The sequence below is a fragment of the Taudactylus pleione genome, unplaced genomic scaffold (genome assembly GCF_031769625.1).
Source record: "Taudactylus pleione unplaced genomic scaffold, aTauple2 ptg000731l, whole genome shotgun sequence".
In the NCBI taxonomy this organism is placed as follows: Eukaryota; Metazoa; Chordata; class Amphibia; order Anura; family Myobatrachidae; genus Taudactylus; species Taudactylus pleione.
In genome coordinates, this window is record NW_028285133.1 from 257,805 (window position 1) to 329,893 (window position 72,089).

The 72,089-nt window shown below is 46.6% G+C and overlaps 1 protein-coding gene across 4 annotated transcripts; it reads right to left on the reverse strand.

The window, feature by feature from the left end:
- Positions 1-17,350: 17,350 nt before the first annotated feature.
- On the reverse strand, positions 17,351-41,129 carry LOC148477236 (NAD(P)H dehydrogenase [quinone] 1-like). 4 transcript variants are annotated; one of them, XM_088456969.1, is made up of 6 exons: positions 41,022-41,129; positions 24,871-25,035; positions 23,254-23,384; positions 21,563-21,676; positions 19,741-19,842; positions 17,351-17,863 (listed from the first exon to the last, which is right to left on the reverse strand). In XM_088456969.1, the coding sequence occupies exons 1-6, from the start codon at positions 41,026-41,028 to the stop codon at positions 17,552-17,554; spliced, it is 831 nt and encodes a 276-aa protein (XP_088313095.1). In that variant the 5' UTR covers positions 41,029-41,129; the 3' UTR covers positions 17,351-17,551. The 4 variants fall into 4 exon arrangements, with proteins under 4 accessions (XP_088313095.1, XP_088313098.1, XP_088313094.1 ...); XM_088456972.1 differs by having other exon boundaries at positions 24,871-25,003; positions 41,022-41,116; XM_088456968.1 differs by lacking the exon at positions 41,022-41,129 and adding an exon at positions 28,336-28,561 and having other exon boundaries at positions 24,871-25,003.
- Between the last annotated feature and the right edge of the window lie 30,960 nt (positions 41,130-72,089).

Sequence of the window (72,089 nt, forward strand, 5' to 3'; positions counted from 1 at the left end):
AGTGTCTAAATCCCCTTCATGGAGAGGACACTGACATCATCAGCCAGTGTCCAGCGTCATGTCCTACCATCCAAGTGGGCATAGAGGGGGATTATAATCATGTGGCGAGCGTAGCGAGCCACCAAGCCTGAAGCGTGGTGAGCGCAGCGAGCCTGCGAGGGGACAACTTACTTCTTTAAGTGGAGACAACTTACTTCTTTAGCTGGCCTTAATGGGCATGAACTGCACTTCCGCCCTCACGTCACTTCCAGGTCCCTAGCATGAAGGGGAAATAAGCTCTACCTAAATACCTTGTCTGACATTTCCTTGCAGCTGTCTAACTCAAGGAATCTCTTGGTGCAATCTTCCTCTGCAAGGAGAAGCAGTAATGGTGACATGTTACATGATATAGTGGGCAATAATTATATAGACTTTTCTGCAGGTAAGAGTTGGTGTTGTCCATTGCAGCCAATCAGACATTTGCTTTCATTTATATACTACTAGAAAATAACAGAATCTTATTGGATAAAATGGACACTGACTTTTCTACACAGTTACACAGAGTATTATCCCTCATGCCATAAATGTAATGTGACATATTAGGCAAAACTGTACAAGGGAAATTTTAGCATATTAAAGGTGAAATGATAATTGTGCTGGGATGGGCGTACTCTGCCACCATGAGTTATAGGGCCTGATGCTTGTGTGCTGTAGATACAACACTCACATGGGAATGCTATTTCTACAGACAACAGGGCCAGGAACAGGATAAACCTTTCCCTAGCCCCATTGCTGGACACTCCGGCTGAGATGTGGGGGTGCAGGTATGAGGGGGGTTCCTACATCTGTACAGCGGTGATTAGTAAAGTCACTGTAACAGTAGGGTACTTTATACAGTAGGCGATGTTTGTGGTGTGAATAAATGGTAAAGCAATAAGCCGTACCCAGCAGTACATAAAAGGCCGCTTTCTCCTCTGGTGTTGGTGTAGGAAACTGTCGGCCTTGGTCCTCTCCACCGACGTCCAGTCTTCTCCTCTTTGCTGGCTGCATCTCTGCGCTCGTCCTGTGGTGATAAATTATTCTCTGTTATATATGGTGATACTGATACTTATTTATACATGAAAGATTAGATAAGTGATCTGTCATCCATAAATGTACGCCTGCAATTCATAGTCTAATGTGGAAATGCAGCGACATGTTCTCCTAGCACATGAGGCCACATACTGCTGGGGGAACTGCCGCTATAACATGGGGATACAGCTACGTTTACAGGACTACAGGCCGAGCTGACTACACACAGAGGGAAGAGAGTAATAATGTAACTTCAATATCCTCCTACTAACACTTTATAGCTATATACTTCTCTCATATTATCTTTTCCTCCCAATATGCTCCAGCCTCATGTATGTGTTACAGCATACTTACCGAAAATCTTGGGTACCTTTCCGGGAGCAGCCGGAGGGGACCTGCTGCTCTCCTCTTCGGGGGGCGGGCTATAGACAACATTAGCCCTGCCCCATTTATAGAAAACCCCTGCGATTTTCAGGTCTGTGATTTGCGGGTCTGGGGCTGGGCAAAATGACATGATTTGCGCCATTTAGCCCCGTCCCTTCCCTACGGACCTGAAAATTCCATGTAAAATCTCCCCATTCTGCCCACTTCAGGATGTGAGCAGGATGCGGGAGATCTGCCTACTCTTCCGGGGGTGCGGGGGGGGGTTACCTGAAAAATCGAGAGCCTCCCACGACTCCCGGGAGAGTAGGCATGTATGTGTTACAGTAATTATGAGAATGAGGGGGCAGAATACTGTTTATATCATGTGTCCTCTATCTCTGTTTGACTATTTTTATAATGCCAGTGGCGCATCTAAGGGTAGGGGGGTGTCCCAGTACCCAGAAACCCACCCATCATCATCTAGCCAGAAACTACCTTATTAAACAAACATAAAGTATCCTTGGCTTGTTTTTTTTTATCTGTAATTCCATAACAAGGTTAGGTCCAAATCTAACACTAAGGGCCTCATTCTGAGATTTAGGCCAATGCAATTGTAACTGCGATCTCTTATGGATCAAAGTTGCTATAATATGCTAATTCCTTCCAAAGCTTAGCCGAGCATAGGAACACCCACTGGTGTCTTCTCATATCTGTACGATGCTGTACAACAGCGTAAACATTAGTAACATGACACAGATCAGGCAGCCATGCAGCTTGTACGTCACGTCTGACCTGCCTCACACACTGCAGCTCTCCTGACACGCAGGGAGCTCTCATGCTTGGAAAGAGATCGCAATTGCTAATTTATACACACCCATGATACGGAATTTTAACTGTGCCAACACACCTGTGTTTGCCTAGCCATGCCCTGTTGTCTCCCCCAAACGCTGACTTACTGCCCCTCACTTTGCGAGTGAATTCTATTTGCTCGATCTTGTAAATATCGGCATTGCGTAAATCTCGGAATCAGGTCCTATATTTCCCTAGTTAGTGATATATTGGGTCTATTTACTAAGCCTTGGATGGAGATAAAGTGAACAGAGATAAAGTACCAGCCAATCAGCTCCTGACTACCATGTCACTTGCTTAAAAATTACACTTAGGAGCTGGTTGGCTGGTACTTTATATTCATTCACTTTATCTCCATCCAAGGCTTAGTGAACAGACCCCTTAGCCCCTTATGCGCATTGCTCTCTACACTACTTTTCCTATAACCCTATAACCTACTATACGTAGTGACTGGCTTATTGCACTCACCCGCTGTCCAGTTCTCTGCTACTGTCCTCCCTCACACCTAACAGAGAACGACTCCAAACAGAAGTAATGTATTAAAAAAAAGGCTTAGATAACAATTAGCAATAAATAGAGAAGTAAATTTAAAATCAACAAATAGAGTGTAAATCTCAATTAAAGTGATTTACACTGTAATTAACGTAAATCTTAAATAATAAAATCTTATATTAGAAAAAATATATTATAAATATATGCTGTTTAGATTGAAGAGTTAGAAAATTTAGTAATATATATATATACTATACCCTACCAAACAGCAATATATATATTATATACAAATGGTATATTAATAAAAATATATAATAAAATGTAAAAATAGATAAGAGTAATAGATAAATATAGTAATAAATGGAGATAATTAGCCAGTAGTGCAGCTCCTCAGTGGTCAGGCAGATGCGTCACCATCAGTCACCATCAGGCATCAGAGCTCACGACCAGTTTGAAAATAAACTGACATTGCCATGGCGACCATTAGACTTAAAGGGCCACTATAGCTCACTTGCTGCATTACATAAGGCAACTAATAGTAATATATACAATTACATATCTATGAAATATATTTCAGGGACACCTCACAAATTATAATATGTGACATGAGGCAGTGATTGTGGTGGAAGACTTTGTCAGATGCATATCATGTTTCCTGTCTTTAGGACTATTAAAAGTGCCTACAGTTAGCCACTCCTGGGTCCCTTTCATATGCCCGCAGTGTTCATAGAGCGTATCAGTAGAGGGTTTGGCTACAATGGGGCACAGAAGTGAGTCTGGCCAGGTAATGCTGGGTCACCCATCTGAGGCCTTTTCTATGATGTTAAAAGAGCAGAACTGGGGCATGTTCTGTATATACACAGACCTGATGCATGTGCACTGTGGGGGGGGCATAAACAGACCAAAAGTCCAGGAATGAAGATGTTTGTCCATGAAAGATGACGTTTTGCCTCTTTCTGAGATGCGATTTTTGGCGGGAAAAATCTGATCTTTGCGGGAAAATCCAAACCAATCCGAACCCGCTCATCTCTAATATATATATATATATATATATATATATATATAAAACCAAATGGCGGCACTCCTGTATAAATGAGTCAGACTCACATAGCTTCGTGTAGCGATGTTTCAGCGACTTTTATTGGCGCTTTTCTGAAGCTTATAATAGAAAAGTGGCAATAAAAAGTGCTGAAACGTCGCTAGACGAAGCTATTTGAGTTTTATTTATACCGGAGTGCCGCCATTTGGTTTGATATTGTTCAGTGCATGGTTGTGACACTGTGGAGGGCACCCGGGACTGTACATCATTTTCACTATTGAGTGCCAGATTGTTAACTTTATATATGTATATATATATATATATATATATATATACATACAGGTTGAGTTAGCCATATGCGAAACGCTCGGGACCAGGAGCATTTCGGATATGGGATTTTTTTTCAGTATTTAAAATACGTGGGGGTCCGGCTTGCATTGCGGGGGTTCAACGGCATCCATGGCAGGGTGCGGTGGTCCAGCGGCATCCGTGGAGGGGTGTGAAGGGGCCCAGCAGGGGTGAGGGACCATCGATGGTTTGCAAACTGATGTTAATCAAACATCGGTGGCTGTGGCCTCAAAGAATCAATGGTTTCTATAGACAGATGAACCCATCGGCCAAAATTGCAATTTTTATGGTATACGGTGTTTTAAAAAAAAATTTTTTTTTATAAAATTGTGTTGGATATATTTTAAAAAGATGTTCTTGACCTAATTCAGTCATAAAAAAACACTGACAATTTCTGAACGGTATATGGAAAAAAATTAGTCAGTTAAGTGCTTAAATGTTTTTTTTTGTTTTGTTTTGGGATATTAAAAAATAAAATTGATATAAAGTTTTTAGAAACAGCTAAAATCATGTAATTTTTTGCAATCCAAAACCCGAAATTCACATTTAAAATCTGCATTTCGAACTGCGGGAAGATCAGAACCGCGACTTGGAATTATCCAGATCTTCTTAGAAGATTAGAATCGCGACTTAGATCTGAATTGTCTGAATTCATGAAATTCAGGTAGATTTGGATTTCTGGAGAACCGAACTGCACAGCTGTAATTCAAAATACAGTATAACAAACAAATGTGATAATAAAGCAGGAAGGAGTTGGTATTAGCAGGTGAAGGCTCTGTAGGCACGTGTGGACCTAGTCTATTGCCCATCACTGTAATGTACTTTACCTTCATTGCTCTTTTCAATTATTGTAATTTTTTGGGTCCCGTGGGCCTTTAAAATACTGTAATGAATAAAACCATAGTATAAATAAATATGAGTCTATTTGAACATCAGATACAATAAGATAAGCTTGGATTTCAGGTGCATACAGTAGGTAAAAGCACAAACAAAGCAGTAGGCATTATAGATTACAGGCTATTAGAAGGCCAAGACCTTCTCCATTCAAACTTTACCTTAACAAATTTGACCTAAAAATGAATAATAACATTAACAAGAAAGGCCCGTTCCAACTAATCTTACTTTTTATTGCAAGAATTGTTGTCCATATTATAACAATTATAATAATAATAATAATACTTTATTGTCATTAACAACACAAGTGATATCAACGAAAAAACAACACAGCATTATACCACGTAATAAAACAGACAGCAAATTACACTGTAATGCAACACCATATAACAGTTTAAATTACCCATTTAGCATACGCACAGCTGTAGGGAAAAAAATATTATGCAAACGCTTGGTCCGAGTGCGCACAGCTCTGAAACGCCTATTTGATGGCAGTTTCTCAAAGAGAGCATGATTAGGATGGCTGGAATCAGCCAAGATAGAGCTAGTTTTCTTTCAGAGCTTTTTTCCATATATCTCCTGTGTGAGCGGTAGCACCACTCTGATAATTCTACTAGCCGTTCCAACCACCCTATCCAACCCCCTCCGTTCAGCCACGGTACAATTCCCGTACCAAGCAACAATACCATAGTTCAGAACGCTTTCCACAATGCTATGATAAAATTTTAAAAGAGTCCCTCACACAAGCAGATTTCAAACGACGCAGGAAAAACAAACGTTGATGTGCCTTCTTAACCAGGAAGGCTGAATTTAAAGACCAAGATAAAGTATTCGAAATATAGAACCCCAACAACTTAAAGGAGTGCACTACCTCAATAGTCAACCCACAAAAGCACACCGGGGCTTTTGCCGGGGTAGCACATTTCCTAAAGTCAATAATCATTTCCTTTGTTTTTGTCATGTTTAAAAGGAGACAGTTTCTACTGCTCCATTCAAACATCCTGGACACCTCAGCTCTGTATGCAAGTTCATCCCTATTTGTTATTAAACCCACGATAGTGATGTCATCCGCAAATTTAACTATCTGGACAGACTGAGACTGGGACACACAATCATGGGTGAACAACGAATACAGAGCTGGGCTCAGAACACACCCCTGCGGGACACCAACATTTAGCACCAACTCTTTGGAACTTGGTTTTCCCAACCTAACTACCAGGGGTCTATCAGATAAAAAGCTTAACAGCCATCTACAAGTGCAGCCATTTAAGCATAAACCAAATAACTTGGTAATCAAAGCACTTGGTACAATAGTGTTAAATGCTAATCTAAAATCTACGAATAAAATTCTTGCATAGGTATCCCTAGCTTCTAAGTGGGATTGCAGTTGGTGCAGAACAGTTAGAATAGCATCATGCGTTGAGCGATTCGCCCTAAAAGCAAACTTCCACGGGTCAAAACCTGTTACAAAGTAAGACTTAACATGGCTCAGTACTAGCCTTTCAAAACATTTCACCACAAGTGATGTCAACGCTATAGGGCGGTAGTCATTTAGACATTTCGGAGGTCCATTTTTAGGAATCGGGACAATCGTAGTAAACTTAAAACACTTCGGGACAAAACAAGTAAACAAGGAAAGATTAAAAATAACCGTAAAAATTCCAACATGCTAACTGATCACTACATTCCCTCAGGACTTTACCCAGGATGCCATCTGGACCCGCCGCCTTCCTAGGGTCTACAGAACGCAGACACTGGCAGACAGCTGATTCATGCAGCTCCAAGGGCAACTCCCCTACTCTTTGATCTAATACGGGAATGTCAAAGCTACTACTACCATCAAACCGAGAATAAAACCCATTTAAATCCTCTGCCAATGAACTGTCTACACTCCCGATCTCCAATGATTTAGCTTTATGGTCAGTGAGCCTCTGCAGACATTGCCATATGCTCCTAGAGTCACCACTCAAATTTATATTTTCTTCCATTTTAGCTGCACGATACCCGTCCTTATCCCCAGACCTAAAACACCTATCTCGTGCCCGCAAAAGGGAACGGACTTCTCCATTCAGCCAGGGCTTTTCATTAGCGAACACCTTAAAACTCTTTCTAATAGTCACACTCTCCACACAGCAGCTTATATAGCCGATAACCATGGGAGTCAACAGATCCAGATCAACCGAACAATTTACCATAGATTCCTCCAAAAAAAGATCCCAATTTATAAATTCCAGGCTATCTTTCAGATGCTCAACAGCCATATCAGGCCACACATAGACACTTTTTCTAGCCGGTCTAACACGCCTAACAATAGGAACATACGTAGGAACCAAAAAAAGTGACACATGATCAGATTTCCCTATATGGGCACAAACTACAGTCTCATAACCCAACTTAAAATTTGTGTAGACCTGATCCAGAACATTTCCTTCACGAGTTGGCACCCCAATGTTCTTATTAAATTTTGGCAGCACAGCTTTTAAATCCACACCATTAAAATCACCGGCGACAATGAACGCCCCTTCCACATACACCGCTAACAATTTAGTAACGGCATTATATAATAAATCTAATGCACAGCCTTCATTTGCCTGCGGTGGAATATAAACGGCCATAATTATAACTGATGTGAATTCTCTAGGCAGATAAAAAGGCCTACATTTCAGGACAATATATTCCACCACCTCCGAACAAAAAGACTCGATAACCACAACATCAGAACAGCACTGGTTATTAATATAGGTGCAAAGACCACCACCTTTCCGCTTGCCGGAGTCCAAGGTCCTGTCTGCCCTAAATAACGTCATATTGTCCAACCCAACTGCTCTGTCGGGTATGCCGCTATGTAGCCATGATTCCGTAAAAACGAAAATTGAACAGTTCCTCATAAAGCATTTGTCCATCATTTCGACTCGTAATATGTCCAGCTTATTCTGCAAGGACTGCACGTTGGCCAGAAAAAGACTAGGCAAGGGGGGTGCACAGGGCACAATCTCAATCTTACCCCCACGCCAGCTCTCTTCCCCCGTTTCTGCCGTCTAAGCCTGCGTGGATGACGTTTCCAACAGCAGGTACTTGCCCAGCCACACTCCCAATGATGGTATCTACCATGGCCATTTCCCCTCTGACCCCTTCCCTCCCGACCATAGTCATGACCCCCACCATAGTTGGCCCCCCTTCCTGCACCACCCAAAACAATAGATGGCAGAAGGTCAGCCCCCAGTACCTGTCCTGCCTGGTCTGGCAGCTCCACTACATGACCCAGCACAACTGGACCACCCGTGCCTCCGGACTCCAATCCTCCACTGCCTCTACAGCGACCACTACAGCGATCCACTGGCCCACCATCCCACCAGGAGGAACTCCAAGCCTGTCCGGACATCCCGTCATGCCTCCAGGCATGCCTCCAGTTGCGGGGCTGACGCCTCCAGGCATGCACGCTCCCAGCCGGGGTCCATGTGACCTTCACGCTCCCAGCAGCAGTGCCACCGGAAGCACCCGCTCCACCAACGCCGGGCTCCGTCCGATCTCCAGCCTGCCTCCTCCAAGCCGCACCACCGCCTCCTTGACCCCCGAGACAGATCAGCACTTCCCGGGGATAAACCAGCCTTGCACAGCAAGAGCCCAGGGACCCCAATAGCCAAAACACCATAATCAGCCAGCCTGTTCTACGATGTGGTAAGCGCTGTAAGGCAGCTGCGTCCATGCACGCCTCCATCTTGCCCTACTAAAACTTTGTCTACTTTAAGATTAGTCACAATTGCTGTGTGACTAATCATAAATTAATCTAGAAAGTGGCTCATCATGAATATTCTCTTCTTTTTCACCCCAGGATCCACAACTTTAAAGGAAACCCCTCTATTAGCGAGATTAGTTACATATGTGGTTTATATGAGCAGTTAAAGTAGCTTTGATGACAAATTGGGCCAAAGGAACACTTCTAAATGGTGTTCATGGTGGTCTCACACGTGCAATATTGCCCTCAACATTAGGCAACTGGACTGATATCATGCCATGGGGGGCCCAAAGGTGTCAGGTTGCAGCCTGGGGTCGGCTGTTACTCACCTCAGCGCTGGCTTCCCCTGACCTCTCGAACGGTCAGACGCCAGGTGCGGTGGCGAGTGATGCACTGAGGCTTATACTTGGGGTCTGCTAGGACATCCATGTGCTCGCTCCCTGATTTGGTTCCTGCAGTTACCGTCATGGGGCTGTATTCAATTAGGTGCGAAAAGCCGTGATTGGCGAAAAAGTATCGCCGATTGCATCTTTTCGCGAGGCGGAAACTATTTGCCGTATTCAATTGCATTGACTTTTCGCGTACGCAGAAAGTCAATGCAATTTAATAGGCAAAAAAGTTTTACCTATGAATACCTGGTGGAAAAAAGTGCAGAATTGCGGTTTTGGGGTGCAGAGGTGCGGAAACCACTCTGCACCCTTTGGACAGCCCCCCATAGGATAGCTGTGTCAAAAAAAGCACAAAAAAAAAAGAGGAACACCCCAAAAAAGCACTTTGAAAATGGTGACGAAAATCTACAAAGTGGGGGTACAAATGCAAAAACTAGCGAAATAGACTTTTGGGGGGTGTGATAGTATGGAGGAGATGTTTTTTTGATTGCAGGTGTTTGCTGAAGGTGCGTTTTTTGCAGCACTTAAACCTTGACTGTAGCAATTTTTAATGTACCCCAAATTTGTCAGGACTACTTATTTACACAAAAAAACTGCTTAATGCTATTCTTCACCACTTGTGCAAAGCTGCTATTCTGGAGCAATTGACAGCACTTAAGTACCCCAAATAGCTTCAGTAGGGCTTATCGGGGACATCTGGATTGATCTCCAATGTTAGTGCATCTTTTAGGGGGTGTCAGACTGATTTCTGCAATTCTGCCAACACTTTTCGCCCGTTAGAGTTTTGCCGGGACGCGTTTTTGCGTCTTTTGGAATTGAATATGGTGAATAGCGGGGGCATGCGTGATACTTTTTCGAATGCAAAACTGTCAAAGTCGGCAAAAAGTCTGAGATGCGAAAAAGTATTCGCCATATTAAATTCCAAAAGACGCAAAAACGCGTCCCGGCAAAACTCTAACAGGCGAAAAGTGTTGGCAGAATTGCAGAAATCAGTCTGACACCCCCTAAAAGAATTGAATACAGCCCATGGACGCGTCCATGACAGTCTACATCCCCTGATTAGCCCTTTACCCAATGATAGCATTGGTTGCTATCGGCTGACTATCCTCCAATGGACTGCTACCTTAGGGTATTTAGCCGGGCTCCAGACAACAGGAAGGTGCCTCTACAACGTCGTTACTTCCAGTGTATACTTGCTGTTGCAGCGTTCTAGGTTCCAAGCTCCTTTCTGCTAGTGACCTATTCCTCGTTGTGTGTACTCAGTACGTCATCTGAGTACAGTCTCCTAGAGTCATCTCCTGTGCCAGTTCTGCATCTGAAGTCACAGCGTGTGTACTTAGTACGTCATCCATGTACCATCTCCTAGTACCATTTATTAACAGTTTCTTATATAGTGCAGCATATTCCGTTGTGCTTTACAATTTGAAACAACATTAATCGAACAAGACTGGGTTGTAAGAGACAGACATAAAGGTAAGAGGTCCCTGCTCGGAAGCTTACAATCTATAGGTTAAACCCAAATCCCGCTTGGAGGGATCACTGGTGAACACCTCCGAATAAGTTAGACTCCGCGCCTCTGGGCAGGTCTAGCCTACATCCGGTACTTGTGGATGAGGAAGGCATATATCCAGGCACCATTCCCAACCTTGGTCCACATCTTCCAATACTTCTGTAGAGGAACACTATAGCCCAAACATGACAAAAGCAATGCAGTTCCTAATAGTAATCTGGTCAAAAAGAATTTGGTCCTTATTGGGCATGTTACTCAGAGCCATAACTAGACTTTTTGGTGCCCTGTGCCAGGAAGAGCATTGGCCCTCCCTCATTTTTCAAAAGGACATAATGCACCCAAAAAAGGGCCATGGCTTCATGGGGAAGGGTCAGGGAAGAGATAGGGGAGGCCAGGAGATGCTGGGGATGAAATAAGAGGGAACTACAGGCAAGAATGATAATAAACAGAAATTTGACAGGCCCAAACAGCGCCGCCTGACCTGTGGTGCCCTGTGCGATGGCACCGGCCGCACTACCCTAGCTACGGCCCTGATGTTACTAAATCATTTTTGGATTGTGTGTCTTCTGTTCACAATAATAGGCTACAGGTATGACAGAATTGATCTACTGAATGTCATATGTCATCAAGTTTAGATGTGAGAGGTTAGTTGGCCCCCGCTCATCCACTGCTCAAGCGGCGAATTGATGTCAAATGCCTGTGCTCGGTGTCTGTTCAATGGAGACAGGGACTGGGCATGCCCCCAGCATGACAAAAAATGAGGGCATGGCTCGTGGGTACTGCAGTTCCCACAAAGACACTATATCAGATATACGGCGGCACTCAGGTATGAATAAGAGTCTCACAGGCTATGATCTAATCCTGTGATCCTGTGAGACTCCTATGTATACCTGAGTGCCGCAGTACAGTATATGTGATATGTATCTTTGGACTCTGCGACTTTCTTCGGACACTATATATACACAGTACTGTGCAAAAGTTTTAGGCAGGTGTGGAAAAAATGCTGCAAAGTAAGAATGCTTTCAAAAATAGAAGTGTTAATAGTTTATTTTTATCAATTAACAAAATGCCAAGTGAATGAACAGAAGAGAAATCTAAATCAAATCAGCATCACTTAATTTATACAGGAGGCAGGTGAAAAATTAAATATTCACCTAAATTTGTATAATTTAAGTGTCAGCCCCATTCATCATTCTTATAATGCAGGAGATATCACAGATATCTCCAGGTTACAATTGTGCCTCGATAATTTCCACAATCCCCATACTTAAATATGGGGAGGTAGAAATGATGAAATTCCTCAAGGTCCAAAAATGCCTTTTTTTTGGAACTTGACTGAGAAACTGTACGTCACCCTGACATGGCGTACAGCCCCCGATATTCTTGACAGGCTGCTGTTAGCACGGTAGCCTCTGAAGATATACTAGCCAGCCCAGCCACTGCAGCCAGCAGAGGGATCTATTAGGATCCCCAGAACTGAGAGCTCCAGGGAAGAAGACACACAGGTAAGAGGGAGCGAGCATGGGGCGAGGAGGGGCACCGGGACCTCCATAGGAAAGGAGTGGGTTGCGATGCCGGAGCAGGAGCATTCGCCATCTGAAGATGGCGATTGCTCCCGCAGTCAAGCTCCGAAAATATTATATTTTCGGAGCTTGATGAATTCTGGTCCCATACTAGTGTATGGGGACAGTGGGCCATTCCGCAAAAGGAAGGTAAGTAGGAGATATCTGTGATACTAGTGTATGGGGACAGTGGGCCATTCCGCAAAAGGAAGGTAAGTAGGAGATATCTGTGATACTTCCTGCTTTACCTGCTTGATGAATGACCCGATAACTTAATTTTTACATTTGCATTTGAAAATGTGTATAGGCCCCTATGTCACTTCTTATCAAAATGGATGCTTTGCCAGCAATTCCACAATACTGTTGGCAGCCGATGTAAATAGCCTATACACTATTATCCCTCACGAGCAAGGTCTATTATCGATATACCACTTTCTGGAGAATAGTGAAAATGACAAGGGTCCCCATATACTGTATCAAATATTCTGGGTCTTTTAGAATTAATATTAACCAAAAATTATGTCTATTACAACAGTGAATTTTTTCAACAATTAAGTGGCTGCACAATGGGATCAAGTGTAGCGCTGATGTATGCAAATATATTCATGTTCTATGTGGAAGAGGATATATTCTTCAAGGACACAGCTATAAAAACAATATCTTTTTTTTACATGCAATATATTGATGATTTACTCATGTTTTGGACTGGACCAGAGATTTAACTCATTAATATCATGGAAAAAAACAATCAGTCTGACAGTCCGGTGAAGTTCTCATACAAGATGGATAAAGTTTCGGGAGATTTTTTGGATGTAAAGATTAACAAATCAGGATCTAGGTTGACTACATCAGTGTACACAAAGGCAATAGACCGCAACACTTTTTTTTAGAGATGCGTAGCTCACATCCAAGAAATGTAAGTATGACTTGCCATACTCTCAAATGCTTAGCGTAAGATGAATAAATAGTTGTAGTATAGCAGCTGAAAAACAAATTGATACTATGATACAGAAATTCCTGCAAAGATGGTATGATATCAAAATGCTACTGGCAAGCAAAACAAAAGTGATGTCACTGATAGGGCAACATTGTTCAAGGAAGCAAGTCGTGACTCTAGGAATGATTACATTCCTTGGGTAAATATATTTAATATAGCAAGTGAGGAAATTAATGATGCTAGCCAAAATTGTGGCCTATTATTCAGTCAGATCAAACATTAAAATTGCAGAATACAAGATTCATGTCGTGTTATTCTAGGGGTTTAAAATATCTGAGATATACTAGTCAGACCAGATGTGACACAATCTGACAAACAACCCAAACATTTTATAACTTGGCTGCTTCAAATGCACGTGCGTTACATGCAGCTCTATGGTATCAGGAGATACCTGATACCATAGAGGGGGGAGCACCCTGGCTGCTCTCCTTACATCATGACACAACCACAGCCCTGTCCTCACTAACATAGTCACATGAGTGGATCGGTTACAGCTACGTGCACGGTCAGTACACTGATCTCAATGCGAGGGTGTTACTACTGCTGGGGATATCTATTGCATCTGCTATATGGCCTATCATTATGTGCCTATTCCCATCCAAGGCGGTGATTCAACTGGGCGTGAGGTTTAGCAAGGTAAAAAAAACATTGCGCCCAATTATGGATTACCACGGGTATGCGCGCTCCCGATACCCTGGGTGCCCGTTTTAAAAAAAGTGGTTGTAGGCTTTTCAGGGTTGAAAACCCTGCGGTGCGCAACAAAATAAATAAAAAGAATGATGCTCAACTGTCCGGGGGTCTTAGGCGGTCTCCGCGGCTCCCAGTGGCCTCCGCGCCATTTTGTCACTGGGGAGGGGGCTGCTGGCTGCTGAAATACACTCATGTGGGGGGGGTCACACACACCAGGTATTAAACACTCACAGCTTATTCAGGCTGGCCGGCTTGCGAGGCCAGATCGCTGCATCTATAGACGTAGTCCCTGGCCTTGCCTCTTCCAGAAACAAGTAGCCATGATGTTTATCCTCACACTCTAAGAAGTGAAGGACATTTGGTTTATCTCTGACATTAAATAAATAACTAGCTTGCAAATCAGCACAATTAAGAAACTTCCCATAACTTGGAGCCCATGGTAACATAATAAGCGAAAAAGCGTGTCTGTCTGTCTGTCCGGATGTTTGTCCTTTATGCACAGCCAGAGTTTTGGACCTAGCTCCAAATTGGCATGGTGGTGTAGTTTGACCAGGATTAGGTTTTTGCCTAGCTTTGAACCTCGTCAGGGCTACACACTGTCACACAACCCCTAGAAAATTGGGACTCTTACATTACACAGGTTCCAGGGCTTGCTCCAGGGGAAATTACCAGTCTGCCAAAAACCTGTGAGATAGCTACAAAAGTATCCTTTTAACCTCCCAATCTGAGCAAATTTGATGATTTATGCAAATTCAAATTAAATCCAGAGCCTCTCGGGTCAATCCAATTAGGTGCAAAGGGTGCGATTTGCCGTTACAATGGCATTTAAACACTGGCAACGGCGCCGCATCTCGCACCCTTCGCTACCCGGCCCGAGCCTGGATTTGTATAATTTTGCTTGGAACCCTATGGGGCTGCAAGCAATATTAGGCAAATCTGGGCTGCCGTAAAGTGCGGCCACTGCCGCGATGACTCGCACACGCTAGATCGCACCTAATAGTTTGACCCATCTGAGTTTGCGTGCAAGGGCATAACTAGAACTTTGTGGGACACACAGCAAGATCTTAAAAAGCCCCCCCAGAGGTAAAAAAAACGTATATTTGCCCCCACACAGAGCCCATTCATTTTATGCCGCACTGTAGTACCCCATATACAATTATGACATGCAGTAGTAGTGTCCCTTATACATTATGGAACACAGTAATGCCCCTTACACTATACAGTAATGCCCCTTACACATTATACCACACAGTAATGCCCTTTACAGATTATGCCACATAGTAGTAGTGCCCCATAAAACACATTATTCCACAAAGCAACTCAACTCCCCATGTCCTTTCAGCAGCCTCTTCCCTCCCCCTGTGTGCCATCAGCAGCCAGGAGGTGTGATTTTGAGGCTGGGCTGCCAGCTAATTACAGCTGGCGCACCAACAGGCAGCGACAGACATGGACAGGCAGTGCCGGCCCAATTCAAATCTGGCGTTTGTTGCGAGCCATTCAGAGCTCATGGACCGGCACCCAATCAGGAGTCACCACTGCTGATTGACTGCCGGTCTGCAAGCTCTGATAGCCTCGTGCCCGGCGGTGATGTCTCTCCATGACTGCCTGCCAGTGCACCAAATAAACATCTCTGACATTTGGTCCCCCCTCAACAGCCCTGACAGGACCGGCCCACCTTGTGTGCATGACTGGGTGCAGGAGGAGCGGTGGGTCACAGAGGCAGCTCAGGCACCATAGCAGCCACACCAGTTGCACCCACAGTAGATACACCACTGTTTGCATGCATGTTAGCAAACAGTGGGGGTCTTTGCAGGATCAATTAGAATGGGGTTATAGGCAAGGACAATGTAAACACAAATAATGGCTGCAGGTGCAATTCAGGGTCCAGTCTTCAACCCGGACAATACCATATCCCAGCTAGTAAAACATATAAAACTCATGAATGTGGATATGTAATTAATTATTATGTTGTCCAGTGTCGGCTCCTTACCTGTCTGGCCGGAGGGTCTGCACATCATAGCCTGCAGTCTATGCTGCCCTTTCCTCACTTGCCATCCCCGTGATTGACAGCTGATGTCACAGGGAGGTGGGGCTTAAGTACGTCGGCCACGAGGGGTATAGAGCCTACATAAGGGGCATGGTTTAAGCCCAGAGCAGCTAGCAGACAGTCTGTCTTTTAGGGGCTGGATCAGCTGCAGCCCTTATGAGCCAAAGAGGGCTGTCGTAATAGCAGGGGAGTGGCTTCCCATAAGTAGCACTCTCTTTGCTATTGCAGTCCGGACTGGCAGTCCCAGGGGCAGAAAACACCTCCCACTGGGTCTGCCTGTCTGGCTGTAATCAGCAGGCAGTGCTTCCAATGAGAAGTCATAGCCACTGCTAGACTGTCTCTGCGAATGATGGATTTTACTGGGGGTCCCGCAGCCCCTAGGTAACATCCACCACTGAGCTGTCTATTTTACACAAAAAGACGGGAATGTGAGGTTTGTTTGACATGTATTTTTACTCTTCCATTCATTATAGTAATATTAAAAGAAAGGATGTCTTGTTAAAGGAATTAGAATTAAGGGCCTGATTCAGACCCACTCGCGAGCGGCTGTCCGCTCGCAAGTGGGTCGATGTTATGGACTGAGCATGCGCACGACGGAGGGAGCTCCGTCGTGCGCATGCGCCAGACGCGACGAGCGAAGGAAAGTCCTTCGCTCGTTGTGTCCGATCAAAGGGGGCGTGCTGTCAATGTTGATTGTCAGTGATGTCAGTGGGAGTGATTTTGGCTCTGATAGAGCTAAAATCACTCCGGAGCTTGCGGTTGAAAACCTCAACCGCAGGCTCCGGCTCGCAAATTCGATGGTCGCGATGGTCTCGACCATCGCGACCATCACAATGCACGCTCGTATAGCCTGTGGGTGGTGACCCACAGCTATACGAGCGTCCAGGAGGACGCTCCATGAAAATGGAGCCCGGCCCTCATTCAGAGCGTGCGCTCTGCTCAGAGCGTACGGCTCTGAATGAGGGCCTAAATCATTTAAATCCGAATTCCCACCTAGGAAAATATTTTAATGAAATGTTCAAAACAATGTTTTAGATTCTATATGTTTTCATGCAATGAATGAAGATACACTGCTGTTAAGATACTGAATGAAGCCATCTTCAAAAACGCCATGGCTGTGCTTGATGGCAAATATATTTGTTATATTTTCATGTCATGCTTTTCTATCATAAAATGATCGTCCTGATCACTTACACACCACTCACTGTTTGCAGAACTTAAACCTGGCTAAAAACAATTGTCCTATTAATAATAAACCTCAGGAAGACAGAATGACCAAATATATAGAGATAATTATATGTTAATATTATCTCTGCGACAGATATGAAGACAGTTAACACCTAAATAGTGATACTGTGCAGATGGTGTACAATAAAACGTTAGCTTGCCTGGTACCTCACTTTATAAAATGATGAATATGACAATACTGCATAACATAAGTAATAGATTTCTTAACAGATCCTATCAGAGCCGGCCTTTGGAGTGTCACTACCGGCATAGTTATATTATTTTATAATCACAGGTGTATGTTCTCTTTGTTGGCATGGGCACTCCGCCCCAAGTAAACACTTTTTGCTAAACAGTCTCACAATCTGGTGCCTTCAGCCTTCACTTGGCTGTCGGGTGGCAGAGGCTTGCCCAGGTGCTGTCCTAGAGTTGGACCATACTTGTATCCGGAACTGGATTCCACCACTTCTTTCTTCAGCAGGAACCCATTAGACATGTCTTCAAAGTCCTGGATAGGAAGGAATTTGATGGTTCGCTCATCCCAGATAGTCTCCAGCCGCTTCTCCCAGCTCTTGAGTATCCCAGTGCGAGCTTCCTGAGGTAAGTAGGCCACGGCAAATGTGATTTGTGGTTCCAGGACTTGGAACCCACAGAAATTCAGAATCCCGCTCTGCAAATACACAAATCATATGAGTCAACCCGTTTGGTAACCTGATAAAAGAATGTTCTGTGAATTTCTGCTACTACAGCCCCAAACTATGAGGGAGCCCCAAGCAACGAAAATGGTGCCAGTGTGAACAGGCAGCCTGACAGCCCAATTCTATATAATGGAACCGAACCAGACCCATAAAGGGATATGTGCTTCCACAGCGTGCTCACATCGACATCCACAGCCGCTGATTTTTTTATTTTGTGAAATCCCCTTATTTCAGTAACAGATTACACTGAGGCACACAGCAAGTAGAAAACAGAGAGGTCTATTTACTAAGTCTTGATTGGTGCCTAACCCTAATTTCCCTCGGGGCTCCCTAAACCTAACACCCCCCCCCCGCGCGGCTAGACGCTGAGGCACCCGGCTTACCTTCGTTCGGTATGCCAGGAGTCGGGATTCCGTAGTGGGTCTAATGATAGGTGTCGGGATTTCGACGCCTATCTTTAGTCCCATGTTGGGCTGTCAGTGTTGGGAATTTGCCCCCCCTCCCCCCCGCCTTGTGGCCCGATCTCACCCAGGACTCGCGGATTTTGCAACACTTACTCGCACCTTGAGGGAACTCGCAGCTATTAGGATTGAACACTATGGGAGAGTGAAGTTTCACATTTAACTTAAAAAAAGTCTATATTTTTTAAAGTCAAAGGAAAAACAATGTATACATTCAAACCTCGTGACATTGGTAAATCAATGCATTGTACGTGGCGCCTCTTATGCACTTTCAACAGCCCATTGAGTATTTCCATTACAGACGGGTAACCCAGGCATTTGGAATAGCACCCTACTGTCACTTCAAGTGCCAGTGGTCAACAGCACTGTAACTCCCTCCATTTGTAAGGAAATCCCATGTTCAGTAGGCTGGCCTAGGAAAGAGGCTTGTGTCATAGATGCACCTGTGCTTGTGATTAGTTGTGTAAAAATTACAGCGAACACGTGTGTAGTGGGAAATTCTAATTTATTGCTGTAGGATTCCAAATTGTATAAAATAGTAAAGCTCATTAATGCAAGACAGAGGGTTGATTTATCAATCTAGGGCTGTAAGTAGGGATGTACGACCGGTGCGGCCGCACACAGCGCAGGGCTCTGTGGATGGAACCGTTGCCACCCCAGGGCCCCTGCTTCTGGACGCTGCGGCAGTGCTGCCTGTAGCATCCATTGTACGCTACAGACGGGCACCCTGCAATAATTACAGCTGCTGGAGGGCCCGCCCCTTTATGAGTGACATCATGCCCAAAGGGTGCGGGATCGGCACAGAGCGCTCACAGCCCTTGTCACGGTTCTCTATCAGTCCGTGAAAAGAGTGTATAAGTGAACCAGTGGAGAAGTTACCATAGCAACCAATCAGCTTAGAGGTAACATTTATCAAGTACATTCTATAAAATGATGCATGCTGATTGGTTGATACAGCCAACTCTTTACTGGTTCAATTCACTCTTTTCACTGCTTGATACATGAACCCCTGTCAATCTCTTAAGACACTTTCTCTGTGATCAGGTGTAATTGTACAGCAGTATATGATCACAATGACAGCTGAGAAATCACCATAAGAGCATTGGTGCAGGGCTGATACCCCCATCTTTCCTACTAAGTTAACACCCACCTTCCCAGACACTTGATATTCCTAGTACCAGCAGCTCCCAAGGACAAAGAGCATACAATCTAACCATCTCTGTAAGTAGTAGACTTATCTGTCAGACCTTCTTATTATATTAGTAGCTTTGTGGCGGAGGTACGCTGGCATGGCAACACTAATAGCATGGTACCAGGATGAAGTAGGTGTAGCGAAGGTGTGACCAGGCAGGATCAAAACCTAAGTATAAACATGAGGGTTACCATACCTGCAGTGGCCATAAAATAACATTTAGGTCTCCATTGATCCCTTTAGTTGTGTACATTGACTCCGGGCCACCAGTGGTGAATGACAGAATGGCTTTCTTGTTCTGTTACAAAAAAGTTAAATAAAAATATATATATTCATACATTTAGAAATAATGTGAAAACATCTGCTAAACAAATGATACCATCCACAGTGCTAGCTGTTTTTCGGCCCACATGCAAATAAAGACTTAGGAGTCTATTTACTAAGCAGTGTTAGGAGACAGAGTGAAAAGTGATAAGAAAGTGATAAGGTGCCAGCCAATCAGCTCCCAACTGTCATTTTTCAAACACAGCCTGTGAGATGACAGTTGGGAGCTGATTGGCTGGCACCTTATCACATTCTTATCACTTTTCACTCTGTCTCCTAACACTGCTTAGTAAATAGACCCCTTAACATGCAATAGAAATCTCATTATTTCTCTAGCTATGTATTAGTTTTTTTTTTTGTTGTTTTTTTTTGCATACTCATGTGGTTTTATGACAGTCACATGCCACATACGGGAAGTTTTTTTCTGCTGTATAATAGAGATTTTAGCAGTGTTAACGATGCATAATATGGAATGTGCTTGTTGCACAAAAGTAAATGGTAAATGGTGTGTACAGCATGGGCACAGGTAAAGATGTAAGTGTATGTGACGTGTGCCTGGGGTAATACACGTGCCTATGCCACTGTTGCTGACTGAAATGCTCCTTAAGCAGGACCATAACTAGGGGTGTGCCAGTGGTGCTGCCGCAAAAAGCGCAAGGCTCTGTGGGCGACACCATTGCTGCCCCGTGGTCCCTGCATCTGGCAAGGAAATTTCTTGGAACAGCATCATGTAGCCAGAGTCACTGCTGCAGCGCCGCCAGAGTATCCTTTGGACGCTGCAGACATGGACCCTGCAGCCTTTACAGCACCCCGAAGCATCGTGAGGATGCTCCCGCGCGGCTGCTGTTTTTTTTGCCGTTGAGGCCCCGCCACCTCCGCATGACGTCATATTTCCGGAAACACGCTATTTTTGCATGTGATTTAGAGGAGGTAATTTACTCCATTTAATGGCCAACTCTGCATCAGGCCCATTTTGTTTGACAAGCAGTAACTTTTGAACCAATCATCTCTCAGTAACAGTTTAAGTTCTTGCAACAAGAACAAGTATAAATACATATTTATATTTAAGTATTAATATATTTTTTAGAGACGACTAGCAAGAAAACATTTACATCTTCTGACATTTATAATAATTCTAAAGCATTAGTTAGAGAAGGTAAAAAATGGCACAAATAATATGGAAACCAATGGGCCTGATTCAGGGGTGGGCAGCAAAGAGAGCTGCAAATGCTTCTTCTTACACAGCGTGTCTGCGTCTTTATACTGATACCGCAGCCGATGGGATTCATACAGAGACACCCACCGACTGCGACTCAAATCCACTATTTTGCGTAATTGGTCGCACATCGGTCATTACAGCAGCTCTATGGTTGCTCAGAATATCAGTCGGAATATGGCCGCTGCTGCCAATGCAACTGGGAAAAAAAGACACAGAAGCTGGCCACAGCACACCTGCATCTAACTAGCGAACTCCCACAGAGGAATGCCCACTGAAATTGTCTCTTTCTGCATCCAGATTCGTTATGCTTCCCCCAACGGCAACCTTTGGGACGTATGCGCAGACTGAAACCTATGTCCACCTCTGCATCAGACCCTCAGTGAGGTCATGGGTTCATCTTCAGTTCTTAGGTGAATTCTAGGCTGCATTCTTGTGCATGTTGGCTCAGTACAAAAAGGCATTGGTGTGGCATTACCTTGAATGGTCCTTCGGAATACATTGTCTGAAAACTGTATGCAAAACCCATGCAGAACATCCGTTCCACCCATCCTTTCATTATGGCCGGCATTCCAAACCATTGTAAGGGAAACTGTGAAGACAGGAGATATGCTGCTGAATGTGTCATAATAAATTCCTACCCTCATAAAGCACTCAATAAGGAGACCAACATTACAATGTGGTAAGTATTATACAAAGGACTACTTTCAAAGTGAGCCAGTCGCTTACACACAATGAAGGCGCCATATGGTGAGCTGAAATATACCAAAGGGATTGTAAATGTTAATTCCTGAGGAACCAGTGATGTCACTAAGACACCCTTTGGCTCAGTGATGTCACTGGTTTCTTATTGATTGATAGGTTGCATACTGATGAATGTGGTTCAATCAACAAAACGGCAAAACGCCAATTATTTGGATTTCAGCAAGACAATCCTAATTTGCGAACCTTGATAAAAAAAATGTATATATATATATTTTTTTTAAAGTGCCATGCAGATGTCTCAGACCGGTTTCAAATTAGCCCTAATATTTGTCGAGGTGTGAAAACTGGGGATTTTTTGCCGATAATCCCCATTTTTCACAGATGTATTTTTTTCCCATTTCCAATTATAATTGGATACCGCCCTAAGTATTTTCACACACAGAGAAACATAATTGTTATGTATTCAAAATCACCACAATGGGCGATCGGAAGATCCATTAGCTGAGTTTCATACCTGTCAAGAGTCCTAATTTTCTGTAACAGAAAGGGGTGTGGGCAGGGACGGACTGGGGCTGTAGTTCAGCCCTGGCAGCAGTCGACCCTGTGCGTGCTCCTTAGGTGCAGGCGCTTGCAAAGGGGGCATGCCTCGAGTCACGGGGGCCTGGCCTTACGGCACGTTCCCATCTCTTCCCAGCCCATCACTGCCGCCACCCCTTCCCTCCCCCTGAGTGTATACCATGTATCCGGTGGCGTGGGGTGGAGGGCGGTGGCACTTCCACCCTCCTCAAGCCGATCCTGAGGCCATCGGCCCTTCTGGCCAGTCCGGCCCTGGGTGTAGCTTACTGAAAGCCAACATACCATGTCTGGGTGTGGATGGGGCAGATCTGGGTGTGATTTTAGGGTGTTGCCTAATTTTTCATGATCCCCCAGTCATGAATTTTGTCAGCTATATTGACAGTATAAATATCTAGGCTGGCAAATAAACATTCTAGCATGCGCCCCTCACTTTTTTAGTTTTATTGTGACCAGAGAACAGACACTTTATAGTTGGGATACTGCACTCTAATTCTCCATTCCTATTGTGTTTACCCTGCTCCTCCAGTCATGCATGTTAGCTGTAAAGCTGCATACACACGTAAAGATTTTCTGTCCAACCACCCAACTAGTTGATTGGTTGGAATGAAAATCTGGTAACGTATGGGAGTAATGGGGATCAGCAATTTGCTCCTAAATGCCAGAAAACAGATAAAAATGGTCGGTCAGACAAGTTTGTTAAATGTTTGATCTAAATAATTTGTTCAAACAACAGTTTTTGTCCATTTTCCGGTGTTTGGGAGCAAATTGCTGATTGTCATTTACTTTCATACCTTACCAGATTTTCATTCCAACCAATCACCTAGTTGGCTGGTTGGACAGAAATCTTTATGTGTGTATGCAGCTTTACTCTAGAAGCAGCAGATGTACCTGGAAAATTACGAGGTCGGCTTTTTCAAGCTTTTTCTGCTCTTCAACAATGTCTTTGGCAAGACGCCCTTCCTTCCATGCTTCCAAAGTCTCGGCGCCATATTTGAAGTTTTTCGGGTCCTTCGGTTTCCCTATGTAAAATTTCCAGGAGAAAAGTATATGCATGGATGCGGTTACATTGCAACCTTGGGAGGCACTCAGGCTAAGTGGGGCATTGTTACTGAACTGGACCCATTACCTATACAGCAATTTTATGTGATGAACCCAAACCTTCCAACATTACAGGACACAAAATCAGGGGAAAACATTTTTACCATATAAAAGATCTGCTCAGGTCACGCCGAATCAGCCCCAGTCACACGCTCGTTTGAAAGGCCACACCTAAACCATGCAAATCAGTGGTGGGCAACAGGCTGCCCATGGGTCACCAGTGAAATAGCTGATTTCCTTTGTATTGTCCAAAATTATTCCACAGTCATTTTTAAAAAAAAATCTGTTTTCTTCTTATTATTATTATTATTATTATTAAAAAATATTATTTTCAAAAATAATAAAATACAAAATACAGTAGCATCAAAATGCGGCGTACATGAGCAACAAAAATAAGTCTCAGGACAATGCATTTTCATGTAAAATCCACAGTCATCTTTACACTGTATGAGATTATGTATTTAAAGTTCAACATATTAATGCCCCTATATTTTACGATGGGATCTTCAAAAAAAAGGTCTCTTAGCACAACAGTAATGGACACAAGCTGAGAGCTTTGTGCTTTATATCTCAGTGATGTCAAGGATTTATAGTGAACCGAAGGCTGCTGAATTCTCATTAATACAGGGAACAAAGAATGCAGGTGCACACTCAGGCCCTGATTTAGAGCCGGACGCTCTGACAGAGCGCTCGCTCTGAATCAGGGCCGTCCCTGCTCCTTTTTGGAGCAGCCTCCTGGCCGCTCGCATAGCTGTGGGTTACCACCCACAGCTATAGTGAGCGGCCAAAATGATGGTCACGATGGTAAAGACCATCGCAACCATCAGGCTTGCGACAAGACCCTGTGGTAGGGTCTCGTCTGCCGCAAGCCCAGGGATGTTTTTGGCTCTATCAGACCCAAAAGCACTCCCACTGACATCACTAGTGATGTCAGTGGGGCCGGACCCAGACGGTAGGCGTTCCCATGGGAACGCCTCCGTCTGGGCAGCCACGCCCCCCAAAGGGGGCGTGCTGTCAATCACCATCGACAGCACGCCCCCTTTGGTGCGAGACCCTTAACGACGGCTTGGCCGTCGTTATTCGGGTCTCGCGTATGCGCACGACGGAGGTGCCTCCGTCATGCACATGCGCACTTTTGCACCATCGACCCGCTTGCGAGCGCTCAGCGCTCACGAGCGGGTCAGAATCAGGCCCTCAGTACTAAGAACAATGATAGTCAAAATAATCCTGATAAACTCGTCAGGCCCATCCACCGCATCAAGGTGAACCCCATCAGATAGGTCCCTAACATCCTCATGAATAACAAATCAGCCCACAAAACTGCTGCTTTAGGTTATATTTTAGATTATGACCTACTTAGAAATGGTGGGGATATATATATATATGTTTAAGTACATTGATAATTACCTTTGATATCATCACGTGACAATACGGGGTTAAATTTCATTTCATAAAGGTCCGAAACCAAAACCTTCCACCCCTTCCTCTTCAGAGCAGCCACCGCTGCCTCCTTCATGGCGTAATTAAAGGATGTCCGCTCCTGGTGAGCGAAAACGATCAGCGCTGTTTTGGCTATGTGTAAAGATATATACATAACACAGAAAATACAGTTTAAGTATATAAGACTGAAATGAGTATAATGTTATCTGTACTTTTTTGTGTGTTGTTCTTTTCCTCAGGGGCAGCTTTAATACAGATTAAAATTAAACTACTCCCACTGTCCTAATTTATCCCCCAACAGTCGGGATTATTATGGCAATATAAGTCCAAACTCACAATTTGGGGACAAGTGTAAGGACATTATTCGTGGCCCTGACGGGATCTGGGTTCTGATATAAAATGTTACTTTTTTTTTTTCAATTCATGAATAATGTGAGGTAACAAGTGATAGTTCTGCCTTGTTGATGGATCTATTTTTTATATATAAATTGTTTTTATTGAAGCATTGTATAAAAAATTATACATTGTACAGAGCAATCAGAAATACAATCAATGTTTCAGAAAGTGATGACCTCAGCAAAGATACATAAGGAAATTAGCTGAGCAATATAAATCAACATGCAGTATCTATAAGAATTCCCGACATACAGCATACAGGGAACATTGTTCATTTGAATTTGAAGAATAACAATTATTAATACATTATACAATAAAGTTATAACAGTTTCAATGAATATACTGTATCTGGAAGTATTTCCAATACACAATATAAGGTGAATATTGCTGATTCGACTATAAATAGCAACAATTACTGAAATATTGTACAACAAAATTATAATAGCTTATAGAGAACTGAAAGAAAAAGAAAAGAAAGAGGGAAAAAAAAACCCAAAATATATATTTAAAAAAAAATATATATATATATACTCTCTCTCAACCCAATCCCCAGCCATCACCCAGAATATAAGATCTCAGCCAGTAGTGGACACAAAATCCACTGGGGGGGTCATTATCCAGTGAACGTAATAAGTTCCAGGATGTGTTTTTAAGATGGTGTATTTGACTTCTCATTTCCGGAGATAGAGTAAAGGCCCCCATACATCAGAGATGGATTGCAGCAATCGTGCAATTTGCAATCGATTGTGTATAAAAATCTGCAATGTATGGGCTTCACAGATCGCAGATTGCAACCAAAAAGTGATTGGAATTGTTAAATCTGATTGTCCAAAGGCCCCCATACATCAGCAATCTGAAAACCACAATTGGACAATTTGAAGATTTATTGCCCGATCTTAGGATTTCACAATCGAGTAATCTGCGCCCATACACTACAGATCTTTTTCAGTGATTTGCAGATCGATTGCAGCAAACACAGATCTGGCAATCTTGAAAGGCCCATCATTTTGCTAGAAACGGTCTGCAAATCTGCTGATCATGTCCATACACTAGCAATCTATAGCCCCAATCGATCTGTGAAATCCAACATGTTGGACAATCTGATTAAACAATTCCAATCACTTTTTGGTTGCAATCTGCGATCTGTGAAGCCCATACATTGCAGACTTTTATACACAATCGATTGCAAATTGTACGATTGCTGCAATCCATCTCTGATGTATGGGGGCCTTAATCTGATTAAACAATTCCAATCACTTTTTGGTTGCAATCTGCGATCTGTGAAGCCCATACATTGCAGATTTTTATACACAATCGATTGCAAATTGCACGATTGCTGCAATCCATCTCTGATGTATGGGGGCCTTTAATATGTAAAGGCCCCCATACATCAGCAATCGATTGTGGCAATTCTGCAATTTGCAATCGATTGTGTATAAAAATCTGCAATGTGTGGGCTTCACAGATCGCAGATTGCAACCAAAAAGTGATTGGAATTGGTAAATGAGATTGTCCAACATGTTGGATTTCACAGATCGATTGGGGCTGTAGATTGCTAGTGTGTTGAGATGATCAGCAGATTTGCAGACCGTTTCTAGCAAAATGATGGGCCTTTCAAGATTGCCAGATCTGTGTTTGCTGCAATCGATCTGCAAATCACTGAAAAAGATCTGTAGTGTATGGGCGCAGATTGCTCGATTGGGAAATCCTAAAATCGGGCAATAAATCTTCAAATTGTTCAATTGTGGTTTTCAGATTGCTGATGTATGGGGCCTTTAACTCTCCCACATGGTGAAAAACTCCTCGGTATCATAAGTGAAATAATTAGCACCACCTGTGGATCTTTGGCAATGGATCAGCCAGCAATGAACACACCTGTGCACCTGCTAGGATATCTGGAAAAGTGAGGACTAATAAAGGCCCCCATACATCAGAGATGGATTGCAGCAATCGTGCAATTTGCAATCGATTGTGTATAAAAATCTGCAATGTATGGGCTTCACAGATCGCAGATTGCAACCAAAAAGTGATTGGAATTGTTTAATCAGATTGTCCAACATGTTGCATTTCACAGATCGATTGGGGCTGTAGATTGCTAGTGTATGGACATGATCAGCAGATTCGCAGACCGTTTCTAGCAAAATGATGGGCCTTTCAAGATTGCCAGATCTGTGTTTGCTGCAATCGATCTGCAAATCACTGAAAAAGATCTGTAATGTATGGGTGCAGATTGCTCGATTGGGAAATCCTAAGATCGGGCAATAAATCTTCAAATTGTTCAATTGTGGTTTTCAGATTGCTGATGTATGGGGGCCTTGAGGTCCTGATTCAGAGATGGACTGTATTGCAGAGCCGCAGGAAGACCCTGCAACATGACCCCTTCCATCAGGTACAAAATGCTCTGCTCCTACACTTCCCTTTTAGGGCCATATCCAATTAGGTGCGAAAAGTCAGTTTCTGCGGAAAAATATCGCCGGTGATGTAATTTCGCCATGCAAAAACTTTTCCTCGTATTCAATTCCGGAGACTTTCGCTGGTGCGGGAAGTCAATGCAATGGACCCGGCGAAAAAGTTTTGCCTATGAATATGTGTCGAAAAAAAGTGCAGAATTGGGGTTTTGGGTTGCAAATGCCCGGAAAACCACCTAGCACCCTTGGGACAGTCCTCCAAAGGTAAACTGTGTCAAAAAAAGTTTAAATAATACTTAAGAACACCCCAAAAAAGCACTTTCATTTTGGGGGCGAAAAATACCAAAGTTGGGGGACAAACTTAAAAACTAGCTAAATAGACCCCAGGGGGTTCCCCAAGTATGCCCCAGGTGTTTTTAAGTTTGCAGGTTCTTGCGGCAGGTGGATTTTTAAAAAATTTTAAAACTTCACTTTAGGAACTTTAAAATATGCTAACATCCATTTTCATGTACCCCAAATTTGCTGGGACTACTTATATTCTGCAAAAAAACTGCTAAATGCTATTCTTCACCACTTCTGAAAATACACTAATTAGCAGCTATTGAGAACATTTAAGTACCCCAAATACCTTCAGCAGGCCTATTCGGGGGTATCTATAGTGATCCCCAATGTCAGTGCATCTTTTGGGGGGTGTCAGGCTGATTTCCTCAAATCTGACAGCACTCTTCGCCAAGTCCGAATTCGCTGGGTCCCGTTTTCGCTGATTACTAATTGAATACGAAGATAAGCAGGGTCGAGCACAATACTTTTTCGGATGGAAAACCAGTGATGTTGGCGAAAAGCCGGGCATGCGAAAACTACGGGACTTTTCGCACCTGATTGAATATGCCCCTTAATGTATGAATGCAGTCACCTGTGTTGAATTGATTAAATGATGTGAAGGGTGTTCAGCAATAATCAATTAAGAGTGAAGTCCAGGAGCGGAGAATTTTGTACCTGGTGGAACTTAAGGCCCCATACATCAGCAATTGATTGCAGCAATCGTGCAATTTGCAATCGATTGTGTATAAAAAATGTTCCTGATTCAATCGATTGTGGCAATTCTGCAATCTGCAATCGATTGAAAAAGGGAAAGAGTTTTATACACAATTGATTGCACATTGCACAATTGCTGCAATCAATTGCTGATGTATGAGGGCCATTAGGGGTCACGTTGGAGGCTTTGGGGCCTATTCATGATGTTAATTATGGGGGTTCGGACCCTGATAATTAACATTCTAACTCGCTGCGGGTTCCAGAGCAATTCATCTATGTTCCGGAGCAGTGACGGGAGTGCGCATGCACAACCTACAGATCAGGCATGCGTACAAGAGCCCCGAAGTCCGGCAGAAGGCCCTCGACAGGAGCAGAGGAAACCGAAAAGGAGCGGGTATGGGGAGTATTCGCCATTCACCATTATATCGGAGCTTGATGAGTTCTGTTCCCATAGTAGTGTATGGGGACAGCGGGCCATTCCAAAAGAGGAAGGTAAGTAGGAGATATCTGTGCTACTAGTGTATGGGGACAGAGGGCCATTCCGCCAGAGGAAGGTAAGTAGGAGATATCTGTGATACTAGTGTATAGGGACAGCGGGCCATTCCAAAAGAGGAAGGTAAGTAGGAGATATCTGTGCTACTAGTGTATGGGGACAGAGGGCCATTCCGCCAGAGGAAGGTAAGTAGGAGATATCTGTGATACTAGTGTATGGGGACAGCGGGCCATTCCGCCAGAGGAAGGTAAGTAGGAGATACCTGTGATCCTAGTGTATGGGGACAGCGAGCCATTCCGAAAGAGGTAGGTAAGCAGGAGATATCTATGATACTAGTGTATAGGGACAACGGGCCATTCCGCAAGAGGAAGGTAAGCAGGAGATATCTGTGATACTAGTGTATGAGGACAGCGGGCCATTCCGCCAGAGGAAGGTAAGTAGGAGATCTCTGTGATACTAGTGTATGGGGACAGCGGGCCATTCCGCAAGAGGAAGGTAAGTAGGAGATCTCTGTGATACTAGTGTATGGGGACAGCGGGCCATTCCGCCAGAGGAAGGTAAGCAGGAGATATCTGTGATACTAGTGTATGGGGACAGCGGGCCATTCCGCCAGAGGAAGGTAAGCAGGAGATATCTGTGATACTAGTGTATGGGGACAGCGGGACATTCTGCCAGAGGAAGTTAAGTAGGAGATCTCTGTGATACTAGTGTATGGGGACAGCGGGCCATTCCGCCAAAGGAAGGTAAGCAGGAGATATCTGTGATACTAGTGTATGGGAACAGCGGGCCATTCCGCCAGAGGAAGTTAAGTAGGAGATATCTGTGATATTTCCTGCTTTACCTCTGTGATCAATGGCCAGATAACTTAATTTTTATAATTGCAGGTGAAAATGTGCATTTTCACCTGCTTTTGGAAAAATTAAGTGATGATGAATAAGCCCCTATGTACCATCCAACTAATATTCTAATGTAGTAGGAGGTTTCTGTAGGAAATGGACACCTCCTGTTGGCATCTGCGATCCGATGAGCGCAGCGCACGTAGTCCGTAGCTACTTTGGCCTGGCCGCGTAAGCTGAAACTTATGTGCGCGTGCTGAAAAAGTGGGCATGGTCCTCAGTAGCAATGCTCCTTATGCAGAGCCCCCTGTAGTAGTGCCCCTTATACAGTGCCCTCAGTAGTGCACCCTTATACAGTGCCCCCAATAGTGCCACATACACTGCACTATGAATGGCTGGCCCTACTGCCACATATAATGGGTTACTGTGATCACTGTCCCTGTATATGTCTGATGTATTACATTCACTGCACTATGTATGGCTGGTCCTACTGCCGAATATAACGTGATACTGTGATCACTGGTCCTGTATATTTCTGATATATTACATACACTGCACTATGTATAGCTGGTCCTACTGCTGCATATAACAGGTTACTGTGATCACTGGCCCTGTATATGTCTGATGTATTACATACACTGCACTATGTAGGGCTGGTCCTACTGCCGCATATAACATGTTACTGTGATCACTGGCCCTGTATATGTCTGATGTATTACATACACTGCACTATGTAGGGCTGGTCCTACTGCCGCATATAACAGGTTACTGTGATCACTGGCCCTGTATATGTCTGATGTATTACATACACTGCACTATGTAGGGCTGGTCCTACTGCCGCATATAACAGGTTACTGTGATCACTGGCCCTGTATATGTCTGATGTATTACATACACTGCACTATGTAGGGCTGGTCCTACTGCTGCATATAACAGTTTACTGTGATCGCTGGCCCTGTATATGTTGTATTACTCTGCACTATGTATGGCTGGCCCTACTGCCACATATAACAGGTTATTGTGATCGCTGATCCTGTATATGTCTGATGTATTACATACAATGCACTATGTATGGCTGGTGCTACTGCCACACATAACAGGTTACTGTGATCGCTGGTCCTGTATATGTCTGATGTATTACATACACTGCACTATGTATGGCTGGTGCTACTGCCACATATAAAAGGTTACTGTGATCGCTGGTCCTGTATATGTCTGATGTATTACATACACTGCACTATGTATGGCTGGTCCTACTGCCACATATAACATGTTACTGTGATCACTGGCCCTGTATATGTCTGATGTGTTCCATACACTGCACTCTGTATGGCTGACCCTACTGCCGCATATAACGTGTTACTGTGATCACTGGCCCTGTATATGTCTGATGTATTACATACACTGCACTATGTATGGCTGACCCTACTGCTGCATATAACGGGTTACTGTGATCACTGGCCCTGTATATGTCTGATGTATTACATACACTCCACTATGTATGGCTGACCCTACTGCTGCATATAACGGGTTACTGTGATCACTGGCCCTGTATATGTCTGATGTATTACATACACTGCACTATGTATGGCTGACCCTACTGCTGCATATAACGGGTTACTGTGATCACTGGCCCTGTATATGTCTGATGTATTACATACACTCCACTATGTATGGCTCGTCCTACTGATGCATATAACGTGTTACTGTGATCACTGGCTCTGTATATGTCTGATGTATTACATACACTGCACAATGTATGGCTGGCCCTACTGCCACATATAACATGTTACTGTGATCACTGGCTCTGTATATGTCTGATGTATTACATACACTGCACTATGTATGGCTGGCCCTACTGCCACATATAACATGTTACTGTGATCGCTGGCCCTGTATATGTTGTATTACACTGCACTATGTATGGCTGGTCCTACTTCCGCATATAACGTGATACTGTGATCACTGGTCCTGTATATGTCTGATGTATTACATACACTGCACTATGTATGGCTGGTCCTACTACCGCATATAACAGGTTACTTTGATCACTGGCCCTGTATATGTCTGATGTATTACATACACTGCACTATGAATGGCTGGTCCTACTGCCACATATAACATGTTACTGTGATCACTGGCCCTGTATATGTCTGATGTATTACATACACTGCACTATGTATAGCTGGTTCTACTGCCGCATATAACAGGTTACTGTGATCACTGGCCCTGTATATGTCTGATGTATTACATACACTGTACTAGGTATGGCTGGTCCTACTGCCGCATATAACAGGTTACTGTGATCACTGGCCCTGTATATGTCTGATGTATTACATACACTACACTATGTATGGCTGGCCCTACCGCCACATATAACATGTTACTGTGATCGCTGGCCCTGTATATGTCTGATGTATTACATACACTGCACTATGTATGGCTGGCTCTACCGCCACATATAACATGTTACTGTGATCACTGGCCCTGTATATGTCTGATGTATTACATACACTGCACTATGTATGGCTGGTCCTACTACCGCATATAACAAGTTACTTTGATCACTGGCCCTGTATATGTCTGATGTATTACATACACTGCACTATGTATGGCTGGTCCTACTGCCACATATAACATGTTACTGTGATCACTGGCCCTGTATATGTCTGATGTGTTCCATACACTGCACTATGTATAGCTGGCCCTACTGCCGCATATAACGTGTTACTGTGATCACTGGCCCTGTATATGTCTGATATATTACATACACTGCACTATGTATGGCTGGTCCTACTGCCGCATATAACAGGTTACTGTGATCACTGGCCCTGTATATGTCTGATATATTACATACACTGCACTATGTATGGCTGGTCCTACTGCCACATATAACAGGTTACTGTGATCACTGGCCCTGTATATGTCTGATGTATTACATACACTGCACTATGTAGGGCTGGTCCTACTGCCGCATATAACATGTTACTGTGATCACAGGCCCTGTATATGTCTGATGTATTACATACACTGCACTATGTAGGGCTGGTCCTACTGCCGCATATAACAGGTTACAGTGATCACTGGCCCTGTATATGTCTGATGTATTACATACACTGCACTATGTAGGGCTGGTCCTACTGCTGCATATAACAGGTTACTGTGATCACTGGCCCTGTATATGTCTGATGTATTACATACACTGCACTATGTAGGGCTGGTCCTACTGCTGCATATAACAGTTTACTGTGATCGCTGGCCCTGTATATGTTGTATTACTCTGCACTATGTATGGCTGGCCCTACTGCCACATATAACAGGTTATTGTGATCGCTGATCCTGTATATGTCTGATGTATTACATACAATGCACTATGTATGGCTGGTGCTACTGCCACACATAACAGGTTACTGTGATCGCTGGTCCTGTATATGTCTGATGTATTACATACACTGCACTATGTATGGCTGGTGCTACTGCCACATATAAAAGGTTACTGTGATCGCTGGTCCTGTATATGTCTGATGTATTACATACACTGCACTATGTATGGCTGGTCCTACTGCCACATATAACATGTTACTGTGATCACTGGCCCTGTATATGTCTGATGTGTTCCATACACTGCACTCTGTATGGCTGACCCTACTGCCGCATATAACGTGTTACTGTGATCACTGGCCCTGTATATGTCTGATGTATTACATACACTGCACTATGTATGGCTGACCCTACTGCTGCATATAACGGGTTACTGTGATCACTGGCCCTGTATATGTCTGATGTATTACATACACTCCACTATGTATGGCTCGTCCTACTGATGCATATAACGTGTTACTGTGATCACTGGCTCTGTATATGTCTGATGTATTACATACACTGCACAATGTATGGCTTGCCCTACTGCCACATATAACATGTTACTGTGATCACTGGCTCTGTATATGTCTGATGTATTACATACACTGCACTATGTATGGCTGGCCCTACTGCCACATATAACATGTTAGTGTGATCGCTGGCCCTGTATATGTTGTATTACACTGCACTATGTATGGCTGGTCCTACTTCCGCATATAACGTGATACTGTGATCACTGGTCCTGTATATGTCTGATGTATTACATACACTGCACTATGTATGGCTGGTCCTACTACCGCATATAACAGGTTACTTTGATCACTGGCCCTGTATATGTCTGATGTATTACATACACTGCACTATGTATAGCTGGTTCTACTGCCGCATATAACAGGTTACTGTGATCACTAGCCCTGTAGATGTCTGATGTATTACATACACTTTTCTAGGTATGGCTGGTCCTACTGCCGCATATAACAGGTTACTGTGATCACTGGCCCTGTATATGTCTGATGTATTACATACACTACACTATGTATGGCTGGCCCTACCGCCACATATAACATGTTACTGTGATCGCTGGCCCTGTATATGTCTGATGTATTACATACACTGCACTATGTATGGCTGGCTCTACCGCCACATATAACATGTTACTGTGATCACTGGCCCTGTATATGTCTGATGTATTACATACACTGCACTATGTATGGCTGGTCCTACTACCGCATATAACAGGTTACTTTGATCACTGACCCTGTATATGTCTGATGTATTACATACACTGCACTATGAATGGCTGGTCCTACTGCCGCATATAACATGTTACTGTGATCACTGGCCCTATATATGTCTGATGTATTACATACACTGCACTATGTATAGCTGGTCCTACTGCCGCATATAACAGGTTACTGTGATCACTGGTCCTGTATATGTCTGATGTATTACATACACTGCACTATGTATGGCTGATCCTACTGCCGCATATAACGAGTTACTGTGATCACTGGCCCTGTATATGTCTGATGTATTACATACACTGCACTATGTATGGCTGGCCCTACTGCCGCATATAACAGGTTACTTTGATCACTGGTCCTGTATATGGCTGATGTATTACATACACTGCACTATGTATGGCTGGTCCTACTGCCACATATAACGTGTTACTGTGATCACTGTCCCTGTATATGTCTGATGTATTACATACACTGCACTATGTATGGCTGGCCCTACTGCCATATATATAACAGGTTACTTTGATCACTGGTCCTGTATATGTCTGATGTATTACATACACTGCACTATGTATGGCTGGTCCTACTGCCACATATAACATGTTACTGTGATCACTGTCCTTGTATATGTCTGATGTATTACATACACTGCACTAGGTATGGCTGGCCCTACTGCCGTATATAACAGGTTACTGTGATCACTGTCCCTGTATATGTCTGATGTATTACATACAATGCACTATGTATGGCTGACCCTACTGCTGCATATAACGGGTTACTGTGATCACTGGCCCTGTATACAGTATGTCTGATGTATTACATACACTGCACTATGTATGGCTGGTCCTACTGCCGCATATAACATGTTACTGTGATCACTGGCCCTGTAAATGTCTGATGTATTACATACACTGCACTATGTATGGCTGGTCCTACTGCCCCATATAACAGGTTACTGTGATCACTGGCCCTGTAAATGTCTGATGTATTACATACACTGCACTATGTATGACCATACATGCCTACTCTCCCGATTTGGCCGGGAGCCTCCCGAAAATCGGGCGCCGCTCCTGGCCCCCCGGAAAAGTAGGCAGTTCTCCCGACTTCTTCAGTCCCCCCACAATGTAGCGCTAAACTCCCGCTGCGGAGGGGCTTATGACGCGATTCGCGTCATCATAACCCCGCCCCCTGCCTTGCAATGCCGGAAATATTGACTTTGTGTAGCGGGGGCGGAGCCTAAATGATGTGATCGTGTGGCTCCGCCCTCAACCCCGCCCTGAAAACTGGTAATGTGTCCAGTCACGCCCCCTCTATACAGGCCCCGCCCCCTGCTAAATCGACCTGGCTGCTTCCTCCCGGAGGAGGCAGCCAGGATGTAGACAAGTATGTGTATGGCTGGTGCTACTGCCGCATATAACGGGTTACTGTGATCGCTGGCCCTGTATATGTCTGATGTATTACATACACTGCACTATGTATGGCTGGCCCTACTGCCGCATATAACAGGTTACTGTGATCACTGGCCCTGTATATGTCTGATGTATTACATACACTGCACTATGTATGGCTGGCCCTACTGCCGCATATAACAGGTTACTGTGATCACTGGCCCTGTATATGTCTGATGTATTACATACACTGCACTATGTATGGCTGGTCATACTGCCACATATAACGTGTTACTGTGATCACTGGCCCTGTATATGTCTGATGTATTACATACACTGCACTATGTATGGCTGACCCTACTGCCTCATATAACATGTTACTGTGATCACTGGTCCTATATATGTCTGATGTATTACATACACTGCACTATGTATGGCTGACCCTACTGCCACATATAACAGGTTACTGTGATCACTGGCCCTGTATACAGTATGTCTGATGTATTACATACACTGCACTATGTATGGCTTGTCCTACTGCCGCATATAACGTGTTACTGTGATCACTGGTCCTGTATATGTCTGATGTATTACATGCACTGCACTATGTATGGCTGGTCCTACTGCCACATATAACGGGTTACTGTGATCACTGGCCCTGTATATGTCTGATGTATTACATACACTGCACTATGTATGGCTGGTCCTACTGCCTCATAACATGTTACTGTGATCACTGGTCCTGTATATGTCTGATGTATTACATACACTGCACTATGTATAGCTGACCCTACTGCCTCATATAACATGTTACTGTGATCACTGGTCCTATATATGTCTGATGTATTACATACACTGCACTATGTATGGCTGACCCTACTGCCACATATAACAGGTTACTGTGATCACTGGCCCTGTATACAGTATGTCTGATGTATTACATACACTGCACTCTGTATGGCTGGCCCTACTGCCGCATATAACATGTTACTGTGATCACTGGTCCTGTATATGTCTGATGTATTACATACACTGTACTATGTATGGCTGACCCTAGTGCCGCATATAACATGTTACTGTGATCACTGGCCCTGTATATGTCTGATGTATTACATACACTGCACTATGTATGGCTGGTCCTACTGCCACATATAACATGTTACTGTGATCACTGGCCCTGTATATGTCTGATGTATTACATACACTGCACTATGTATGGCTGGTGCTACTGCCGCATATAACATGTTACTGTGATCACTGGCCCTGTATATGTCTGATGTATTACATACACTGCACTATGTATGGCTGGTCCTACTGCCACATATAACGGGTTACTGTGATCACTGGTCCTGTATATGTCTGATGTATTACATACAATGCACTATTTATGGCTGGTCCTACTGCCACATGTAACATGTTACTGTGATCGTGGCCCTGTATATGTCTGATGTATTACATACACTGCACTATGTATGGCTGGTCTTACTGCCACATATAACATGTTACTGTGATCGTGGCCCTGTATATGTCTGATGTATTACATACACTGCACTACAGTATGAATGAGGCAGACTATAGCTTGTTACAAGATACTTATGCCCTCTCGATGAGCTGGCCACACTCGCTCTAACATCAAGCATTTAGAATCTCACCTCTAGACCACCGCAATACACCAGTATGCAGCCAAAATGAGGGGACACTTAGAGGCATCTTATGCAGTTACTCAAATACTGTTGGGCTCCTACTAGCCGTCCTATAGGAGCACCCTAGTTACACCTTTGCTTATGTGTTTTCTCATTGCACATGTAAGCGTACAAAGTGCCGGGAGACGCAGTGTCTTGTGAATTTTGATCGCATTTCCATTAACACATGAATTGGTATATCTGGGCTGTAACGGAACATTCTCACATAGGCAAAGTCCTGGGTGGGCGTGATGACTTACCTCCTGCACAAGTATAGACGGGCGCCAGTGCGCCCTGGTGGTGATGGTTCATATCAAGCCAAGCGTACGTATAGGAGGTGTGCACACGGTTGTGGTATATGTCAACATGCATGATAATGACACCACCAAGTTGACATGTTAAAAATGTTGACAGATGACATGTCAACATCCACAATGTTGACACTGACATAATGTTGACACTGTGAATGTCGACAGTACTATTTTAGCTTAAAACTAACCCTAATTGCAGCCAAACCCTAACCCAAATGATAGCCTAACCCTAACTGCATGTGTCAACATTGTTACTGTCAACATTTTGAATTTACGTCTTATTGTAATTATCTGCAAAATAATCTAACAATACAATGACTGTTATGTTGGGCACACATTGGTCAACATATCGGGTGTTCAATTGAACGGCCGATATATATCGGGTGCCCGTTGGCCATGGTGTACCAACGATATATCTGTGAATGATGATTGATAATGAGATCAGATCCGTCATATCAAAGTGAAACCCATTTCTACCACTACCATTACTGCCACACCAGCCATATCCGCATCCGTTCGCACCACACGGCACAATGTGCCCAACAAGACCTCACACCCCACTAATACTGACTTAGGACCACTGACTGGACATCCACCCTGTACACCCAAGACCACCGCACATCTGATTAAACCAGATACGGACGCATCACCTCAGCAACCACAACAGCCCCCTGACGCTCCATCCCATGTGACCACATACGGCAGATGTATACCTCATCCGACCCGGACTAACGCACGCCACATTGACGGAAATTAACCTCTACTAACACCCACCCGCAGATCACCCAAACTAGCACCCGTCACATTAGGATCATCACACAGAGATGTCCGTTAACACTGACCACCCCGTCCGCCTACTGCAATCCTCATTCCCATTATCCACACTACCACCAGCACAACCATCACCTGTCATTACCACTCATGACCACCACACCTCTACCTGCAACCCCCCCCCCCCACACCGCACCAACACCCATCTATCCGTCCCACACACACTAAACACATACACTCCATACTGAGCCACACAAGTACTGAATCTGATTACACTTATCACTCCTGCTAGTCCCTGCACACCCCTGCACCTCATCACCATTCAGCAAATTCCTGTACACACCTGCACCACATTGCATTACCTTACAAACAAACCACTGGCCTAATTGGATTACACTGATCACTCCAGCAAGTCCCTGCACACACCTGCACCTCATCACCATTCAGCAAGTCCCTGCACACACCTGCACCTCATCACCATTCAGCAAGTCCCTGCACACACCTGCACCTCATCACCATTCAGCAAGTCCCTGCACACACCTGCACCTCATCACCATTCAAACACACCATTGGCCAAATCTGATTACACTTATCACTCCAGCTAGCTCCTGCACACACCTGCACCGCATCACCATTCAGCAAGTCCTTACACACACCTGCACTGCATTACCTTTCAAACACACCATTGGCCACGTGAGTCACCTGACCACAACCCCACCCCCAGAAGTGCACTACATAAGAACCTCAGAATCATTGATCCTCTCACACCTCCTTGAAGAAGGCACCAGTGCCGAAACGCGTTGGAGAATCAGCAACTCCCACCAACCACCAGAACTCTGACCATTGTACTCATTACCACACCACAAAGAAAGGCTGCAGAGGATCCAGCACCGCGCCGCAAGGCAGACCCTGGGTCTCCCCCACCAGCCTCATCACTGTGCCCAATACCACCCATTGACTCCACGGGACCGTGGATCAACCCCATCATGTGGCTCTCCACATCGCATCACACCACCAAAGAACATCGACGGGCGCTCGGCTGCCAGACACCCCGTGGGCTCGCGGAGGTGTCATGTAACATCCGGCTAACACCTGGGATCACAGCCAAAGGTGGAAAGAACCACAGGACAATCCACACCTACCGGTAGGTACAAAGATCCCAGAGACAGAGCAGGACGCCGCTACTGCACTAAGTTCTGGACTTTATTCACACCCCACATCCCGGTTCATTAAGACTGTAGACCATAGGTCCAGCAGGGGAATGTGCAGGAGTAAGGAAAGGAGCCCACTGAAAGGGTACACCCACTCCCCAACCGAGGATCACAATACTTATCTGCTAATCCCCACACCATATAACGGAACTACCTAGGGAAGCATTGTGCCTTACCCAATAAAAGGTTGGATCCTACACTTATTGTCTGCCTCATTTGTATTCACCCACGTACACCCACAAACATTATCTATACAACAGCCACATACCCACACTTCCATTTCCCCAACAGTCCCACATTTCCACTCCCTTCCTATCCCACAACCACCCTCCCCCCCCTATTTTCACCTTCCCTTTCTCCCACACACACCCCTGGGAGCGCACGTGTACCACATTTTCCTCCCTGTAAATGATGTCATTCACAGACATATTGCGTCGACTGTGCTGCACAGCCGATGCCCAATATATCTGCAGATATATTGGGGCATCGTGCTGTGTGTACGGGCATACATCTGCTGCACGGGCTGGCGGTGATTGACAGCTCAACTGGACGGGCATATGTAAATGCCCGCCCCATTGTGATGTCAGTCACAACTAATCGGGCAGTCTATGCAGAACATATGAAGGTCAGTCGGGTCAGGTGTGTACCCACCTTTCGTAGCATTCACTCCATTTGCAAAGGCAAGATTATAGGGAAGATGTGTCACACCTTTGACACAGATAAAGTGGAGAAATTGCATATAGCAACCAATCAGCTTCTAGCTTTCCTATATCTAGCACAGTCTATGAAAAGACAATTAGGAGCCGATTGGTTGCTGTTGCCAATTTCTCCACTTTATCTCTCTCGAAGGCTTGATGCATCTACAGGATAAAGATCCTGTGTATATATATATATATATATATATATATATATATATATATTCTACTGTAAGTAATAATAACACAGAGATTTCCAAGATCTTCTAAAGCATTTTAAATACGTACCGGCCATAATTCCCTTTATGGACCTCTCTGGGGAAGCCGTCCGAGTCCTGCTCACTTACAGTCTAGTACTGAGAAAGTGAGGGAGAGAATTGGCTTTTTATAGCTCCAGCAGGCTGCCGATCCCAGTCAGACTAGTAGTGTCACATTGTAACACAGGTTAGTATGAGGGATTGTTAGGTTTACCTAATGATAAGGGAACACTCCCTGCCTCTCTGCCTCTAGTTGTACAGTAGACTAGACCCCAAGCAATTAACAGGTAGAGTCCAAACAGACCTGTTCTTGTTGCTGGTCCTTATCTGACAGGTGTAAATGCTAATTTTTTCATGCATGTTAAAGTGGAATGTGATTTTAAACATCATCCCATTAAATATATTAAAATAATATTCTCTCTCTCTAGGATTTTTATATTAAATATAGAAAACACTTTTAAACACTCTATGGAGAGGTGTGGAGCAGAAATATTGTATATTTATTGTAACAATTTTTCAAATTTAGGTTTTGCATCCCCTTTATCCAGAAGCATTTTATAGGAGGAGGGGATCCGTGTGTGATCACCATCCAGACCTCACCCTGGCGCTGGTGCATCATGCACCGCGAATATTTCTGCAGCAGCCGCTGCAAGGTACGTATATTCGGTAGGTGTGGGGTTTGCGGATCTCTGTCAGATTTGTCCGTATAACAGCTGGGTCCAGGGGGGCACTTATAGTGCGGTCATACAATGACCACATGCTCCTCTAGATGCCATCAGGAACATTTGCTGTATGTTTCCGACTGACATCCGTTAGATCTCAATTGGAATCAGTGGTGTTTTTGGGTCCATATAGTTTGCAGCCAATCAGGTCCAAAATGGCCTATTTGGCCATCACATTTGCAGCATGTAGGCAGTGTTGGAATTGCCCACACAGATACCAGGGCAATTCCCCCGGCCTCACGGCCCCGTGTGCACCGCACACTCTGCAGCCAGTATAGATAGGTCACTGCCTTTATGCCCTTATGAAGGCAAGACCACATCTATATATCAATGCAGGGTGACACAGGTGCAGAGGCCGGGCTGCAGGGAATAATCTGGGATCACGGTGTGACCTGCTCTTGTGGATTGTTTGTGGCGCTTTGGCTTAGGCCAGTGCTGAGCGAGTGACCTAGGGGTAGTGCGACTGTACGGTCCATTAGACCACTCCAACTGGACTTTGGGAATAAGGAAATTCAATTTATTAGACATTCTGCCTTTTCAATTGGACACAGCCCACTTTTCCCAAACATTTATCAACGCCATAATCAATATTAACAATACATATATAAATCATCTTGGAATTTCTATAGGAATGTTTATGGAGTGATATTACAGTCAGGGCAAAGTCCCAAAAAATACTGAGTAAGATCTCTTTTATCACGACAATGTAACCTAAATCATATAAGGGATTAGCGGTATGGAGGCCATGCATGCCTGTAGCTAAACAATATTTACAGTAAATCATTACCATTCGGCCATTCAGCAGGTGAGCGGATGGTAATAACTGAGCTACAGTATGAAATGAGTCAGAATTCATTTACTATCAGGGGTGATTTTCAGTGGGGATGACAACCCCAGCACTAGCTTACATTATGCATGAAATTGTATTAAAAGTCTGGTATTATAGGTCATTATTAATAACATTCCCCTCTGGTCACCAGCATAAAACTCAGCACAATACAATTAAAAACAGGCAGAAGATATTATTCAAGCAAACACAAAGCCCGTAGAACTCTGATTATCTATAATTAGGGTAACCTTTGACCTTGTTGTGTTTCCGTACCATAAACTGCCCATACACTGACTGCTCAACCTGGCCCCTGGCCAGCCAGATCTCTGTCAGATTGTCCGTATAACAGCTGGGTGCAGGGGGGCACTTATAGTGCGTTCATACAATGACCACATACACATCTAGATGCCATCAGGAACATTTACAGTATGTTCCCGACTGACATTTGTTAGATCTCAATTGGAATCAGTGATGTTTTAGGCCCATATGGTTTGCAGTCAATTAGGTCCAAAATTGCCTATTTTGGCCACCAAATTTGCAGCATGTAGGCAGTGTTGCAAATTGCCCAACCAGATTGAAAAAATCCACAGAAGTGGATAAAATTGCGTCACTGTCCGATACACATTCCTGTGTTTGTATCCAGCAATTGATTAGTGAACATTCCCTCCTATAAATCAGACGCTGTATAAGATCGGAGTCCCAGCCGGAGCACTACTACTAGCAGGCGGGCCGTGCATGCCCAAGCTGGCCGCAAGAGGACCAGGAACTGATGCGGCTAAATATCCCATTGTTGGTTATTTCAAGTCCATAAAAGAAGGAGCAGGTAATTAAATACCCTGAAACCACTAATTAAACAAGGAGATCTGGTCACTTTCCATCAGATAAGTTTCCCTACTTCACCTCAACAAGTGCACTATTGCTGTGACACAATTCCTAATATCTGAATTTACAAAGACTTTATATAAAGACATATGATTAATTCCTAAACTGATAATATGCTCTTCATGATATTCTCTATGCTGACACTCTTATGAAGTTTTTACGCTATCAATCAATGTGATTTATAACTTAGCAACTTTGGGGTTCCGGACTATAGATAGACAATAAAAAGGTTGACAATGTCTAGATAGACACCAGATGTTAGACAGTCAATAGGTCGACAGGGACAAAAGGTCGAAACACTAAAGGTAGATATGTAAGAAGGTCAACATGATCAAATGGTTAACGGTGTAAAAAGGTTGACATAAAAATTTACACAAAAATGGCTGACACGATTTTTTTTATTAGGGTTAGATTTAGGCACTTACTGGAGGGTTAAGCACTTACTCCGATGGTTAGGGTTAGGCACCAGGAGGGAGGGTTAGGATTAGGCACCAGGAGGGAGGGTTAGGCACCAGGAGGGACAGTTAGGGTTAGGCACCAGGAGGGAGGGTTAGGCACTTACCGGAGGGTTATGGTTAGGCACTAGAAGTGATGGTTAGGGTCAGGTGTCTACCCCGATGGTTAGGGTTAGGCACCAGGAGGGAGGGTTAGGGTTAGGCACCAGGAGGGACAGTTAGGGTTAGGCACCAGGAGGGAGGGTTAGGGTTAGGCACCAGGAGGGACAGTTAGGGTTAGGCACCAGGAGGGAGGGTTAGGGTTAGGCACCAGGAGGGACAGTTAGGGTTAGGCACCAGGAGGGAGGGTTAGGCACCAGGAGGGACAGTTAGGGTTAGGCACCAGGAGGGAGGGTTAGGCACTTACCGGAGGGTTATGGTTAGGCACTAGAAGTGATGGTTAGGGTCAGATGTCTACCCCGATGGTTAGGGTTAGGCACCAGGAGGGAGGGTTAGGGTTAGGCACCAGGAGGGACAGTTAGGGTTAGGCACCAGGAGGGAGGGTTAGGGTAAAGATTAGGGTTAAAAAATTAAATAAAACACGTGTCTACCATTTTCATGTCGACATTTTGAACCTGTCGGCCATATGTCCCAAATGACCTATTGACTGCCTACACCGCCATCCTACAGACCCAAGCCTCCACATAAAAATAGGCCCACCATCATGACAGCATGATGATGACCAGCCACCCACCCACATTAGTAGCTGCAGGGGATTGTGTGATAAGGGTTCAAATGCTCCCAGGATTATTTTGGAAAATATTAGGGAGGGGCCACAAGCCTGAAAGAATGCAGTGATTAAAGAAAAAAAAAAAATAACATTGAAAAATTCCTTTACGTAATTTGTATTTGGGATTTAATTGGGATGCAAAGAGCTGTTATCACAAGACTCCACAGTCAGAATCCTTGTGTCTTCTACCATTTTTCCACTTTCATGGCTGCCTGGTGATTGATTTCCACCAATTGTAGTAGTGCTGAGAGGCCAGGGGAGTACCACCACCCACCAATGCTCCTGTAACAAGCCGTGCACTGTAAATGATTGCAGGAAATACTGGCAGGAGAGGATATTTCCATTGCAGAACTGTACTGAATACCAACCTCAGTTACGGTTTATTTATGAGAAAACAGGATTCAACTGTGAGATTGGAACACAGACCCAATCTAAGGGCGACCATACACAGTAAGATTTATTATACAATGTGTACGATTTCGGTCGATAGTAACGAGCGATCGTACACATCGTATGTTGTTCTGGTGTACATACGATGGCGATGCGTGTCCCCGCAGTCATATCACTGGATTGCCTCTCGTACTGGAAAACCGTACAAGAGCGACCTATCTTACCACGATGTGACACACATCGTATCACTTTTGGTAGGTAATACGATTCGATGTCTGTATAAAAATCCCTAGCCACTCCCCTCCTCCATTTTGTCATGAGACAGCGATCTGAGCAGCATCGCATCACAGCGTGTGTAGTGTTGAGATTGAAGTGAGTATACATCGTGGCACTCAGTAGATTTGTCTATGGCCCTGCATTGTATATACCAATATGCCACCAATGCATATGCCCCCTGGCCCTGCCATTGTTTATATACCACTCTGCCACCATGTGTCCACCTTACATGGCCCTGCATTGTTTATATACCACTCTGCCACCAATGCATATGCCCCCTGGCCCTGCTATTGTTTATATACCACTGTGCCACCGTGTGTCCCCACATGCCCCGGCATTGTTTATATACCACTCTGCCACCGTGTGTGTCCCCCACATGGCCCTGCATTGTTTATATACCACTATGCCACCGTGTGTCCCCCCACATGGCCCTGCATTGTTTATATACCACTATGCCACCGTGTTCCCCCCACATGGCCCTGCATTGTTTATATACCACTATGCCACCGTGTGTCCCCCACACTACCCTGCATTGTTTATATACCACTATGCCACCGTGTGTGTCCCCACATGGCCCTGCATTGTTTATATATCATCATGCCACCGTGTGTCCCCCCACATGGCCCTGCATTGTATATATACCACTATGCCACCGTGTGTCCCCCCACATGGCCCTGCATTGTTTATATACCACTATGCCACCGTGTTCCCCCCACATGGCCCTGCATTGTTTATATACCACTATGCCACCGTGTGTTCCCCCCTCATTACCCTGCATTGTTTATATACCACTATGCCACCGTGTGTGTCCCCCACATGGCCCTGCATTGTTTATATACCACTATGCCACCGTGAGTCCCCCCACATGGCCCTGCATTGTATATATACCACTATGCCACCGTGTGTCCCCCCACATGGCCCTGCATTGTTTATATACCACTTTGCCACCGTGTGTTCCCCCCACATTACCCTGCATTGTTTATATACCACTATGCCACCGTGTGTTCCCCCCACATTACCCTGCATTGTTTATATACCACTATGCCACTGTGTGTCCCCCCACATTACCCTGCATTGTTTATATACCACTATGCCACCGTGTGTTCCCCCCACATTACCCTGAATTGTTTACATACCACTATGCCACCGTGTGTTCCCCCCACATTACCCTGCATTGTTTATATACCACTATGCCACCGTGTGTCCCCCTACATGGCCCTGCATTGTTTATATACCACTATAACACCGTGTGTTCCACCCACATTACCCTGCACTGTTTATATACCACTATGCCACCGTGAGTCCCCCATACATGGCCCTGCATTGTATATATACCACTATGCCACCGTGTGTCCCCCCACATGGCCCTGCATTGTTTATATACCACTATGCCACCGTGTGTCCCCCATACATGGCCCTGCATTGTTTATATACCACTATGCCACCATGTGTTCCACCCACATTACCCTGCATTGTTTATATACCACTATGCCACCGTGTGTTCCCCCCACATGGCCCTGCATTGTTTATATACCACTATGCCACCGTGTGTCCCCCCACATGGCCCTGCATTGTATATATACCACTATGCCACCGAGTGTCCCCCCACATGGCCCTGCATTGTTTATATACCACTCTGCCACCGTGTGTTCCCCCCACATTACCCTGCATTGTTTATATGCCACTATGCCACCGTGTGTCCCCCAACATGGCCCTGCATTGTTTATATACCACTATGCCACCGTGTGTTCCCCCCACATTACCCTGCATTATTTATATACCACTATGCCACCGTGTGTTCCCCCACATTACCCTGCATTGTTTATATACCACTATGCCACTGTGTGTTCCCCCCACATTACCCTGCATTGTTTATATACCACTATGCCACCATGTGTTCCCCCCACATTACCCTGCATTGTTTATATACCACTATGCCACCGTGTGTTCCCCCCACATTACCATGCATTGTTTATATACCACTCTGCCACCGTGTGTCCCCCACATGGCCCTGCATTGTTTATATACCACTCTGCCACCGTGTGTCCCCCACATGGCCCTGCATTGTTTATATACCACTATGCCACCGTGTGTCCCCCCCACATGGCCCTGCATTGTTTATATACCACTATGCCACCGTGTGTCCCCCCACGTGGCCCTGCATTGTTTATATACCACTATGCCACCGTGTGATCCCCCCACATTACCCTGCATTGTTTATATACCACTATGCCACCGTGTGTCCCCCCCACATGGCCCTGCATTGTTTATAAACCACTATGCCACCGTGTGTCCCCCCCACATTACCCTGCATTGTTTATATACCACTATGCCACCGTGTGTCCCCCCACATGGCCCTGCATTGTTTATATACCACTATGCCACCGTGTGTTCCCCCCACATTTCCCTGCATTGTTTATATACCACTATGCCACCGTGTGTTCCCCCCACATTACCCTGCATTGTTTATATACCACTCTGCCACCGTGTGTCCCCCACATGGCCCTGCATTGTTTATATACCACTATGCCACTGTGTGTCCCCCCACATGGCCCTGCATTGTTTATATACCACTATGCCACCGTGTGTTCCCCCCACATTACCCTGCATTTATATACCACTATGCCACCGTGTGTCCCCCCACATGGCCCTGCATTGTTTATATACCACTATGCCACCGTGTGTTCCACCCACATTACCCTGTATTGTTTATATACCACAATGCCACCGTGTGTCCCCCATAAATGGCCCTGCGTTGATTATATACCACTATGCCACCGTGTGTCCCCCCACATGGCCCTGCATTGTTTATATACCACTATGCCACCGTGTGTGTCCCATACATGGCCCTGCATTGTTTATATACCACTATGCCACCGTGTGTTTCCCCCACATTACCCTGCATTGTTTATATACCACTATGCCACCGTGTGTCCCCCCACATGGCCCTCCATTGTTTATATACCACTATGCCACCGTGTGTCCCCCATACATGGCCCTGCATTGTTTATATACCATTATGCCACCGTGTGTTCCACCCACATTACCCTGCATTGTTTATATACCACTATGCCACCGTGTGTCCCCCACATGGCCCTGCATTGTTTATATACCACTATGCCACCGTGTGTCCCCCCACATGGCCCTGCATTGTTTATATACCACTATGCCACCGTATGTCCCCCCACATGGCCCTGCATTGTTTATATACCACTATGCCACCGTGTGTCCCCCACATGGCCCTGCATTGTTTCTATACCACTATGCCACCATGTGTCCACCCACATGGCCCTGCATTGTTTACATACCACTATGCCACCGTGTGTCCCCCATACATGGCCCTGCATTGTTTATATACCACTATGCCACCGTGTGTTCCCCCCACATTACCCTGCATTGTTTATATACCACTATGCCACCGTGTGTTCCCCCCACATGGCCCTGCATTGTTTATATACCACTATGCCATCGTGTGTCCCCCCACATGGCCCTGCATTGTTTATATACCACTATGCCACCGTGTGTACCCCCACATGGCCCTGCATTGTTTATATACCACTCTGCCACCGTGTGTTCCCCCCACATTACCCTGCATTTTTTATATACCACTATGCCACCGTGTGTCCCCCCACATGGCCCTGCATTGTTTATATACCACTATGCCACCGTGTGTTCCCCCCACATTACCCTGCATTGTTTATATACCACTCTGCCACCGTGTGTCCCCCACATGGCCCTGCATTGTTTATATACCACTCTGCCACCGTGTGTCCCCCCACATGGCCCTGCATTGATTATATACCACTATGCCACCGTGTGTCCCCCCCACATGGCCGTGCATTTTTTATATACCACTATGCCACCGTGTGTCCCCCCACGTGCCCCTGCATTGTTTATATACCACTATACCACCATGTGATCCTCCCACATTACCGTGCATTGTTTATATACCACTATGCCACCGTGTGTCCCCCCCACATGGCCCTGCATTGTTTATATACCACTATGCCACCGTGTGTCCCCCCACATGACCCTGCATTGTTTATATACCACTATGCCACCGTGTGTCCCCCCCACATGGCCCTGCATTGTTTATATACCACTATGCCACCGTGTGTCCCCCCACATGGCTCTGCATTGTTTATATACCACTATGCCACCGTGTGTCCCCCACATGGCCCTGCATTGTTTATATACCACTATGCCACCGTGTGTCCCGCACATGGCCCTGCATTGTTTATATACCACTATGCCACTGTGTGTCCCCCCACTTGGCCCTGCATTGTTTATATACCACTATGCCACCGTGTGTCCCCACATGGCCCTGCATTCTTTATTCACCACTCTGCCACCGTGTGTGTCCCCCCACATGGCCCTGCATTGTTTATATACCACTATGCCACCGTGTGTCCCCCCACATGGGCCTGCATTGTTTATATACCACTATGCCACCGTGTGTTCCCCCCACATTACCCTGCATTATTTATATACCACTATGCCACCGTATGTTCCCCCCACATTACCCTGCATTGTTTATATACCACTATGCCACCGTGTGTTCCCCCCACATTACCCTGCATTGTTTATATACCACTATGCCACCGTGTGTCCCCCCACATGGCCCTGCATTGTTTATATACCACTATGCCACCGTGTGTCCCCCACATGGCCCTGCATTGTTTATATACCACGCTGCCACCGTGTGTCCCCCCACATGGCCCTGCATTGTTTATATACCACTATGCCACCGTGTGACCCCCACATGGCCCTGCATTGTTTATATACCACTATGCCACCGTGTGTCCCCCCACATGGCCCTGCATTGTTTATATACCACTATGCCACCGTGTGTCCCACCACATGGCCCTGCATTGTTTATATACCACTATGCCACCGTGTGTCCCCCCACGTGCCCCTGCATTGTTTATATACCACTATGCCACCATGTGATCCTCCCACATTACCGTGCATTGTTTATATACCACTATGCCACCGTGTGTCCCCTTACATGGCCCTGCATTGTTTATATACCACTATGCCACCGTGTGTCCCCCCACATGGCCCTGCATTGTTTATACCACTATGCCACCGTGTGTCCCCCCACATGGCCCTGCATTGTTTATACCACTATGCCACCGTGTGTCCCCCCACATGGCCCTGCATTGTTTATATACCACTATGCCACCGTGTGTCCCCCACATGGCCCTGCATTGTTTATATACCACTATGCCACCGTGTGTTCCCCCCACATTTCCCTGCATTGTTTATATACCACTATGCCACCGTGTGTCCCCCCACATGGCCCTGCATTGTTTATATACCACTATGCCACCGTGAGTTCCCCCACATTTCCCTGCATTGTTTATATACCACTATGCCACTGTGTGTTCCCCCCACATTACCCTGCATTGTTTATATACCACTCTGCCACCGTGTGTCCCCCACATGGCCCTGCATTGTTTATATACCACTATGCCACCGTGTGTTTCCCCCACATTACCCTGCATTTATATACCTCTATGCCACCGTGTGTCCCCCTACATGGCCCTGCATTGTTTATATACCACTATGCCACCGTGTGTTCCACCCACATTACCCTGCATTGTTTATATACCATTATGCCACCGTGTGTCCCCCATACATGGCCCTGCATTGTTTATATACCACTATGCCACCGTGTGTCCCCCCACATGGCTCTGCATTGTTTATATACCACTATGCCACCGTGTGTCCCCCATACATGGCCCTGCATTGTTTATATACCACTATGCCACCGTGTGTTCCACCCACATTACCCTGCATTGTTTATATACCACTATGCCACCGTGTGTCCCCCACATGGCCCTGCATTGTTTATATACCACTATGCCACCATGTGTCCCCCCACATGGCCCTGCATTGTTTATATACCACTATGCCACCGTGTGTTCCCCCCACATTACCCTGCATTGTTTATATACCACTCTGCCACCGTGTGTCCCCCACATGGCCCTGCATTGTTTATATACCACTCTGCCACCGTGTGTCCCCCCACATGGCCCTGCATTGTTTATATACCACTATGCCACCGTGTGTCCCCCCCACTTGGCCCTGCATTGTTTATATACCACTATGCCACCGTGTGTCCCCCCACGTGGCCCTGCATTGTTAACATACCACTATGCCACCGTGTGATCCCCCCACATTACCCTGCATTGTTTATATACCACTATGCCACCGTGTGTCCCCCCCACATTACCCTGCATTTTTTATATACCACTATGCCACCGTGTGTCCCCCCACATGGCCCTGCTTTGTTTATATACCACTATGCCACCGTGTGTCCCCCTACATGACCCTGCATTGTTTACATACCACTATGCCACCGTGTGTCCCCCATACATGGCCCTGCATTGTTTATATACCACTATGCCACCGTGTGTCCCCCCACATGGCCCTGCATTGTTTATATACCACTATGCCACCGTGTGTCCCCCCACATGGCCCTGCATTGTTTATATACCACTCTGCCACCGTGTGTTCCCCCCACATTGCCCTGCATTGTTTATATACCACTATGCCACCGTGTGTCCCCCCACATGGCCCTGCATTGTTTATATACCACTCTGCCACCGTGTGTTCCCCCCACATTACCCTGCATTGTTTATGTACCACTATGCCACCGTGTGTTCCCCCCACATTACCCTGCATTGTTTATATACCACTATGCCACCGTGTGTTCACCCCACATTACCCTGCATTATTTATATACCACTATGCCACCGTGTGTTCCCCCCACATTACCCTGCATTGTTTATATACCACTATGCCACCGTGTGTTCCCCCCACATTACCCTGCATTGTTTATATACCACTATGCCACCGTGTGTCCCCCCACGTGGCCCTGCATTGTTAATATACCACTATGCCACCGTGTGATCCCCCCACATTACCCTGCATTGTTTATATACCACTATGCCACCATGTGTCCCCCCCACATGGCCCTGCATTGTTTATATACCACCCTGCCACCGTGTGTCCCCCCATTACCCTGCATTGTTTATATACCACTATGCCACCGTGTGTCCCCCCCACATGGCCCTGCATTGTTTATATACCACTATGCCACCGTGTGTCCCCCACATGGCCTTGCATTGTTTATATACCACTCTGCCACCGTGTGTCCCCCCACATGGCCCTGCATTGTTTATATACCACTATGCCACCGTGTGTTCCCCCCACATTACCCTGCATTGTTTATATACCACTATGCCACCGTGTGTCCCCCCCACATGGCCCTGCATTGTTTATATACCACTATGCCACCGTGTGTCCCCCCACGTGACCCTGCATTGTTTATATACCAGTATGCCACCGTGTGTTCCCCCCACATTACCCTGCATTGTTTATATACCACTATGCCATCATGTGTCCCCCCCACATGGCCCTGCATTGTTTATATACCACCCAGCCACCGTGTGTCCCCCCATTACTCTGCATTGTTTATATACCACTATGCCACCGTGTGTCCCCCCCACATGGCCATGCATTGTTTATATACCACTATGCCACCGTGTGTCCCCCACATGGCCTTGCATTGTTTATATACCACTCTGCCACCGTGTGTCCCCCCACATGACCCTGCATTGTTTATATACCACTATGCCACCGTGTGTTCCACCACTTGGCCCTGCTTTGTTTATATACCACTATGCCACTGTGTGTCCCCCCACATGGCCCTGCATTGTTTACATACCACTATGCCACCGTGTGTACCCCATACATGGCCCTGGATTGTTTATATACCACTATGCCACCGTGTGTCCCCCCACATGGCCCTGCATTGTTTATATACCACTCTGCCACCGTGTGTCCCCCCACATGGCCCTGCATTGTTAATATACCACTATGCCACCGTGTGATCCCCCCACATTACCCTGCATTGTTTATATACCACTATGCCACCATGTGTCCCCCCCACATGGCCCTGCATTGTTTATATACCACCCTGCCACCGTGTGTCCCCCCATTACCCTGCATTGTTTATATACCACTATGCCACCGTGTGTCCCCCCCACATGGCCCTGCATTGTTTATATACCACTATGCCACCGTGTGTCCCCCACATGGCCTTGCATTGTTTATATACCACTCTGCCACCGTGTGTCCCCCCACATGGCCCTGCATTGTTTATATACCACTATGCCACCGTGTGTTCCCCCCACATGGCCCTGCATTGTTTATATACCACTATGCCACCGTGTGTCCCCCACATGGCCTTGCATTGTTTATATACCACTCTGCCACCGTGTGTCCCCCCACATGGCCCTGCATTGTTTATATACCACTATGCCACCGTGTGTTCCCCCCACATTACCCTGCATTGTTTATATACCACTATGCCACCGTGTGTCCCCCCCACATGGCCCTGCATTGTTTATATACCACTATGCCACCGTGTGTCCCCCCACATGACCCTGCATTGTTTATATACCAGTATGCCACCGTGTGTTCCCCCCACATTACCCTGCATTGTTTATATACCACTATGCCATCATGTCCCCCCCCCACATGGCCCTGCATTGTTTATATACCACCCAGCCACCGTGTGTCCCCCCATTACTTTGCATTGTTTATATACCACTATGCCACCGTGTGTCCCCCCCACATGGCCATGCATTGTTTATATACCACTATGCCACCGTGTGTCCCCCACATGGCCTTGCATTGTTTATATACCACTCTGCCACTGTGTGTCCCCCCACATGACCCTGCATTGTTTATATACCACTATGCCACTGTGTGTTCCACCACTTGGCCCTGCTTTGTTTATATACCACTATGCCACTGTGTGTCCCCCCACATGGCCCTGCATTGTTTACATACCACTATGCCACCGTGTGTACCCCATACATGGCCCTGCATTGTTTATATACCACTATGCCACCGTGTGTCCCCCCACATGGCCCTGCATTGTTTATATACCACTATGCCACCGTGTGTCCCCCCACATGGCCATGCATTGTTTATATACCACTCTGCCACCGTGTGTCCCCCCCACATGGCCCTGCATTGTTTATATACCACTATGCCACCGTGTGTCCCCCCACATGACCCTGCATTGTTTATATACCACTATGCCACCGTGTGTTCCCCCCACATTACCCTGCATTGTTTATATACCACTATGCCACCATGTGTCCCCCCCACATGGCCCTGCATTGTTTATATACCACCCTGCCACCGTGTGTCCCCCCATTACCCTGCATTGTTTATATACCACTATGTCACCGTGTGTCCCCCCCACATGGCCCTCCATTGTTTATATACCACTATGCCACCGTGTGTCCCCCATACATGGCCCTGCATTGTTTATATACCATTATGCCACCGTGTGTTCCACCCACATTACCCTGCATTGTTTATATACCACTATGCCACCGTGTGTCCCCCACATGGCCCTGCATTGTTTATATACCACTATGCCACCGTGTGTCCCCCCACATGGCCCTGCATTGTTTATATACCACTATGCCACCGTATGTCCCCCCACATGGCCCTGCATTGTTTATATACCACTATGCCACCGTGTGTCCCCCACATGGCCCTGCATTGTTTCTATACCACTATGCCACCATGTGTCCTCCCACATGGCCCTGCATTGTTTACATACCACTATGCCACCGTGTGTCCCCCATACATGGCCCTGCATTGTTTATATACCACTATGCCACCGTGTGTTCCCCCCACATTACCCTGCATTGTTTATATACCACTATGCCACCGTGTGTTCCCCCCACATGGCCCTGCATTGTTTATATACCACTATGCCATCGTGTGTCCCCCCACATGGCCCTGCATTGTTTATATACCACTATGCCACCGTGTGTACCCCCACATGGCCCTGCATTGTTTATATACCACTCTGCCACCGTGTGTTCCCCCCACATTACCCTGCATTTTTTATATACCACTATGCCACCGTGTGTCCCCCCACATGGCCCTGCATTGTTTATATACCACTATGCCACCGTGTGTTCCCCCCACATTACCCTGCATTGTTTATATACCACTCTGCCACCGTGTGTCCCCCACATGGCCCTGCATTGTTTATATACCACTCTGCCACCGTGTGTCCCCCCACATGGCCCTGCATTGATTATATACCACTATGCCACCGTGTGTCCCCCCCACATGGCCGTGCATTTTTTATATACCACTATGCCACCGTGTGTCCCCCCACGTGCCCCTGCATTGTTTATATACCACTATGCCACCATGTGATCCTCCCACATTACCGTGCATTGTTTATATACCACTATGCCACCGTGTGTACCCCCCACATGGCCCTGCATTGTTTATATACCACTATGCCACCGTGTGTCCCCCCACATGACCCTGCATTGTTTATATACCACTATGCCACCGTGTGTCCCCCCCACATGGCCCTGCATTGTTTATATACCACTATGCCACCGTGTGTCCCCCCACATGGCTCTGCATTGTTTATATACCACTATGCCACCGTGTGTCCCCCACATGGCCCTGCATTGTTTATATACCACTATGCCACCGTGTGTCCCGCACATGGCCCTGCATTGTTTATATACCACTATGCCACTGTGTGTCCCCCCACTTGGCCCTGCATTGTTTATATACCACTATGCCACCGTGTGTCCCCACATGGCCCTGCATTCTTTATTCACCACTCTGCCACCGTGTGTGTCCCCCCACATGGCCCTGCATTGTTTATATACCACTATGCCACCGTGTGTCCCCCCACATGGCCCTGCATTGTTTATATACCACTATGCCACCGTGTGTTCCCCCCACATTACCCTGCATTATTTATATACCACTATGCCACCGTATGTTCCCCCCACATTACCCTGCATTGTTTATATACCACTATGCCACCGTGTGTTCCCCCCACATTACCCTGCATTGTTTATATACCACTATGCCACCGTGTGTCCCCCCACATGGCCCTGCATTGTTTATATACCACTATGCCACCGTGTGTCCCCCACATGGCCCTGCATTGTTTATATACCACGCTGCCACCGTGTGTCCCCCCACATGGCCCTGCATTGTTTATATACCACTATGCCACCGTGTGTCCCCCACATGGCCCTGCATTGTTTATATACCACGCTGCCACCGTGTGTCCCCCCACATGGCCCTGCATTGTTTATATACCACTATGCCACCGTGTGACCCCCACATGGCCCTGCATTGTTTATATACCACTATGCCACCGTGTGTCCCACCACATGGCCCTGCATTGTTTATATACCACTATGCCACCGTGTGTCCCCCACATGGCCCTGCATTGTTTATATACCACTATGCCACCGTGTGTCCCACCACATGGCCCTGCATTGTTTATATACCACTATGCCACCGTGTGTCCCCTTACATGGCCCTGCATTGTTTATATACCACTATGCCACCGTGTGTCCCCCCACATGGCCCTGCATTGTTTATACCACTATGCCACCGTGTGTCCCCCCACATGGCCCTGCATTGTTTATACCACTATGCCACCGTGTGTCCCCCCACATGGCCCTGCATTGTTTATATACCACTATGCCACCGTGTGTCCCCCACATGGCCCTGCATTGTTTATATACCACTATGCCACCGTGTGTTCTCCCCACATTTCCCTGCATTGTTTATATACCACTATGCCACCGTGTGTCCCCCCACATGGCCCTGCATTGTTTATATACCACTATGCCACCGTGTGTTCCCCCACATTTCCCTGCATTGTTTATATACCACTATGCCACCGTGTGTTCCCCCCACATTTCCCTGCATTGTTTATATACCACTCTGCCACCGTGTGTCCCCCACATGGCCCTGCATTGTTTATATACCACTATGCCACCGTGTGTTCCCCCCACATTACCCTGCATTTATATACCTCTATGCCACCGTGTGTCCCCCTACATGGCCCTGCATTGTTTATATACCACTATGCCACCGTGTGTTCCACCCACATTACCCTGCATTGTTTATATACCATTATGCCACCGTGTGTCCCCCATACATGGCCCTGCATTGTTTATATACCACTATGCCACCGTGTGTCCCACCACATGGCCCTGCATTGTTTATATACCACTATGCCACCGTGTGTCCCCCATACATGGCCCTGCATTGTTTATATACCACTATGCCACCGTGTGTTCCACCCACATTACCCTGCATTGTTTATATACCACTATGCCACCGTGTGTCCCCCACATGGCCCTGCATTGTTTATATACCACTATGCCACCGTGTGTCCCCCCACATGGCCCTGCATTGTTTATATACCACTATGCCACCGTGTGTTCCCCCCACATTACCCTGCATTGTTTATATACCACTCTGCCACCGTGTGTCCCCCACATGGCCCTGCATTGTTTATATACCACTCTGCCACCGTGTGTCCCCCCACATGGCCCTGCATTGTTTATATACCACTATGCCACCGTGTGTCCCCCCCACTTGGCCCTGCATTGTTTATATACCACTATGCCACCGTGTGTCCCCCCACGTGGCCCTGCATTGTTAATATACCACTATGCCACCGTGTGATCCCCCCACATTACCCTGCATTGTTTATATACCACTATGCCACCGTGTGTCCCCCCCACATTACCCTGCATTGTTTATATACCACTATGCCACCGTGTGTCCCCCCACATGGCCCTGCTTTGTTTATATACCACTATGCCACCGTGTGTCCCCCTACATGACCCTGCATTGTTTACATACCACTATGCCACCGTGTGTCCCCCATACATGGCCCTGCATTGTTTATATACCACTATGCCACCGTGTGTCCCCCCACATGGCCCTGCATTGTTTATATACCACTATGCCACCGTGTGTCCCCCCACATGGCCCTGCATTGTTTATATACCACTCTGCCACCGTGTGTTCCCCCCTCATTACCCTGCATTGTTTATATACCACTATGCCACCGTGTGTGTCCCCCACATGGCCCTGCATTGTTTATATACCACTATGCCACCGTGAGTCCCCCCACATGGCCCTGCATTGTATATATACCACTATGCCACCGTGTGTCCCCCCACATGGCCCTGCATTGTTTATATACCACTTTGCCACCGTGTGTTCCCCCCACATTACCCTGCATTGTTTATATACCACTATGCCACCGTGTGTTCCCCCCACATTACCCTGCATTGTTTATATACCACTATGCCACTGTGTGTCCCCCCACATTACCCTGCATTGTTTATATACCACTATGCCACCGTGTGTTCCCCCCACATTACCCTGAATTGTTTACATACCACTATGCCACCGTGTGTTCCCCCCACATTACCCTGCATTGTTTATATACCACTATGCCACCGTGTGTCCCCCTACATGGCCCTGCATTGTTTATATACCACTATAACACCGTGTGTTCCACCCACATTACCCTGCACTGTTTATATACCACTATGCCACCGTGAGTCCCCCATACATGGCCCTGCATTGTATATATACCACTATGCCACCGTGTGTCCCCCCACATGGCCCTGCATTGTTTATATACCACTATGCCACCGTGTGTCCCCCATACATGGCCCTGCATTGTTTATATACCACTATGCCACCATGTGTTCCACCCACATTACCCTGCATTGTTTATATACCACTATGCCACCGTGTGTTCCCCCCACATGGCCCTGCATTGTTTATATACCACTATGCCACCGTGTGTCCCCCCACATGGCCCTGCATTGTATATATACCACTATGCCACCGAGTGTCCCCCCACATGGCCCTGCATTGTTTATATACCACTCTGCCACCGTGTGTTCCCCCCACATTACCCTGCATTGTTTATATGCCACTATGCCACCGTGTGTCCCCCAACATGGCCCTGCATTGTTTATATACCACTATGCCACCGTGTGTTCCCCCCACATTACCCTGCATTATTTATATACCACTATGCCACCGTGTGTTCCCCCACATTACCCTGCATTGTTTATATACCACTATGCCACTGTGTGTTCCCCCCACATTACCCTGCATTGTTTATATACCACTATGCCACCGTGTGTTCCCCCCACATTACCCTGCATTGTTTATATACCACTATGCCACCGTGTGTTCCCCCCACATTACCATGCATTGTTTATATACCACTCTGCCACCGTGTGTCCCCCACATGGCCCTGCATTGTTTATATACCACTCTGCCACCGTGTGTCCCCCACATGGCCCTGCATTGTTTATATACCACTATGCCACCGTGTGTCCCCCCCACATGGCCCTGCATTGTTTATATACCACTATGCCACCGTGTGTCCCCCCACGTGGCCCTGCATTGTTTATATACCACTATGCCACCGTGTGATCCCCCCACATTACCCTGCATTGTTTATATACCACTATGCCACCGTGTGTCCCCCCCACATGGCCCTGCATTGTTTATAAACCACTATGCCACCGTGTGTCCCCCCCACATTACCCTGCATTGTTTATATACCACTATGCCACCGTGTGTCCCCCCACATGGCCCTGCATTGTTTATATACCACTATGCCACCGTGTGTTCCCCCCACATTTCCCTGCATTGTTTATATACCACTATGCCACCGTGTGTTCCCCCCACATTACCCTGCATTGTTTATATACCACTCTGCCACCGTGTGTCCCCCACATGGCCCTGCATTGTTTATATACCACTATGCCACTGTGTGTCCCCCCACATGGCCCTGCATTGTTTATATACCACTATGCCACCGTGTGTTCCCCCCACATTACCCTGCATTTATATACCACTATGCCACCGTGTGTCCCCCCACATGGCCCTGCATTGTTTATATACCACTATGCCACCGTGTGTTCCACCCACATTACCCTGTATTGTTTATATACCACAATGCCACCGTGTGTCCCCCATACATGGCCCTGCGTTGATTATATACCACTATGCCACCGTGTGTCCCCCCACATGGCCCTGCATTGTTTATATACCACTATGCCACCGTGTGTGTCCCATACATGGCCCTGCATTGTTTATATACCACTATGCCACCGTGTGTTTCCCCCACATTACCCTGCATTGTTTATATACCACTATGCCACCGTGTGTCCCCCCACATGGCCCTCCATTGTTTATATACCACTATGCCACCGTGTGTCCCCCATACATGGCCCTGCATTGTTTATATACCATTATGCCACCGTGTGTTCCACCCACATTACCCTGCATTGTTTATATACCACTATGCCACCGTGTGTCCCCCACATGGCCCTGCATTGTTTATATACCACTATGCCACCGTGTGTCCCCCCACATGGCCCTGCATTGTTTATATACCACTATGCCACCGTATGTCCCCCCACATGGCCCTGCATTGTTTATATACCACTATGCCACCGTGTGTCCCCCACATGGCCCTGCATTGTTTCTATACCACTATGCCACCATGTGTCCACCCACATGGCCCTGCATTGTTTACATACCACTATGCCACCGTGTGTCCCCCATACATGGCCCTGCATTGTTTATATACCACTATGCCACCGTGTGTTCCCCCCACATTACCCTGCATTGTTTATATACCACTATGCCACCGTGTGTTCCCCCCACATGGCCCTGCATTGTTTATATACCACTATGCCATCGTGTGTCCCCCCACATGGCCCTGCATTGTTTATATACCACTATGCCACCGTGTGTCCCCCCACATGGCCCTGCATTGTTTGTATACCACTATGCCACCGTGTGTACCCCCACATGGCCCTGCATTGTTTATATACCACTCTGCCACCGTGTGTTCCCCCCACATTACCCTGCATTTTTTATATACCACTATGCCACCGTGTGTCCCCCGACATGGCCCTGCATTGTTTATATACCACTATGCCACCGTGTGTTCCCCCCACATTACCCTGCATTGTTTATATACCACTCTGCCACCGTGTGTCCCCCACATGGCCCTGCATTGTTTATATACCACTCTGCCACCGTGTGTCCCCCCACATGGCCCTGCATTGATTATATACCACTATGCCACCGTGTGTCCCCCCCACATGGCCGTGCATTTTTTATATACCACTATGCCACCGTGTGTCCCCCCACGTGCCCCTGCATTGTTTATATACCACTATACCACCATGTGATCCTCCCACATTACCGTGCATTGTTTATATACCACTATGCCACCGTGTGTGTCCCCCACATGGCCCTGCATTGTTTATATACCACTATGCCACCGTGTGTCCCCCCACATGACCCTGCATTGTTTATATACCACTATGCCACCGTGTGTCCCCCCCACATGGCCCTGCATTGTTTATATACCACTATGCCACCGTGTGTCCCCCCACATGGCTCTGCATTGTTTATATACCACTATGCCACCGTGTGTCCCCCACATGGCCCTGCATTGTTTATATACCACTATGCCACCGTGTGTCCCGCACATGGCCCTGCATTGTTTATATACCACTATGCCACTGTGTGTCCCCCCACTTGGCCTTGCATTGTTTATATACCACTATGCCACCGTGTGTCCCCACATGGCCCTGCATTCTTTATTCACCACTCTGCCACCGTGTGTGTCCCCCCACATGGCCCTGCATTGTTTATATACCACTATGCCACCGTGTGTCCCCCCACATGGCCCTGCATTGTTTATATACCACTATGCCACCGTGTGTTCCCCCCACATTACCCTGCATTATTTATATACCACTATGCCACCGTATGTTCCCCCCACATTACCCTGCATTGTTTATATACCACTATGCCACCGTGTGTTCCCCCCACATTACCCTGCATTGTTTATATACCACTATGCCACCGTGTGTCCCCCCACATGGCCCTGCATTGTTTATATACCACTATGCCACCGTGTGTCCCCCACATGGCCCTGCATTGTTTATATACCACGCTGCCACCGTGTGTCCCCCCACATGGCCCTGCATTGTTTATATACCACTATGCCACCGTGTGACCCCCACATGGCCCTGCATTGTTTATATACCACTATGCCACCGTGTGTCCCCCCACATGGCCCTGCATTGTTTATATACCACTATGCCACCGTGTGTCCCACCACATGGCCCTGCATTGTTTATATACCACTATGCCACCGTGTGTCCCCCCACGTGCCCCTGCATTGTTTATATACCACTATGCCACCATGTGATCCTCCCACATTACCGTGCATTGTTTATATACCACTATGCCACCGTGTGTCCCCTTACATGGCCCTGCATTGTTTATATACCACTATGCCACCGTGTGTCCCCCCACATGGCCCTGCATTGTTTATACCACTATGCCACCGTGTGTCCCCCCACATGGCCCTGCATTGTTTATACCACTATGCCACCGTGTGTCCCCCCACATGGCCCTGCATTGTTTATATACCACTATGCCACCGTGTGTCCCCCACATGGCCCTGCATTGTTTATATACCACTATGCCACCGTGTGTTCCCCCCACATTTCCCTGCATTGTTTATATACCACTATGCCACCGTGTGTCCCCCCACATGGCCCTGCATTGTTTATATACCACTATGCCACCGTGTGTTCCCCCACATTTCCCTGCATTGTTTATATACCACTATGCCACTGTGTGTTCCCCCCACATTACCCTGCATTGTTTATATACCACTCTGCCACCGTGTGTCCCCCACATGGCCCTGCATTGTTTATATACCACTATGCCACCGTGTGTTTCCCCCACATTACCCTGCATTTATATACCTCTATGCCACCGTGTGTCCCCCTACATGGCCCTGCATTGTTTATATACCACTATGCCACCGTGTATTCCACCCACATTACCCTGCATTGTTTATATACCATTATGCCACCGTGTGTCCCCCATACATGGCCCTGCATTGTTTATATACCACTATGCCACCGTGTGTCCCCCCACATGGCTCTGCATTGTTTATATACCACTATGCCACCGTGTGTCCCCCATACATGGCCCTGCATTGTTTATATACCACTATGCCACCGTGTGTTCCACCCACATTACCCTGCATTGTTTATATACCACTATGCCACCGTGTGTCCCCCACATGGCCCTGCATTGTTTATATACCACTATGCCACCATGTGTCCCCCCACATGGCCCTGCATTGTTTATATACCACTATGCCACCGTGTGTTCCCCCCACATTACCCTGCATTGTTTATATACCACTCTGCCACCGTGTGTCCCCCACATGGCCCTGCATTGTTTATATACCACTCTGCCACCGTGTGTCCCCCCACATGGCCCTGCTTTGTTTATATACCACTATGCCACCGTGTGTCCCCCCCACTTGGCCCTGCATTGTTTATATACCACTATGCCACCGTGTGTCCCCCCACGTGGCCCTGCATTGTTAATATACCACTATGCCACCGTGTGATCCCCCCACATTACCCTGCATTGTTTATATACCACTATGCCACCGTGTGTCCCCCCCACATTACCCTGCATTGTTTATATACCACTATGCCACCGTGTGTCCCCCCACATGGCCCTGCTTTATTTATATACCACTATGCCACCGTGTGTCCCCCTACATGACCCTGCATTGTTTACATACCACTACGCCACCGTGTGTCCCCCATACATGGCCCTGCATTGTTTATATACCACTATGCCACCGTGTGTCCCCCCACATGGCCCTGCATTGTTTATATACCACTATGCCACCGTGTGTCCCCCCACATGGCCCTGCATTGTTTATATACCACTCTGCCACCGTGTGTTCCCCCCACATTGCCCTGCATTGTTTATATACCACTATGCCACCGTGTGTCCCCCCACATGGCCCTGCATTGTTTATATACCACTCTGCCACCGTGTGTTCCCCCCACATTACCCTGCATTGTTTATGTACCACTATGCCACCGTGTGTTCCCCCCACATTACCCTGCATTGTTTATATACCACTATGCCACCGTGTGTTCACCCCACATTACCCTGCATTATTTATATACCACTATGCCACCGTGTGTTCCCCCCACATTACCCTGCATTGTTTATATACCACTATGCCACCGTGTGTTCCCCCCACATTACCCTGCATTGTTTATATACCACTATGCCACCGTGTGTCCCCCCACGTGGCCCTGCATTGTTAATATACCACTATGCCACCGTGTGATCCCCCCACATTACCCTGCATTGTTTATATACCACTATGCCACCATGTGTCCCCCCCACATGGCCCTGCATTGTTTATATACCACCCTGCCACCGTGTGTCCCCCCATTACCCTGTATTGTTTATATACCACTATGCCACCGTGTGTCCCCCCCACATGGCCCTGCATTGTTTATATACCACTATGCCACCGTGTGTCCCCCACATGGCCTTGCATTGTTTATATACCACTCTGCCACCGTGTGTCCCCCCACATGGCCCTGCATTGTTTATATACCACTATGCCACCGTGTGTTCCCCCCACATTACCCTGCATTGTTTATATACCACTATGCCACCGTGTGTCCCCCCCACATGGCCCTGCATTGTTTATATACCACTATGCCACCGTGTGTCCCCCCACGTGACCCTGCATTGTTTATATACCAGTATGCCACCGTGTGTTCCCCCCACATTACCCTGCATTGTTTATATACCACTATGCCATCATGTGTCCCCCCCACATGGCCCTGCATTGTTTATATACCACCCAGCCACCGTGTGTCCCCCCATTACTCTGCATTGTTTATATACCACTATGCCACCGTGTGTCCCCCCCACATGGCCATGCATTGTTTATATACCACTATGCCACCGTGTGTCCCCCACATGGCCTTGCATTGTTTATATACCACTCTGCCACCGTGTGTCCCCCCACATGACCCTGCATTGTTTATATACCACTATGCCACCGTGTGTTCCACCACTTGGCCCTGCTTTGTTTATATACCACTATGCCACTGTGTGTCCCCCCACATGGCCCTGCATTGTTTACATACCACTATGCCACCGTGTGTACCCCATACATGGCCCTGCATTGTTTATATACCACTATGCCACCGTGTGTCCCCCCACATGGCCCTGCATTGTTTATATACCACTCTGCCACCGTGTGTCCCCCCACATGGCCCTGCATTGTTAATATACCACTATGCCACCGTGTGTCCCCCCCACATGGCCCTGCATTGTTTATATACCACTATGCCACCGTGTGTCCCCCCACATGACCCTGCATTGTTTATATACCACTATGCCACCGTGTGTTCCCCCCACATTACCCTGCATTGTTTATATACCACTATGCCACCATGTGTCCCCCCCACATGGCCCTGCATTGTTTATATACCACCCTGCCACCGTGTGTCCCCCCATTACCCTGCATTGTTTATATACCACTATGTCACCGTGTGTCCCCCCCACATGGCCCTCCATTGTTTATATACCACTATGCCACCGTGTGTCCCCCATACATGGCCCTGCATTGTTTATATACCATTATGCCACCGTGTGTTCCACCCACATTACCCTGCATTGTTTATATACCACTATGCCACCGTGTGTCCCCCACATGGCCCTGCATTGTTTATATACCACTATGCCACCGTGTGTCCCCCCACATGGCCCTGCATTGTTTATATACCACTATGCCACCGTATGTCCCCCCACATGGCCCTGCATTGTTTATATACCACTATGCCACCGTGTGTCCCCCACATGGCCCTGCATTGTTTCTATACCACTATGCCACCATGTGTCCCACCACATGGCCCTGCATTGTTTACATACCACTATGCCACCGTGTGTCCCCCATACATGGCCCTGCATTGTTTATATACCACTATGCCACCGTGTGTTCCCCCCACATTACCCTGCATTGTTTATATACCACTATGCCACCGTGTGTTCCCCCCACATGGCCCTGCATTGTTTATATACCACTATGCCATCGTGTGTCCCCCCACATGGCCCTGCATTGTTTATATACCACTATGCCACCGTGTGTACCCCCACATGGCCCTGCATTGTTTATATACCACTCTGCCACCGTGTGTTCCCCCCACATTACCCTGCATTTTTTATATACCACTATGCCACCGTGTGTCCCCCCACATGGCCCTGCATTGTTTATATACCACTATGCCACCGTGTGTTCCCCCCACATTACCCTGCATTGTTTATATACCACTCTGCCACCGTGTGTCCCCCACATGACCCTGCATTGTTTATATACCACTCTGCCACCGTGTGTCCCCCCACATGGCCCTGCATTGATTATATACCACTATGCCACCGTGTGTCCCCCCCACATGGCCGTGCATTTTTTATATACCACTATGCCACCGTGTGTCCCCCCACGTGCCCCTGCATTGTTTATATACCACTATGCCACCATGTGATCCTCCCACATTACCGTGCATTGTTTATATACCACTATGCCACCGTGTGTACCCCCCACATGGCCCTGCATTGTTTATATACCACTATGCCACCGTGTGTCCCCCCACATGACCCTGCATTGTTTATATACCACTATGCCACCGTGTGTCCCCCCCACATGGCCCTGCATTGTTTATATACCACTATGCCACCGTGTGTCCCCCCACATGGCTCTGCATTGTTTATATACCACTATGCCACCGTGTGTCCCCCACATGGCCCTGCATTGTTTATATACCACTATGCCACCGTGTGTCCCGCACATGGCCCTGCATTGTTTATATACCACTATGCCACTGTGTGTCCCCCCACTTGGCCCTGCATTGTTTATATACCACTATGCCACCGTGTGTCCCCACATGGCCCTGCATTCTTTATTCACCACTCTGCCACCGTGTGTGTCCCCCCACATGGCCCTGCATTGTTTATATACCACTATGCCACCGTGTGTCCCCCCACATGGCCCTGCATTGTTTATATACCACTATGCCACCGTGTGTTCCCCCCACATTACCCTGCATTATTTATATACCACTATGCCACCGTATGTTCCCCCCACATTACCCTGCATTGTTTATATACCACTATGCCACCGTGTGTTCCCCCCACATTACCCTGCATTGTTTATATACCACTATGCCACCGTGTGTCCCCCCACATGGCCCTGCATTGTTTATATACCACTATGCCACCGTGTGTCCCCCACATGGCCCTGCATTGTTTATATACCACGCTGCCACCGTGTGTCCCCCCACATGGCCCTGCATTGTTTATATACCACTATGCCACCGTGTGTCCCCCACATGGCCCTGCATTGTTTATATACCACGCTGCCACCGTGTGTCCCCCCACATGGCCCTGCATTGTTTATATACCACTATGCCACCGTGTGACCCCCACATGGCCCTGCATTGTTTATATACCACTATGCCACCGTGTGTCCCACCACATGGCCCTGCATTGTTTATATACCACTATGCCACCGTGTGTCCCCCACATGGCCCTGCATTGTTTATATACCACTATGCCACCGTGTGTCCCACCACATGGCCCTGCATTGTTTATATACCACTATGCCACCGTGTGTCCCCTTACATGGCCCTGCATTGTTTATATACCACTATGCCACCGTGTGTCCCCCCACATGGCCCTGCATTGTTTATACCACTATGCCACCGTGTGTCCCCCCACATGGCCCTGCATTGTTTATACCACTATGCCACCGTGTGTCCCCCCACATGGCCCTGCATTGTTTATATACCACTATGCCACCGTGTGTCCCCCACATGGCCCTGCATTGTTTATATACCACTATGCCACCGTGTGTTCCCCCCACATTTCCCTGCATTGTTTATATACCACTATGCCACCGTGTGTCCCCCCACATGGCCCTGCATTGTTTATATACCACTATGCCACCGTGTGTTCCCCCACATTTCCCTGCATTGTTTATATACCACTATGCCACCGTGTGTTCCCCCCACATTTCCCTGCATTGTTTATATACCACTCTGCCACCGTGTGTCCCCCACATGGCCCTGCATTGTTTATATACCACTATGCCACCGTGTGTTCCCCCCACATTACTCTGCATTTATATACCTCTATGCCACCGTTTGTCCCCCTACATGGCCCTGCATTGTTTATATACCACTATGCCACCGTGTGTTCCACCCACATTACCCTGCATTGTTTATATACCATTATGCCACCGTGTGTCCCCCATACATGGCCCTGCATTGTTTATATACCACTATGCCACCGTGTGTCCCACCACATGGCCCTGCATTGTTTATATACCACTATGCCACCGTGTGTCCCCCATACATGGCCCTGCATTGTTTATATACCACTATGCCACCGTGTGTTCCACCCACATTACCCTGCATTGTTTATATACCACTATGCCACCGTGTGTCCCCCACATGGCCCTGCATTGTTTATATACCACTATGCCACCGTGTGTCCCCCCACATGGCCCTGCATTGTTTATATACCACTATGCCACCGTGTGTTCCCCCCACATTACCCTGCATTGTTTATATACCACTCTGCCACCGTGTGTCCCCCACATGGCCCTGCATTGTTTATATACCACTCTGCCACCGTGTGTCCCCCCACATGGCCCTGCATTGTTTATATACCACTATGCCACCGTGTGTCCCCCCCACTTGGCCCTGCATTGTTTATATACCACTATGCCACCGTGTGTCCACCCACATGGCCCTGCATTGTTAATATACCACTATGCCACCGTGTGATCCCCCCACATTACCCTGCATTGTTTATATACCAGTATGCCACCGTGTGTCCCCCCCACATTACCCTGCATTGTTTATATACCACTATGCCACCGTGTGTCCCCCCACATGGCCCTGCTTTGTTTATATACCACTATGCCACCGTGTGTCCCCCTACATGACCCTGCATTGTTTACATACCACTATGCCACCGTGTGTCCCCCATACATGGCCCTGCATTGTTTATATACCACTATGCCACCGTGTGTCCCCCCACATGGCCCTGCATTGTTTATATACCACTATGCCACCGTGTGTCCCCCCACATGGCCCTGCATTGTTTATATACCACTCTGCCACCGTGTGTTCCCCCCTCATTACCCTGCATTGTTTATATACCACTATGCCACCGTGTGTGTCCCCCACATGGCCCTGCATTGTTTATATACCACTATGCCACCGTGAGTCCCCCCACATGGCCCTGCATTGTATATATACCACTATGCCACCGTGTGTCCCCCCACATGGCCCTGCATTGTTTATATACCACTTTGCCACCGTGTGTTCCCCCCACATTACCCTGCATTGTTTATATACCACTATGCCACCGTGTGTTCCCCCCACATTACCCTGCATTGTTTATATACCACTATGCCACTGTGTGTCCCCCCACATTACCCTGCATTGTTTATATACCACTATGCCACCGTGTGTTCCCCCCACATTACCCTGAATTGTTTACATACCACTATGCCACCGTGTGTTCCCCCCACATTACCCTGCATTGTTTATATACCACTATGCCACCGTGTGTCCCCCTACATGGCCCTGCATTGTTTATATACCACTATAACACCGTGTGTTCCACCCACATTACCCTGCACTGTTTATATACCACTATGCCACCGTGAGTCCCCCATACATGGCCCTGCATTGTATATATACCACTATGCCACCGTGTGTCCCCCCACATGGCCCTGCATTGTTTATATACCACTATGCCACCGTGTGTCCCCCATACATGGCCCTGCATTGTTTATATACCACTATGCCACCATGTGTTCCACCCACATTACCCTGCATTGTTTATATACCACTATGCCACCGTGTGTTCCCCCCACATGGCCCTGCATTGTTTATATACCACTATGCCACCGTGTGTCCCCCCACATGGCCCTGCATTGTATATATACCACTATGCCACCGAGTGTCCCCCCACATGGCCCTGCATTGTTTATATACCACTCTGCCACCGTGTGTTCCCCCCACATTACCCTGCATTGTTTATATGCCACTATGCCACCGTGTGTCCCCCAACATGGCCCTGCATTGTTTATATACCACTATGCCACCGTGTGTTCCCCCCACATTACCCTGCATTATTTATATACCACTATGCCACCGTGTGTTCCCCCACATTACCCTGCATTGTTTATATACCACTATGCCACTGTGTGTTCCCCCCACATTACCCTGCATTGTTTATATACCACTATGCCACCGTGTGTTCCCCCCACATTACCCTGCATTGTTTATATACCACTATGCCACCGTGTGTTCCCCCCACATTACCATGCATTGTTTATATTCCACTCTGCCACCGTGTGTCCCCCACATGGCCCTGCATTGTTTATATACCACTCTGCCACCGTGTGTCCCCCACATGGCCCTGCATTGTTTATATACCACTATGCCACCGTGTGTCCCCCCCACATGGCCCTGCATTGTTTATATACCACTATGCCACCGTGTGTCCCCCCACGTGGCCCTGCATTGTTTATATACCACTATGCCACCGTGTGATCCCCCCACATTACCCTGCATTGTTTATATACCACTATGCCACCGTGTGTCCCCCCCACATGGCCCTGCATTGTTTATAAACCACTATGCCACCGTGTGTCCCCCCCACATTACCCTGCATTGTTTATATACCACTATGCCACCGTGTGTCCCCCCACATGGCCCTGCATTGTTTATATACCACTATGCCACCGTGTGTTCCCCCCACATTTCCCTGCATTGTTTATATACCACTATGCCACCGTGTGTTCCCCCCACATTACCCTGCATTGTTTATATACCACTCTGCCACCGTGTGTCCCCCACATGGCCCTGCATTGTTTATATACCACTATGCCACTGTGTGTCCCCCCACATGGCCCTGCATTGTTTATATACCACTATGCCACCGTGTGTTCCCCCCACATTACCCTGCATTTATATACCACTATGCCACCATGTGTCCCCCCACATGGCCCTGCATTGTTTATATACCACTATGCCACCGTGTGTGTCCCATACATGGCCCTGCATTGTTTATATACCACTATGCCACCGTGTGTTTCCCCCACATTACCCTGCATTGTTTATATACCACTATGCCACCGTGTGTCCCCCCACATGGCCCTCCATTGTTTATATACCACTATGCCACCGTGTGTCCCCCATACATGGCCCTGCATTGTTTATATACCATTATGCCACCGTGTGTTCCACCCACATTACCCTGCATTGTTTATATACCACTATGCCACCGTGTGTCCCCCACATGGCCCTGCATTGTTTATATACCACTATGCCACCGTGTGTCCCCCCACATGGCCCTGCATTGTTTATATACCACTATGCCACCGTATGTCCCCCCACATGGCCCTGCATTGTTTATATACCACTATGCCACCGTGTGTCCCCCACATGGCCCTGCATTGTTTCTATACCACTATGCCACCATGTGTCCACCCACATGGCCCTGCATTGTTTACATACCACTATGCCACCGTGTGTCCCCCATACATGGCCCTGCATTGTTTATATACCACTATGCCACCGTGTGTTCCCCCCACATTACCCTGCATTGTTTATATACCACTATGCCACCGTGTGTTCCCCCCACATGGTCCTGCATTGTTTATATACCACTATGCCATCGTGTGTCCCCCCACATGGCCCTGCATTGTTTATATACCACTATGCCACCGTGTGTACCCCCACATGGCCCTGCATTGTTTATATACCACTCTGCCACCGTGTGTTCCCCCCACATTACCCTGCATTTTTTATATACCACTATGCCACCGTGTGTCCCCCCACATGGCCCTGCATTGTTTATATACCACTATGCCACCGTGTGTTCCCCCCACATTACCCTGCATTGTTTA

Bases quoted from the DNA above. Each gene is read 5' to 3' on its own strand.
- LOC148477236 (XM_088456968.1), bottom strand. From the start codon at position 28,557: ATGCCCGGCTTTTCGCCAACATCACTGGTTTTCCATCCGAAAAAGTAT. The intron at 23,385-24,870 runs GTAATTATCAAT...AATTTTACATAG, and splicing joins GTCACGTGATGATATCAAAG to GGAAACCGAAGGACCCGAAA. The intron at 17,864-19,740 runs GTATGGTAACCC...GTGTATTTGCAG, and splicing joins TTATTTTATGGCCACTGCAG to AGCGGGATTCTGAATTTCTG.